The sequence below is a fragment of the Paralichthys olivaceus genome, chromosome 5 (genome assembly GCF_024713975.1).
Source record: "Paralichthys olivaceus isolate ysfri-2021 chromosome 5, ASM2471397v2, whole genome shotgun sequence".
NCBI lineage: Eukaryota > Metazoa > Chordata > Actinopteri > Pleuronectiformes > Paralichthyidae > Paralichthys > Paralichthys olivaceus.
The window spans coordinates 13095733-13167821 of record NC_091097.1 but is presented as its reverse complement, the minus strand read 5'-3'; the positions used below and the strand labels follow the sequence as shown (position 1 = coordinate 13167821).

General features: G+C 41.0%; 4 protein-coding genes across 6 annotated transcripts; 2 read left to right on the top strand and 2 right to left on the bottom strand.

Annotated features, from left to right (window-relative positions):
* Positions 1–16830: 16830 nt before the first annotated feature.
* LOC109638704 (dexamethasone-induced Ras-related protein 1-like) lies at positions 16831–18195 on the top strand. Its single transcript, XM_020101798.2, has 2 exons — positions 16831–17191; positions 17302–18195. Exons 1-2 carry the CDS (start codon positions 16921–16923, stop codon positions 17823–17825), a joined length of 795 nt encoding a protein of 264 aa, XP_019957357.1. The 5' UTR covers positions 16831–16920; the 3' UTR covers positions 17826–18195.
* A 361-nt stretch (positions 18196–18556) lies between these two features.
* On the bottom strand, positions 18557–19430 carry med9 (mediator complex subunit 9). Its single transcript, XM_020101792.2, has 2 exons — positions 19270–19430; positions 18557–19050 (listed from the first exon to the last, which is right to left on the bottom strand). The coding sequence occupies exons 1-2, from the start codon at positions 19347–19349 to the stop codon at positions 18831–18833; spliced, it is 300 nt and encodes a 99-aa protein (XP_019957351.1). The 5' UTR covers positions 19350–19430; the 3' UTR covers positions 18557–18830.
* An 11911-nt stretch (positions 19431–31341) lies between these two features.
* LOC109638734 (ubiquitin carboxyl-terminal hydrolase 22) lies at positions 31342–54661 on the top strand. Of its 2 annotated transcripts, XM_020101851.2 has the most exons (14): positions 31342–31828; positions 32729–32761; positions 42492–42624; positions 44376–44489; positions 44591–44692; positions 45680–45846; positions 47319–47478; positions 47924–48029; positions 49038–49196; positions 50267–50393; positions 51189–51280; positions 51835–51897; positions 52381–52530; positions 52613–54661. In XM_020101851.2, the coding sequence occupies exons 1-14, from the start codon at positions 31709–31711 to the stop codon at positions 52653–52655; spliced, it is 1569 nt and encodes a 522-aa protein (XP_019957410.1). In that variant the 5' UTR covers positions 31342–31708; the 3' UTR covers positions 52656–54661. The 2 variants fall into 2 exon arrangements, with proteins under 2 accessions (XP_019957410.1, XP_019957411.1); XM_020101852.2 differs by lacking the exon at positions 32729–32761.
* A 2785-nt stretch (positions 54662–57446) lies between these two features.
* Positions 57447–60330, bottom strand: LOC109638692 (somatostatin receptor type 2-like). Of its 2 annotated transcripts, XM_020101785.2 has the most exons (3): positions 60195–60324; positions 59932–59988; positions 57447–58739 (listed from the first exon to the last, which is right to left on the bottom strand). In XM_020101785.2, exon 3 carries the CDS (start codon positions 58692–58694, stop codon positions 57582–57584), a length of 1113 nt encoding a protein of 370 aa, XP_019957344.1. In that variant the 5' UTR covers positions 58695–58739; positions 59932–59988; positions 60195–60324; the 3' UTR covers positions 57447–57581. The 2 variants fall into 2 exon arrangements, with proteins under 2 accessions (XP_019957344.1, XP_019957343.1); XM_020101784.2 differs by lacking the exon at positions 59932–59988 and having other exon boundaries at positions 60195–60330.
* Positions 60331–72089: the final 11759 nt, after the last annotated feature.

Below are 72089 nucleotides of genomic sequence, written 5' to 3'. Positions count from 1 at the left end.
GAAGAGATCGCAGTTTTCCTTTTTTGCATGACTAATGGCCAAAGGCAATTTTTTTTGCCTGTGCTGAATCCAAACAAGAACAGCGTGTGTAGGCTCTCTCTGGAGGTGCGTGCGTGTGAGTGTGTGTGTGTGTGCTGTTCTGGTGGAAACAGGACTCCGCAAGGTGTAAAGATGAGCACAACACTAGAGTGTCCGCAGCTACACAGGTCAGGCTGTGTTTGGTCTGCTGAGTCAGGAGAGAGAACAGCTTGTCCAGTGTGTGTGTGTGTGTATGTGTGTGTGTGTGTGTGTGTGCTCTGGGTGTCCTCCCCTCCTAACCTTTTCCACCACAGATTCTTCTTTCTGTCCAGGCTGTGCTAAGATCCTTGGATAATGTTCTGGGGATTCATTACGAGTGTCTCCCGCAGACAGTTACAGCGAGAAGCAGACGTTAAGCTTCGAAAGCTTTGTTTATGGACACTAATTTGTAGAATAATGAGAGACCCAGTGTGAGCAGTCTGTTCAACATTGATCTGGATTTTTAGAGCACAATGGGTCATTACAATATTTGCACAATTTAGAACAGTTCATCTGTTTTCTTTTTACTACATTGGTAAGAATTTAAAGTGTAGATAACAGCTATTCATGGTACTTAGATAATTACTGATGGAATTCTTCCTGACGCAACTCAAGGCACAAATCACATTCACAGAAGAGGCAATGTATTCAAGTTTAATTTATGTTGCACATTAAACTGCAGTGTCTAATCGTGATCCATCAGGAGTGACCTGTACAAACTGTGGAGGGAAAATAGTTTTTCCTTTACAAGTTGTTTGCTCTCGAAGTTCTGAGAGAGGCAAAATTTAAAATTTAAATTGGTCTCTCAACATTCTCCTGCTTTGACAGACTTGTGTAATCAGTGACACAGAGACATGATGCGATAATAATAACCTGATTCTGCTCTGTTTTTATTGGAACAGAGGGTCCGGAACAGCATGATGCATAGAAAGTTGAAATTAATCAAGGATGAGCACATGCATTCTACTAATCCCTTTACCATTTAGTCAACTCTTCTATATGGGGCCATTATAGATCACTAGGTCCAACAACAGCAAATAGTCAACTGGAGGTCTCCACGAGGGCAGGTGTGTCCTTGTCTCCAGCTGGACTCCGGCTAGAACATGTCTCGGATAACGGCCCTCCCTCCCAGCTGCTGCTGCCGCCGCCGCCGTTGTGGCCGAAACTCGATGTTCAGGGCTGTCTGCTCCTCTTGTTCCAGCCACTGCATTGTCCTATTTAGTCCTTGTTAATGTCAATGACAAAACCAAAACATTGTGCTCTTGTTCATATAAATAGTTTGGACAGTGCTATTTGTTTCAATTTGTAAATGGGACAAAATGAGAACCTGGGTCATACATGAATGAAAAACACAAATAAAAGAGACTTCAGGGGTAGTGGTCACTTTTCTCTTTTTCCAAATGATGGCCTGAAGAAAGAAAAAAAAAAATCTTTAGTTTACTTTCGATGTTATGTTTTCATTTTACTCAAAACTTCTTGATCTCAGATTTTATGTTCATGTCACATCAAACCTTTGTCTTCATTTTATATGAAATATATTGAAATATATGGTACAACAAATACATTGTAATATATAATTCTATATATTTCACACTGATACATAAGCCTCAGAAGGTTTCCAAGCTCACATGATGAGCAGATGTGCTAAAAACACAGTTTGAGGGTGGAGAGAGTGACACACATGTCATTGGCATGATTAACTCGAGATCTCACTGAACATATAGTACATAATCAGAGCTCATTATGAATCCAGGACCCAGGGCCTCTAATCGGTACATCTTGTACGTACATAAAAGAACACTCTTATACGTTGTCATATGCATCCCATAAAACAGGAGGTTGATGGAAAGCTGTTACAATTGTATTTGTTATAAGTGTTTGCGTAGATGCTTGTTCTGCTCTTTACATGAATGCTCTTAATAATATTAGACCGTTAATGCAGAGGGAGGAAGGTGTGAGAGGGTGGAATCAAATTAAAGATATTTTATTATACGAAATTAGAAGAACATTAATGACATAGAAACCCACCGGTGTGCAGTACAATACTTAAACTTAAATCGTTTAGTGGTAGAAGAGATTTACCTTGTTATTATTAATATTGGATTCATTAAAAATTGAAATTGAAATCAAAATGTATTTTGGCAAGTAAATAAAATCCACCAACAACAAAGTGTTAATGTGGCACAGTTATTTTTTTATTACAGCGTTAGTTGTAATGTCCAAAACATTATACGTTTCAGACATTTTACATTTTAATATGGAAATCACTGTCAAATACTCTTACTCCAGTCGGACTTGTTTTTTAGCATTGGAATTATCATTCTCTAACTTTTACTAGTACTTTTTTTAATTCACATCTTTACTCTCCCCAAATTTGAGTTTTATTTTTTCAAAAGTAGTTTTTGAAAGGCACAGATAAATGATTATGCTCTTTCAATAGGGGATCATACCAGAAAACTTGAGCATGAACAAGTATATTTTGTTGATTCATTTCAAATTTCTGAAATCTTGCAGCTCTATTTCTCATTAACTATAATGACTGTTTATCATTTTTCTTATTTGCAGCATGCCGAGTCATGTATAGAACTGCTGTGTCAGTTGCAGAACTGCACCACATCTAAAGCCTGCCAACATTGAGTGACTGCAAAGGTTCAAATCCAGCTCCAGTTGAATGCATTTTTTTCAAAGTACAGGGCCATTTTGGTTTCCTGTCTGTCTCCTCTCTGTCCCTGAAAACAGTTTCCATTCATGGCCACTGCAACAAACTGTGAGAGCAAAGCTACCAAGGACACGCATAGTACGAAAATACAGTGTGTGTTCTCACATTATGCTTGGTACAGTACGCACACAGGTGTACATACGGTGTCCAAACTTCCAAGAGAGAAATAAGTAAAACATCAGCAGAACAGTAACTTTTGCAATGAAAACTCAAAATAACAGTTTTCATGATAATCTTGAGATAGAATGATTTAATTTTGCTGAAGGGACTGATCTTGAATTGAATAGTTATGTAATCTTCTTTCCACTGGGATACTAATAAGCAGACAAACAAAATGTCACAGACTCTTTGATCTTCAAAGGCTCAGAGAAAATCCATGATAAATGAAAGCGGTTGGAAGCATGAAGCTGACAGTTTTGTAGAACCATTATAGGATAGCCACACTAATCCTGATTAAGTGTATCATTAAACATCATCTTTCTCTCTCTCTCTCTCTCTCTCTTTGTCACCCTCTCTACATCGCAGCATCGCTTAATGTAATACACAAATATGTTTTCCCTGCCGTTACCTAGCAATGCAAACCAACTGTTGCCACCATGACTCAAAAACCCTGAATGCCACCTCTTCTCCATTTAATAGCATTTGACACTTATAAACCGAGAAACAAGTTTCATTATGCCATTAAATGTTTGACTGTGGGAGGCTTGTTCATTGCCATATACAGAGGCGATGTCCATTAATGCAGCACATACTCAATGCTCTTGACCATAAAATCAACCGCCTGACCATTCATACATACTGCATATGAGAGAGTCAACAAGGTTGCAACTCTCAAGGCAGTAAGGGAACACTAGATTATTCAGACACACCATCTGCCTCACATCACATGGCACTCTGCCGACATCTGTATCCAGTGTTCTTGTGACAAAAGATGCACATTGTGTAATTTCACGGGACAAATTGTATGGAAAAAAAATTTGCCCTGAAAATTATATTTTCCATGCAGCATAATAAATATTCCTCTGACAGAGCTTTGCATGGATTTCGAGCAAACCAAGCAGATTGACCTGAGGTCAGTCAGGGATCCCTCTAGTGCGAATGGTCACTGAGCCTTTTTGATTCTGTTGGAAATATATTTTTTATTTCACATCTGAGATTTAATTTGAACATTGTGAAAGGAGAAAGAATACATGTACTTTGAGAGAAATATTATAAATTATAAAAGAAATATTTAAATTTATGATACCAGGGGTTACTTTCTTTAGCTGAAAATTAGTCACATCAAGGAACCATTCTTTTATACTCTTTGTAGTTCAGCATTTAAGACTGTGACAGTTGATCTTGTTGCCAAAAGATATATAACTTCAAGGAATCTGCTCAGTGACGCAAGTGGTCACTGCCTCAGAGCCATTAAACACCCGCTCTTTTAGAGGCCACACAACTCACGTGAAATACTCCACAAGACCAAAGGAATCTTGGCCACACTGCGCTCTGTCCTTTCCTGATCTCGCCATAAAAATATCTGCTCACCACTTATACCTATTGTGTTCCAATACATTAACTTTTTCTTGCAAAGTTGTTATGACTTGAAGGTGTTGGGAACTAAACTTTTTGAGCAACAATAGTTTGTTGACCCCTGCAACTCCTCACAGCCAAAGAATTTCATTATTTTATGTTTTAATGGAAAGCAATTCAATCCTCCATCTGGCAGCAACAACAAGGTATTCCTGGGGTTTATACTCAGTGTAGTCACATACACACCAGCACACTTTGTTCTTGGTTAGGCTAAAGTAGCCAGGTTCCCTGAGGTCAGAGAAGCGCTTGTTGAACGGTGATGATCATCAAGTGTGTTGATCACTATCACGCTGCATTAACATGGTTGGTCAAATTAAGGTAAAGGGGATAATCTGAACATAAAAGCTGCCATGACGCACAGTGAACTGAAATGCCTCATGGGTTCAGGGGAGAGCTTAAGTATGGAGAGATCACCATAGTTCAGTTTTTGCATGTGTATGAGTTCATACACATCCTATGCTGCTTGTGTTCATGTGTTATGTACATCTGCCGTATATGTTTTTACCTGTCCCCCCCTGCCCCCAGTCTCACATTACCAATCATCAGTTCCTCCATAAAGTTCATCCCCTTAGTCCCAGCTGCACTCAGGGCCAATTACACATAATTAGCTTAGTGCAGCAGCTAGGCTAACAGGGAGCCAGTATCGACCCTGTCTGTCATTTAGTCAGCACACTGTCGGTTCCTGCTGTTGGTAATGACTGTTTTGGGCCCCAAGAGCTCCAGTAATGCAGTGACACACAGATTATAGGACATGGCCTTGATTTCCCCCTCTTTGCCACATGGTCCAAGAATCCACCTCCAAAGTGAGAGGACATTCTATTTTGGTCATTTCCACATGGAGAATTGGATCATTTTGATTTCCTGCACCTCCTAACCTTTAAAAGCACCTACACGGTCACTGCTGCTCCTCCGTCTCCTGCTCTAAATATGTCGATGATATGTGAATTTGTGCTCACATTGGTCCAGGGGGGCTGGAGTCAATCCCAGTTTATATTAGGTAAGATGTGGGGTATGGACAGGTCGCATGTCCGTCCAGAAACAAACAACCATCCAAGCCCAAGGTTGAGATAATCCAGTGTTTCAATATGAACTTGGATACAACGCACTTAGGCAGGAGAGGAAGATGCAAACTCCACATTCAAGGCCTCCCTGCTTGACACCTGGTAGGTTTCGAAAACAAGGACCTTCCTGCTATGAGACAATATGTAAATTTGGCTGCAATTTTTTTAAATGTACAAATCATATGTGTTTGCATTAATAGTTTTCACAGTTACTCGAAATATTCCACATTGCAAAACTTTATTGCATATTCACAAACTCACAAATTTAAATAAGTGAATGTATTCTACATGAAAAAAAATGTGATATGCAACCGCAAGCTGTCAAACCATTTGAGAACATTATATTAATATTTGACTCTGAGATTCAGACAGGCAGAGACCACCGCATGTTTTTATCAGTTGGCTCTGTACTGTCTTATCCATTCCTGCCTTCACTCTCCTGCACTCATCATTAGTCTTGCCGACTGGTATCACTTATCTCAGTGGTTATTTGTGGAGCAGTGTCTCTAGGAAAACATTTATAAAGTTCATTTATAATTGCTGTGTATTCAGAGGCAATCGCAGCCATTAATATTTTTTTACTTGAATTCACTCTTCAGACTTTCATGGAAACACTAACCGATGTCATGTCCATACTCCATGAACTCTGTGAGAACGTCCTATGACCACAGTCAACCCTGGGAAGGCAATTTAGTACATGTGATCCTCGCTTCTACTTTCATAACAGAAACTACAATCATCCATTCTCATCATAGCGGCCATGAATGTCTTTTTTCTCTGAGTGAAACTCAGGGCATGGAAGAACATTTCAGTCCACCCTGTTCTTGCACAGAATTTAATTCAATCACCAGATATTATGGAATCAAATATATTTTCACTGCTGGAGAGTAGCGTTTGGTTGGAAAATTAATCAGTCGGCTAAATGGTCGATTCATTTTCCTTTCAAATAAAAGATATCGAATCAATATTAAGAAAAAATATATATTAAAACGAGCGCTCTGGTTGTTTGTGCCTATGTAAACACACAGAATGTATTTTGAAGAGTAAAGGTTTGTTTTGTTTGTTTGGTTCAGGCGGTTCTTTTGGTTTTGTTCTGGGAAATATCATTGGGTTTAAACATATTACTGCTTTAATGGTTAGACAACTTCTGTCATCATTGTTACAATATTAAATATGTGATTAAGGTTATGGTTCAGTTTCAATCAGGAATCCATCAGCAGCTTTATGAGTCCAAGTACTCCCATCCACTTCTGTCCTGTGTGGATTTGTCACAACACAAAGTCTCCTAACTTTCTCCTTGGTCCCGTCATAATTGCTATAAATTAATTGCATTGTTGTATGATCCATGAGCCACAATTCTGTAAGATATCAACTGCGTTTCAAGTTTTTTGAAGATAAGGAAAATAAATTCCAAAGAGGTGAAAATCATTATAACAGTTATTTATATAATAAAAAAGAAGCACAATGGAAGTCATTGGACGGGGATCGTTTACAATGGTCAATGGGATGGGACTATTAAAAAAATGATGTACACAGTCTTGTACCGTTTCATAATATTATTTTTTGCTCCGGATCAAATGTTTTATGGTCACCATTAATCTTGTAGCTGGTCGGGCTAGGTCTATGTTTAAAACTCTTTTCAGAGGGGTTTTCTGAAACCTCAATGTTGTCAGTTGATTGGATATTTACTTCCAGAACCAGGGCAGCTCTAAAAGTGCTCTGCTCTATTACTCTTAACATTGACAAAGTCCTATCTATCAGTGGGGAACTTGTGTCAAATACATTTTTAGACCTACATTGCATGTACATATCGGTAAATATTGCGAAATAAAGTTTTGCTTCATTAAATTGCAAAATCTGTTATGGTTACACCTGCACCGTCTCTACCTCCCTTCGGTATCTACCATTACTCACCTGAACATCACTCTGCACAGCTGTTCAGTGTCTAGTCAGTAGCTCCACACTATAAATAGGTAATGTCCCCCCTCCCTGTTCTCCAGGTTGTTAATGTTGCTGTGCAGGTTTTCTTTTTTGTTCCAGGACAATGTGTTATCGCACCTTCCCCTCTTTGTGACATCAGAAGCTTTCTTATTCCTGTCTGTCTGTATTTGGATCATGGCATTATTGAGCAATGACATTACCACCGAATTTTGACATCAAAAAACTGTTGCCAGGTAGAAATGGAGAATATTAGCCATGGTTGGTGTTTGGGGCTTCAGGCAAAGCAGTCCACCATGTGCCCTGTGCTATGCTGGTACTAAATGATACTAACACACGTAAACAAACAAAGTAGATATAACTATAGTGTTGGCTGTTCTCGGTGTGGCTGAATGTTTTTGGGAAGCTGTACATGAGGTGAAAGTGGAGAACAAGATCTGCAGGCAGGTTGATGCAGCAGTGGCTGACACACAGGGGAATAAATGGATTTATCAGATTTATCTGAGTGCAGCTTTCATTTTGTTTTTATTTCTTTAACCCTCTTCCGCCCCCAGATGTTACATTGCACCATCTATTTGACACTGTTGAGTAGAACAAGTCCTTTTCTTTCATCAAGTAGAAATGTATTATAGCATGGATAACTTTTATCGTGCTCAAACTTTTTCATATGCATATTCTTAAGATACATAATTTGGTATTATTGAATGATCGAGCAGCTTTATAAATTATCAAAGCCTATATATATTTTAAATCTATATTTATAGATGCTAACCTCTATATTTTATCCATATAATCTATAGACTGTTAAAAATTCAAGGTGTGATATCTGGTAGCCCTGACATTTTTATAACATCAATAAAATAATTGGGTTTCAACAATTGGCAAAATATCTTTCATGCAGAATAACTGAGAATTTAAAAAGGGGGTCATAGTGGCTATGGAGAACTTGTATCACATAAGGTGGATGAAAATGAAATGATTCATTGAATGACATTTGGCAGGAACCCAGTGGTTACATGTGGAGAAGATAAAGAAACTATACTGTCTCATAGGAGGCCAGCCACTGCCTGTGGTACAGAGGCAGGTACAAAGGTGAGGAGTCCGGCTGTGAACAGCAGGAGACGAGCTTTTCTCACTGAGAAATAATTAGCTGCTCATAACCAAGACCTGAGGAAGAGTCTTTCTGAACGTATTCGTTTTTCAAAGTCAGTCTGCAGCCAGTGACTTCACATGCTTGTGAGGATACTCTCATGCATTTCTTAAGAAAATAAAGGTTTATGCCTCTGCCTGATTTTTTAGGAGATCCAGATTCAGAAAGAAATTCTTATTCATGTTGCTATTGAGGTACAAAATACAGTATGTATATTAACAATATGTAGTTTTTGTACATGTACAATACACTAAATCTAAATTTAAATAATATATAGTAAAAATCTATGAACAGTCTGTAGCATGTTTATATAATAATATCCTACACTGTATTTGAATATTGTTATTATAAATCATATTTCTATTAAGAAATAAGATATTTATCAGACTCATAGGACAGTGCAAAAGTGAAACGGGGAGAGGGAATGAGGACGATGATCAGAACCAAACAAACAGTCAGAAGCCTCTATATGAAGGCCACCCACACTGCCAGGTGATCCAATTTGTTTAATTATTGTTGAGGTGTATGTGTGAGTGCTTGTTTGTAATTGTGCACAGTATGAGTAATTTGAAAGCCATTTGATAGCGTCCTGTCACATGGGATGAACACAGAGAGGCACACAGAGACATCAGAGGTCATTAATAGAATCATGTGGGTCCGACCTGAGGCCCACCAGTGTAGTGAGCATGCCTTTGTATGCTGCCTATGTAATTATGTGACAAGAACATGCATATAAACCTTATTATCCAAACAGTAGGAATGTCCGTGCTGGCCGCTGACCACTAACCCTCTGAGCAGTTGGTGGCATCGGCTTCACACTGAGCCAGAGTGAGCGTCAGTTACATACATAGACTGTATGAGTTACATAGTGGCATTGCAAATGAAAACAGAGGAAAATGGGCAGTGTCGTCCATGTGATCCTCGTGTGTTATGAAACCCAGCTTTGTAGATTTGAATGGCAGCACCCAGAGCAAGACTGTGTTCTCTCATAACGGACTGAATGTGAACATCTATGTTGCACAACATGTGGTTGCTTAACATCTCCAGTTTTTATTTTAATTGTATAATAGCTTCATTCATTTTCTTTAGATAATTTAGATAATTTTAGATATTTTAGAAGTGCTTTGTATCTTTATTATTTTATAATTTAATACTTTTTTCAACCCTTGACAAACTCTGAAAAAGGACCGTTTATTTGATCTTACATTATCAATTTAATAAATATTTAAGAGTTACATGTTTTTCACGGACCAGCATCAAATTAATCTTAATCAGGAAGGGCTGCTGCTATTGATGCTGCATGAATCCTCCTAATCTCAGGTATGTTTAAATGTAGTCAGGTGTCAGTGAGTATTGTATTGTAGTATTGCAACAGTAAATTAATCAATAGGCAAGTGGAATATAGTGTGATACTACCTTCTAGAAAATGTAATAAAGCTAAACTCTCTTCTTGTATTCTTCAGTCCATTGATGCAAATGCAATGTTCGATACAGTGAGCAACCAGTTGGTTTTTAGTGCGATTTATCGTGTGGATTACACCAAGATGAATTGTGTGATGCAGTCCTGACGCACAACCTTCGTAGACCTGCAGCCAACCTATTCAGAGTTAGAGGGAGAGCATTTTGGGTGTCAACTGGGTGTCATTGCATTATGCACCTGACAACAGTGCCCAGGCTTTCATCACATAGAATCGTTCTGCAAAAAACGTTTGAGTGTTGCGCCGAATATTTCCCACACAGCACAGGTGTTACACCCACCAGCATCGGGAAGCTGTTCATGTAATATTTGTAAGTGAGGGGACTTCAAACGCTGATATAACAGTCTGGAGGGTAGTTCAGCTGACATTATTAATATTTGGTATTAAAAGAGTGTGTGTGAGGTAGAATTGAATACATCAATCTCTGCCAAACACTTGCTACCTTTCTCTTTCCGCGTGCCTCCCCGTCTCATCTCTGCGTGGAGCTGTTAGAGTTACGTAAACGATGCAGCTCACTGACGTCTAAGCATTTATAAGATCACTGACTGGTGGTGAGCCGCTCAGTGAAGTAACACAAGAATTGGCCGTAACCTCTGATACAAGTCTGCAGTATGTCTCATGGAAAGAATTAGCTCCTAATTTCCCAAAGGTGCTTTTCACTGTATTCTTTTGTCTGCAGGCCCACAAGGAAACCAGTGATCTTTTGTAACACCTATTCCACGCAGGTCCTGAACGAAAGGTCCTTAAAACAACATTTGTTCAGTATTTTTTTCTTCATATTTTTACCGAGGCTGGAAGAAATTGAGGCCTCATTTGGGGGGGAAATGATTTTTTCATTTCACAGAATAATCAACCTGGCTGATTTTTTTTTTTAACAACATAACTATGTATTTTGAAATCCTGGGTTGCCATCAAATATAATATTAGCAACCCTCTCCATGATTTTTCATTTTGGTCTTCTTCACCACATGGGTATATATTTGGGGATTATCACCTCCACCAAGGAGATTATGTTTTAACCGCTCTCTATTTGTTTGCTGGTACACAAAAAGTACTGCATGGGCGGATTACCACAAAACTTACCATTACCAAACTTGGTGGAAAGATACGGTACAAGTCAGGGAAGAAACCATTATATTTTTGATGTAGATTCAGATCAGGGGGCAGATTCCTTATCCAAAACTGTACATTTAACCTTTTAAACCACTTTCTCTGTCAGAGATTTTATACTGCACTGTATGAAAGTATAATTTCAAGAAAAATCAACTACTCATTATATTTCAACATGATATATTAACCTATATTTTAAATGTGGTAAAATATCACTTGAACTCAACATTATACATTTTAGCGTTTAACTGAATTAAAATACAAAAATTATTGACCATACAACCTTATGAATACAGGTTGTTTACCATTAAAGTACAAATATTATATAAGATGTAGAATTTCCAAAAGAAGTATAAAAAGGTAAAGGATCAGTGAGACTGATGAAACTTTCCATAGAGCTGAGAGAAACTGCAGAAAAGATTGGAGAAAGACACTGTTGAACATGTACATGAATAACACAAATGTCTCTTTTCTCTATGCTTCCATGCTGGACAAACATCCCTCCATCATTGTAAGGTGAACTCAGGTCCACACGAGCAGATGTGTTGTTTATTCATTGCACTCCCTTCCATTTAGAAAATAACCATGTGTCCTGAAGAATTCAGATCAGGCTGGTCTGTAGGGGAGAACCCTCTGAACCACAGTCTGGTGAACGAGTGCAGGCGAGGTTATCAACAAATGTCAAATAATTTCTGATAATGCAGAGAAGCTGAAAATCTGAGAATACACTGTTCCAACAACCTGTTCCGTCTTCATCGTCTCTTAAAAGGCTGTAATTGCATTGATGGTCCTTTTTCCCTATAGTGAGATCAAATTGCTCAGTAAGACAGGTCAGGGATAAAAAATATCAAAAAGGAAGGTTTCAAATGGCGCATGTTCAGAATTTAGTCTGTTATCACATGTTGACTTGTGTTGCATGTCACACTGGGAATCCGACATCAGGTTGTATGTCACAGATAATCACAGAGTTGACAGATTGTCTGTTTTATCAAAACATACAGGTGGTCAGCAAACCAAACCTGGACTGAGGCCAGGACTCTGATTGGCTCTGAGAACCCGAAGCCTTTGTATTGGAAACTGCCGGCTCATGCTTCATTCAACAGTTTCCCTGCAAGATGTCCCGGCCTGACACGCAACAGCCCCAGGTCTCACGCCATGTAAACCCAGCGTGGCCCCTCCTTCCCTTAGCCAATGAGATCAGGTGGCCTCTCTAACGCCAGGAGGACCGAGTTCATCTTTCCACACTGACAGATCTTATCTCTCCGGTTTTCAACTGAACATCAGTTTTGCCAAGAAAAGATTGTCCATCAGTGGAACCTGGAGAACCGAAATTCCCAGTTTTGTTTTCCTTGTTGTTCCTTTAAACACAGCAAACTAGACTTAAAAGCTCAGATAAAATAATGTTACTCATATTGTCCATCAATTAAAAGGAGAAAGGCAAAGTTGGCATTTTTTAGTTCAATGCAAACAAATGACATGAGCACAGACTTTTGAAAGCTGTCTCTCTGTAAGAGTGTGACATTTTGAATGGAAAGGGGAACAAAATCAGATTTGACTCTTTTCCAGTTAACCACATCTGGTGTTTTATACCAAGCAAGAACACAAAATATTCAGTGAATATAATTAAGCCCTTGAGGAATTCACTTATCACAAGTTTGTATTTTAAGAATAGTATCATGAAAGGGCACATGCACATTTAAGTCAGCATCAGTTACATCAGTTATCATGTGCACATTTGACATGAGTCTGAATCTACAAGATTTTTGGTTTGTTTTTTTACTCATGACAATCAAAGATATATTATATAACAATTCTTCATAAAAATGACTAAACTTAAGTTGTTGACTAGTGTACTTACATCATTAAAAATTATTTCAACAATGTCAAATTCCCAAGCTTGATCAAGGTAACAAAATGTTTCATCTTGGCTTTGTCTGTATCTCCAGGAAAAACACACTGCTAGCCAGTCGGCTGCTTTTTCCGTCCACAGATTGTATTGTAACCTTTGTTGTGTAACGTGAATAAACCTTTACCCCATTCATGACCATGAGTTGCGTCTGAGTGTTGGGGAGATTTTCAATAGCGATAGTGAAGACTCCCATGATCCCTTGCTGCTTCACAACATCATCAAACGAGGAACGTGTCACAAAGTTCGGTTGCAACTGCGCAGCTATGGAAGTCAATGCAAATCAACCGATACAAGGATAGTAATTCAAAAAATGTATTAAGTTTCTAATATGTTGAGCAAGAGTTGAAGAAAATGCCAAACATAAAAACGGCTTTAGACGTATGTAATACTATCTGAAGAAAATTATAGTAGAATAATTGTGTTGTGAAGCATTTTCTGCTCAGCAGACTCTCTTAGCCTTGCAATGAGGCTGCTCTGACGTTACCTCAGGTCCACATCGCCTCCGTGACGTGGGCCACCGACGACCCCAGACCCAGTGTAAAGCCGTGGAATTTAATGTGGAATAGCTCTACATACCACCACACACACACACATATGCTCTTACTGCCTGCTAATGAGACTTCGCACTAACTGATAGCGTGTCGAGCATGTTACTCACACAAGGCTGTTCATGTGCTACAAGGGACGGGGGATGGTTGAATGGGGGATGATGACACGATGCCAAACATGTTACTGCTCTACCTGTTATCACACTCCTTTTGTACGTATGTGCTTCGATACCAACCCCGCACTGCTGTTTGTGAAACCAGACAGTCGGCGTTGTTGTTCTGCTGGTCTTCGCACCTTAACCACTTAATGTTTCAACCATGAAATTGCAAATGAGGTCACACCACAAAACATTATAAAAAAAACTCTCTCCATACAGACTGTCCTCTACAGTCTGACGCACCTTTATAATCAGACGTAATCATATTTTCACTGGCAAAAGTAAGGTATAAAACCTATTTCATCTATATTTACTGGACTGGTTCCGTCACAACAAAATGTGGCTTGGTCACAAGAACAAAAAAAAAAAGAACAATTTTGTTTTAATATCCACACCGTGTCCTAACAGAGCGTCACTTTTTCCTCCCACTATTTTGTTTCCTCTTTACTAATTGATGAAGGTAAACATGACTGAGGAGCAAATGAGTCTAATGTGTCTGATTGGCCGTGGCCTGAGCGGGCTGCAGCCGATCTGTTTACTCTGCTTGAGGGTCACGTTGCCAGGACAGTGAAAGTGAAAAGTGAAAGCAACAGAACAGACTGGGGCACAAACATGGTACAAGGCAAGATCCAAGACAAAGATGCCTGAAGGACATGTTGTACTGTGTCTCATATGTCTGTGATGTCTTAGACTGACCCTGAGCTGGTTCTCAGGTGAGCAGCTGGAGTTTGTGGACTTGACCTCGAGGATGGAATCGTGTAAATGTTGATGTTTCTCTCCCCTCTGGCCAAACAAATAGAGAAACTCTAAGTTGTTGCACTTGACCTGCTCTGTGTCAGCTGTTACCAAGAAAAGCTAATCTGTCTGATAACCATAACATTTTTTATTTAGTTTTTTTGATTAATTGCAAAGCAGATGTTTCTGAGATTTTTAAATGCACAGTACAACCTCTTTGGTCATGAGTTCCTTGAATCTGCCCTGCACTTGATCAATGCATCTAAGAAGAACAGTTTGATTTTGAGAGCAGAATATTAATAGCACTCTTCAACTCTCGTCTGATCCAAATCTGAAATGCACAATACAGATTGATTAAGATGATTTCCCCTATGGACGAGAATATGTATGATCCTCCCTCCATTATGTTACAATGCATGCAGTGTTATGACAGAACTGGACGAGCCATTCTGCACGTGTCCTGTAGTGTTCCCTGTAGTGCAGTTCCCTCCAACCTGGTTATACAAACCCATCGCCCAAGACTGAACAACCAGGCTTAAGTACACCTATCTGATTTCATCCTTGATGGCCCATAGAGGGATTAAATAGGTCATCCATGCTGCAAGGTTTTAGGTTTCACATGAAATCAAGGTAAATACGAAAATATGACGCTTAGGCTTTTTAGAGCTGTTGTGAAATATAATTTTATTGTTATTTAAAGCAATTCGTTAAGGCATGGCACTAGAGATCAAAGAAGAAAGAGGGAGCAAAAGCGTTGATACAAGTTTGTCAACTCGGGGAATCTTTACATTTTAATGGAAATCAGTACCAACTGCAGTGAAATGATCACTTAGATGGAAAAGTGGATGAGCAGAGTTTAAGTCACAACCGGCGAACTATCTTTAGAACATCCGTTGAGGTACTTCGATTAACACCTCTGAGAAAGTCAATACAAATGGGATTGTATAGCCTCCAGTCCCTTGTCACACCCTCTTCAGTTGCAGTTTTGTTTTTTTCAATATGACGATTGTACATTGTTGCTCACATTCACAGTGACCTGATATTTTAATGATCTGTTTATTTTTAGGATGTAAAAGTAAATGAGGGAAGAAAATATCCTGTTTCCGATGTAACTGTTTCTAATTTATCTGAAAACTCACGCCTGATTATCTGAGCTGGAGTTTTTGGAAACTACTGCCTGTTTATTCATCTTCTCTGGATTTCTTTTTTTTTTTTGGGGGGGGGGGACTCATGTTTATTCATTTTCACTGGATTATTTTCTCTATTTTTTGGAAACTTGAGCCTGTTTATTCAACTGAACTTGATTTTCATTCATATGACAGCTGTCATAACCCATTTTTAACAGTGTTTTGAATGCTGCCCTATACCTACTCTAGAAATAAGATTTTAATCCCAGTTGAAATGAGGGAACATACAGTATAATGGTGTTGCTCATTACATTCAGTAAGGTTTCCTGCAGATAAAGACTGTGACATACTAATTGTTGAAGTAACAATATAATGGGACTGATAAAGTGATGCACTCATGCACACGACAGAAAGAAACTATAATAATAAATAGAAATTGATTACATCATATGATAATATATAACATTAAATAAAACAAAAAAGAGATAAAGCAACTTCTAACATATATACATCATGCAAGTACACTATTATAAATTATATACATGTATGAAATTATTATACACTCATACATTATTGATAATAGTGTAGCTGTAACAGGTTGTCAAACAGGCATGTTCAAAAACATCCAGATTCTTTGTCCACTTCACAATGCCTGGCGTGCTGGTGTGCACCACCGCGCCCCCCTCCGTTCTCCTCTCATACACACCAGCTGCCTTCTCCTCAGAGAAAGTCTATTTTCTAATTACTGGTCACCGAGGAGACAAATTAAGCTACTTGTTCGACTGCTTCCTCAGCTGCATGCACTTCTCCAGCGATCAAACCCCAGATCAAGTCAGTCTGGGTACATGCACGTAAGAAGTTTATGCATATATTGTCCATCAAACTATATAATATGGACTCACGCATACAATGAAAGCAACTGTGTGGATACTTGTCTAATCTATCAGCAGTTTGTTTAAGGGTTTTAACATTCAAATCATGTTTGTGGGCAGTTCATTTATGATTACGCGTGAAAATATGATGTTGAAATGATCAAACAATGATGTTATCATGTTTGAAATCAAGCCCGTATCTTCCCCGGATTGTGCCGATGAAGGCTGGACACATCTGACGCACAGAAACAACCATAGTAACACTATGATTTCGGGTCTTTCTCCCCCTTCGCCAAGGATGGAGCTTGACGCATGACGCATTGGGGAGGCGCAGCTGACTCGCCCTATAAATTGCCAGCATGCACTCCTCCAGCTTCAGAGCGAGCTCGCTGATCGCTGGGATTGAACCCTCACATCACTCAAAGGATTTAAACCCCAACAACCTCTTGCCACAGCAGCCACACGGTTGCAGCATCTGCAAGCATGATTAAGAAAATGTCACCATCCGACAACGAGTTCGACATACCGGCCAAGAATTGCCACAGGATGGTGATCCTGGGCTCCACCAAAGTTGGGAAGACCGCCATCATCTCTCGGTTTCTGAACGAGAGGTTCGATGATCAGTACACGCCGACTATTGAGGATTTTCACAGGAAATTCTACAACATCCGGGGAGAAGTTTACCAGCTGGACATTTTGGATACGTCTGGAAATCACCCCTTCCCTGCAATGAGGAGGCTTTCAATTCTTACTGGTGAGTTTAAAACCACTTTACGCATCATGTAATCCTGCTCCCTGCAGAGTTTGTTCAAATGAAAATATAATTATTTGATTCTAACTTGTTTTTATCTTTGTGTTTTACAGGTGATGTGTTCATCTTGGTATTCAGTCTGGATAACAGGGAGTCCTTCCAGGAGGTGCAGCGCCTGAAGCGCCAGATCTACGAGACTAAGTCTTGCCTGCGAAACAAAACCAAGGAGAACGTGGACGTCCCGCTGGTGATCTGCGGCAACAAGTGCGACAAAGACTTCTACCGTGAGGTGCAGGAGGAGGAGATCGAGCGGTTGGTGGGGGGAGACGAGCACTGCGCCTACTTAGAAATCTCGGCGAAGAAGAACACCAACGTGGACCAAATGTTTCAGACTCTCTTTACAATGGCAAAGCTGCCCAACGAAATGAGCCCCGACCGCCACAGCAAAGTGTCCCTACAGTACTGCGACGTCCTCCACAGAAAGTCCTTCAAAAACAAGAAGTGCAAAGACGGGAACGCATATGGGATTGTGGCCCCGTTTGCGCGGAGACCCAGCGTGCACAGTGACTTGATGTACATAAAGGAGAAGGCAGTAGGAGGCAGTCAGGCCAAAGAGAAAGGCTGCATCATATGCTGACAGTTGTTTCTGTCATTGTGCAAGAGACCTTTTTTTTTTTAAAGACTTGAAAGAGCTGAGACCGAGGCCAGTCATCCTGAGTACAGAGCTCTAAAGACAACAAACTGTAGCTGTGGGTGCCTGTTGTGACCTGAGCTGAGACATGTGGGGCAGGTGGCTCAGCTTGCAGGCCTGTCCCTGTGTATACTGATGCTCCGAAAATGCTGTAAAATCTACATTAGTTTGCCAAGAGCAGCACTTCAGAAAAGAATGTTTACATTTTACAAATTTTTTCAAACTTGGGAGATTTGTTGTGTCATGAACAAATTTGAATCTGAATGTATATTTATTGTGTCGATGTCAACTTTTGTATTAAAATGAAAAAACTCGACTTTACTTTTTACCCTTCTCTTCTCTCTTTTTTCACGCAAAACACAACCAAGTTAAGCTAAAATGCACGTTTCTGCAGCCTGCCTCTGCTGAAAAAAGAAAAATCTTCTTTCTGTGCATCATATGTTGCCTCTTCCTGTCACTTCATACACAAACTGCTGAACTGAGAGTCCATTAGGGACCCTTAGCCCACCCCCTACAGTTTGAAGCACTTAACTCGAAACAATCTGCATTATATGTGGAGAACATGTACTGAATCACTGGATTTTGGAACCATAAATCCTTTTTTAAACATAAAGAATCCATGTGCATCTTGTTAACTTGAAGAAATCAAAATTGGTCAAAGAAGGGATTTAAGCCAATTAGTTCTTAATGTACTAATTTTATTACAAAATATGAGAGTTGATAGATCAGAAACTTACACAATGAAAAACTACATTTGTACAAACTCAACATAACTAATTTGCACTTCAGAATATAAAAAATAAAACAGAGACAACAATGTCTGAAAAAGACTGTTCACTGCAACTGAGAGAGAAAAAAGAATCAGTCCCTCTTCATTTAAACGTCCATCCAGTCTCTTGTCTGCTGTGGTGAGGATGTCTCCCCCTGCACCGCAGTGATCGGTCTCCAGTGTCACGATGCTTTGGGCACGTCAAACATGCACAGACTCCTGTATTTCTGCAGCAGCTGGTTCTTGGTGCGGACCTGCTCCCGCAGCGTGGCCAGCTGCTCCTGCTGCTCCCCCGGGCTGCAGTCGATCCCGGGCATGTTGGAGATCTGCTCCCGAGCCTCCTGGATCTTTGTCTTCAGCTTGGCCAGCTCCTGATGGACGTCCTGACTGTCCTTGTCCATGCTGACAAGACAAGGACACGGGTGGTTTAAACATCACACACAGACCGTGCGTGTTTTCATTTAGGACATATACATTTTCATGTTGTTTCTGAGTGTTAGCAGCTAACGTTAGCTTTAGCTAGCAAATCAACACGCTCGCAAACTGCAGCGAACACATGTGGACGAGTTCTCGCAGAGCAGTGAACACACAGTTCAAATCGACACATGTCTGCCGTCTTACCATTTGATAATGTCATGAACTAAAGGCAGCAAGGAGCAATCCTCGTTCTCCTTCTCCAGCTTCTGCTGAGCCGCCGCCATCGCGACGCTGCTTGCTCGCGGCGCAGTCGATTGACGTCACGTATCAGTATCAGCTGCTGACGTCGACACACAGAAAACGCCCCTAAAGAAAGAAAGAAGATGAATTAACTCCGTGAAGTGCACAACCAACATTTGAATGACCCAATTACAAAAAATCATGAATATTGAGCGAACCAATTGAATTTATCTGCTGATTATTATAAAACCATTTTTATGTTGTGCCATGCAAAAAAAAACACAACTTAAAAATATATAATAGATTAATTTATCGTTATTAAAATGTACTATCAAAATGTCTGTGTTAGTAAATGTAATGCCTCTTATTTTAAGAGTGTGCCCAAATGTGGTTGTTCAAGCTGGATTTAAACCAGATGATTTCACTTTTATTTCCTCCCTTCACCCTTGTTTCACAGTTGCTTCACTCTGCCTTCATTTTATGATTCATAAGTCAACCACACAAAAATAATTTCATAATAGCTTTTTAATGGGATCCATTATGTCATGAAAATATAACTATATATTTTTTGAAAGGCCTTATACGTGTGTGTGTGTATATATATATATATATATATACCCCAGTTTGGGAGCTTTTAGATATCCTGCCATCTGTGTAGACAAAATCTTTTCAATCATATCCCTGATAACTGGTAACCTATATTCTCCCAGAATGAGGCCACAGACATACACAGAACAAACAAGCCTGACCTGCGATGGGCAGAAATAAATGCTCCTCACCCCACTACTTAGCAACCTTAAGCGTCTATACCTGCAGTGCGACGCTACATGGCATGCATGTAGAGTGAAACATGGCAACCTGTGTAAATATTAGTGGGCACGATGACACGAATATGGTCTGATAGATACGTGTTTTATACATCAGTGATGAGTTGCATTAAGGTTTTGCATTTTCATTTGTGTGCATCCCTCTTACTTGGCTGCCTCGTGTCAGAATTAGATTAATGATACAGAATAAAAGGGAAAACCTAAGCTATGGACGATGGGCAGCATCACCACAGCTTCCTGTGCACTATATTTCTCGGCAACAGCCAATGGCCTCTGACTTGCCCGATCACAGTAGCCTGTCTCTCAGTTGGTATCAACACAATGCAATGAAGGAAAGCAAATATGGCCTGGTCCATTCTTTCCTCCTGTTGCATTGACCCATTATCCTGTGATATGAGACCTATGCAACCCACAGGTCTCGATCCTTCTCTTATTCCTATATGCCACATTAACCTGCAACTTAAATGTCTCATTTAATGTTGCTACATCAGTTAATATTGGTAATACAGCATTTGTTGAGTTGCATCTTCTCCCTGGAATTATTATAAGCACAAAAACCCACAGGAGCATTACTGGTCGGTTGTTGACATGCTATGGAGTTTGTTCTAAACCTCACTGACCTATATATTCTCACAGCTATTTGTTCTCATCAGAGGATGGGTTTAGCAGTTGATCCCCTCTGCTTTCCACACAATACTCCCCACACCTGGTAAATACTGTAGGGACACATTCTCATTAGCCACCACAGTGGAGTCCACTGCCGTGACGCAGCCGGTATAGACCTCATTAAGATTAGAGTTTGTGAGAGTTAAGCACTAATTTAGACGTGAGGCTTGTTGGATATTTTTTATCCTGTGGTTGCACCTCTGACTGAGTGACAGTGTTGACGTCCTAATTGACACTTAAGCAATCATACTGTGCACATGTTTGCTGAGCGCCACAAGTGGCTGAAATCTACAGAGCTGGTATATGTGACCCAGATCTGAGTTTGTAGGGGATTAAGTAGCCCAAAGATGAAAACTCAGACACCTCACATCGAGTCCGCTAAAGTGGGTCATTTCGTGACCCAACAATCTCATCCAGAATATCATGCATAGTGTTACTGGAATTGGAATGAAATTAGAATTCTGCAGCTGTGTCACAGAGTAAAATGACAAAGCAGTTTCTTGCTCAGATAAGATAAGTATCAGATGGGAGGTTTTTTTTCATTGTTACTTTTGTTTCATTAAAACGCATCCTGAGTTACTGTGACCCTTTCCAGCCTGGGATGTGGCCATCAAACAGGAAGAGACTTGTTACCTCACTGTCATGTTTCTCAGAATCCCTGATGACTGATTTGCTTTGTTCTGTCCCTTTGATTCTGTGAAGGCTAGCGAGCAAACCTGTTTGCTTAGATAGAAATGTAAATATGATGCTGACCATTTGATATGTATCTACATTGATATCTAAAAGCGGGATTACAAATGGTGGTACCATTGAGACATGTCATCTCTTAATTGTACATTGAACATTGAATATCTTTCTTTAATATATGTTGCAAAGGCTCTGCAACATACTTTTCTGTGATTGCATTCAAACCTCATTATGTTTTCATGGTTATCTCTATTAAATGACAAATAAAACATTTGAACCTTTGAACCTTTAAATATGATCTGTGGACTTATGTCATGAAGACAACATTATGAAAAGTTTGATGAGATTTAGGTTTTGATTATATATCCTGGAAACTAAACTAAACTATTTAAGCCACCAGAGTAGAGCCCTGGTTCCATACACTTTGTCAATCTTTTCATTTCATAAAAAAAAAAGTGTTGGAATTCAACTTTAAAGCATTTTCACAGGCATAAATTATAATTATTTACGATTGTTTTCTTTTTCTGAGAAATGGCAATCTGGTTTTGTTCCACAAAAACATAAAACATCTGAGTGCTTACAAAGGTCACATAGCGAATAATCTTCAGATGTTAATTGTCAAGATTAAAGCTGTCTTATGTGTTTCCACATGACCTCTACATTGTTTACTTTTTCAAACAAACTCCATGAGGCCTGTGCAGCTTCTGCACAGTCTGAAGACTAACGTAAATTTAATGAAGCAGTTATTCTGCCATGGAGCACCATCAGTGAACTATACTTTCAGTAAACACATTATTTATTTGGTATTGTGCAGCTCTCACACCTTTTGATCATCACTGAAACAATCAGTAGCTGAACAGAGACAGTTGTTTTTTCTTTAAAAGGTCTGAATAAATTCATTTTTATATCTTTCTGTAACACCATGTTATGTTTATTATCTTTCTTCATTTTTTGTGCTTCTCACAAATTTAAGGAAAAACATATTAACAAACTTGTCAATTTTCCTCATACTTTTCAAATGTCTTTCTCTCTTTTCAAGTAAACATCATGCAAATGTCCGGCAGGAACAAACTCAGTGAGAAAGGTCAAAGACACAATGGTTTCATATAAATTCTGGCTCCTAACTGATTTTCCCATGTATGAACTTTAGCTGTGAAACAGAGTAAACTTGTGATTTATGACTGACGAGGGAGCTCTGGATAACTTTTGGACTCAGGTTCACTTCAGGCAGCTCCAGTTTATCCCCTACATGGAACTCCCCAAGTGGCTGGCCTCGCCCTGCCCAGAGCTTCTGTGCTGACGTCTCTGCTGACAGCTATCAGCAGATGTGTCACCTCCCAGCATCTCTGGTAGAGAGCAGGCCGGATGCTGATATCCTGCCTGATGATCTTCACTCTAATCTTAGCATGAGTCTCCATATGCAAGTTAATAACTCTGATTCACTGAACTTGCATGTCATTAAAAACTGTGAAATTTCCATTGTGAAAAAAAACTTGATAAATCTTATAATAGATTAAAAAAATTATCTTAATAGATTTAATAAATATTTGTTGTGTTGGGTATGTTAACACCACAAATAACTTTGGCTTTCATGTGACCTCCTTAAGCACACAGAGATTGGCTTTTCTAAGGTAGAGTCACTGATCAGTGTAACAAAAGCAGTAATTTTCACCAGACTGGAAGTGTGTACAAAGTTTTGCAAGTTTTCGAGCATGTTTAGGCCCTCAAAAACACATTTCAAATATTTGATGCTTGTGCTCTAAGAACGGACAATTAAGGAAAATTACTATCAGAATGCAAAACTAAAATTAAATTTGACTAGGTGTTTTGTCATTGTGTAAAGAGGTCTTGATAAGACATTTTCATGTGATACAATATATATTCCAAAGGATCAGGAACAAAGATTCAATAGGGTTCACTGTTGACAACCTCTACAGACAATGGGCCTATACAAGACCTGCACCTTGATCCTTTATATTAAGTTAGTTTAGGGACCAGTTTTTCATATTTTTATGTAAAAGATGGCGAGAATAATTTACTACTATGCTAAATAAAAAATGCAATTGATTTGACTCTAGATTGTTAAATTATCACCACAGAACCAACTCATCTGCATTGGTGTCTGTCAAATTTCCTCGAAGGCAGATGATGAGTTCAAAATCTCCTCTTTGGTGCCTTAATTGCATTACAGCTGGTGTTATTGCTGCAAAGAGGTCACGAATGCTTTGAACGAGTAGTGTAGTTAATGCCGGTCGAAATCAATCAATTAAGGCCCTGCATGCGGAGAAGAACTCAATTTATGTGAATCCGTGGTTACTTGTGTATGAAAAGAAAAACTTTCCATGCCTGGTGAGGAATACTGGTACGCTACAAGCTTGAAATCTTTGAGTAATTAAACAACAAAAAAATAATTTTTCACATTTATCATTTAGTTGTTTCATTTATAATATTTTTTTTTTTTTTTTTTTTTTTTTTTTTTGATAAGTCTGTTTATTGAGCATCAGCGATACAAATTGAAGACATAAAAGAGATACTAAACAATGCTCACATTTTTCCCAGTTTTACAATTTACAGTACCCCCCACCCCCCCTCCCACACACCCACCCACACCCCTGTAGAGGTCCCACCCCTACCTGTCTCTAGGTGAAGTGAAAAAAAAAAAAAAAGAAAAAAGTAAAAAAGTAAAAAAATAAACAAAAATAAACAAAAAAGAGAAAAGAGAGGGAAAGAGAGAAAAAAAAAATAAAAAAAAAAAAATAAGATATAATAAAACACAGATTGAGTAAACTAAAGAATAATTGTAAGTTTCAGTGAAGAGCAGAACTCAGACATCAGACTCCTCAGGTGTTATGTCTAATGAGTCTATGATAAACAACAAGGGGTTCCAGATTTGGTCAAATTTCCTCAGAGAGCCCTTGAGGGAAAACCTTAGTCTCTCCAACTTTAAGTTGTGCAGAACCTCTTTAACCCATCGAGTATAGGATGGGGGCAAGTTGTGCTTCCAGTTCAACAAAATTAAGCGCCTAGCCAACAAAGTGCAAAAGGCCATAGAATGTCGTGCCTCAGCGGTCGGCATGTTGGTGTGTGGGATACCAAAGAGGGCAGGGAGGGGATGAGGGTCAGCCACAAAATGGTAAGCAGTTTGAAGGGTATCAAAAATTTTGGACCAGAACTCTGAAAGCTTTGGACATGACCAAAACATGTGTATGAGATCGGCGGGGGACTGGTTGCATCTATTGCAAGTGTCAGCTACATTGGGATAGAATTTAGACAGTCTATGATTGGTGTAGTAAGTCCTGTGTATAAGTTTACATTGAATCAGCCCATGTCGGGCACAGACAGAAGATTTGTGGACCAACTCAAGGATATTTTCCCACTGATCTTCTTCAAAATTGAGCCCTAGATCCTGTTCCCACAGATGTTTTGTGTGTTGTGGGAAAACTGAAGTGATGGCGTCTATTGCATTAAAAATATGGGAGATATTCCCTTTCAGATTGGGGTTCATCCTGAGAAGGGTGTCTAACAGAGTCTGAGGGGGGGTGTTAGGGAAATCTGGGTAGTTTTTCTGGGCAAAATGTCTAATTTGAAAAAAACGGAAAAGATGAGATGAGGGGAGATTAAATTTAGACGATAGGTCACTGAAGGACATGAAAGTACCATTGTCGTAGAGGTCATTGATAGATGCTACACCTCTCTCCGACCACAACTGAAATGCAGAATCCATAATGGATGGTTTAAAACTGTGATTATGGGAAACTGGGGCAGAAATAGAGGAACCTTTCAGGCCAAAATGCTTCCTGAATTGTAACCATATTTTAAATGACTGCCTAACTACCGGGTTATCGCTGGTTTCAGTGGCTGACACAGGAAGAGGAGAACACAGCCATGACCGCAGTGAAACCTGGGATGATGACATCTCAATATGAACCCAGGCAGGCTGGTCGGCTTTAGGTTTGTCAGTCCAGTACAAAAGCTTGTGAATATTAGCTGCCCAATAGTAATATAAAAAATTGGGGAGAGCAAGGCCCCCTGTGCTCTTAGGAAGCTGCAATAGCCTTTTCTGCATACGCACAGGTTTACCTGCCCAGAGAAATTTTGATATCGCCTTATCCAGTTTAGCAAAAAACTTTTTTGAAGTAAGTACAGGAATATGCTGGAAAAGGTAAAGGAATTTCGGTAGAACTGTCATTTTGATGAGGTTCACCCTACCGGCCAATGATAGAGGCAAGGTAGACCATCTATGAAAGTCCTCCTCAACTCTGCCAAGCAAGGGGGCAAAATTTTTATTGAAAGTATCTGTTAGAGACCTTGTTATCAGAATACCCAAATATTTAAAACAGTTATCTACTCTTTTAAAAGGAACAATGTTTTCTGGCAAATCACCAACTAAATTATTAATTGCAAATAACTCACTCTTTCCAAAGTTGAGTTTGTAGCCAGAGAGTTGGCCAAATTGCTTTAGGATGTCCAGGACTATCGGGAGAGATGTGGATGGATTTGATACATAGAGAAGTAAATCATCTGCGTACAGTGATAGCTTGTGTTCTGATCCTTGGCGGGAGATGCCTTCAAAACCACTCTCAGATCTCAGCCAGATGGCCAGGGGCTCAATGGCTATGGCAAATAATAAAGGGGACAGTGGACACCCTTGCCTTGTGCCGCGATGGAGCTCGAAGGGGGGTGATACTGTATTGTTTGTTTGCACAGAAGCTACTGGTGTGGAGTATAGCAATTTCACCCATGAAATAAAACCTGAACCCAGGCCAAACCTCTCCATCACCCCAAATAGAAAGTCCCACTCCACCCTATCAAATGCTTTTTCAGCATCCAGGGACACCACTACCTCTGGAATGCTAGAACTGGGCATATTCAATATGTTAAACAGTCTCCTCGTGTTGTGGAATGAGTGCCTCCCCAACATGAAGCCAGTTTGGTCTGATGAGATGATCTGTGGAAGAACCCCCTGAAGACGGAGGGCTAAAATCTTCGCAAGAATTTTGTAATCTACATTTAACAGAGAAATAGGTCTAAAACTACTACAAAGCAAGGGATCTTTATCTTTTTTTAAGAGAAGAGTAATTGTGGCATTAGTCAGAGTTGGAGGAAGCCGGCCAAGAGACAGGGCCTCATTATACACATCGCACAAGACTGTTGAGACAAGTGGGGCGAATTTCTTATAAAAGTGTACTGTAAAGCCATCCGGGCCAGGCGCCCGCCCACTCTGCAAGGCACTAATAGCACTTATGATCTCAGCTGTTGAAATTGGATTGGCTAAATTCCCCACAAGCTCCTCGTCCACTCTAGGGAACTCAATGGTGTTTAGTGTACTTGCTGTACTGGTCTGGGGGTGGTCAGAGGCATATAAATCAGAATAAAATTGGGTAAATGTTTCACTTATGGATTTTGGGTCAGTAACAATAACGCCTGGTGTAGGACTAATACTGTGAATAAGCCTGGAGGCGGATGCGGCCCTGGCTTGCTGGGCAAGAAGTTTTCCAGCCCTGTCCCCTGATTCAAAAAATTGCTGTCTAGACTTGAGCAATTGCAGTTCTGCTTCATTTGTAGATAAAAGGTTAAACTCAGTTTGGAGTTGTAACCGCTTTTTATAAAGTAGCGGGTCTGGGTTATTAGAGTAGCTATCATCGGTCTCCAGGAGTTTCTGTGACAGTGCCTCTTGTCTGGCATTAGTGTTCTTTCTGAGGTGCGTTGTGTATGAAATGATGTGGCCTCTTAAGTATGCCTTGAAAGCTTCCCACAAGGTTCCTTTTGATACGTCTGGTGTGTCATTTATTTCAAAATATAGTTGTATATTGGATCTTAGGAAGTCTACGAAGGGGTCAATAGATAATAAATATGAATTAAATCGCCATGGTTTTAAGATGCGGCTGTAATTTGGGAACTGTATGTCTAGTGATGTAGGGGCATGGTCTGAAATTACGATACTGTGGTACTCGCATGACTGTATATTAGAAATAAGTCTGTTGTCTAATAGAAAAAAGTCTATTCGAGAATAGGAATGGTGGACATGCGAAAAAAAAGAAAAGGATTTTTTATTTGGGAATTTAAACCTCCATGGGTCTGACAAGCCCAACTCCCTCGCAAAAGAGGTTAGTAGTTTTGCAGAATTATTAATAGAGTATGGTCTAGAGGAGGATCTGTCCAAAGCAGCATCTTGTACAAAATTAAAATCCCCCCCAACAATGATGTGGTAAGTTTCAATGCTGGGAAAAGAGTTGAAAAGCTTGGATATGAATTGTTCATCATCCCAGTTTGGCGCGTAGACACTAGCTAAGATAACTTGAGTGCTGCACAGCCTTCCTGCCACAATAACAAATCTACCAGATGGATCAGCTACAACTTTTTCTGATTCAAATGGAATGTTACTTCGAATCAAAATGGCAGCACCCCTGGCCCTCGCATTAAACCTTGAATGATATAAATGGCTGAACCTACCCCTTTTAATGCGCAAGACCTCGTCACTGCGCAAGTGCGTCTCCTGCAGGAAGACCACATCACCTCTCAAATCTTGAAGATGAGACATGACCTTGTTTATTTTGGTAGCCTGGTTGGCCCCCTTGACGTTCCATGATATAAAACGCATGTTATTCATAGTTTTTTTACTTTCCATACGTTCCTAAGTAAAGGATTATCTTGTATAGCAAAGTGAGATATCTGGTTATATCTGAGAAGGATGTGACAGGAGAGATGAAAAGAAAAAAAAAGAAAAAAGATGAGAAAAGAAAAAAGAGGAAGAAAGAGACAAAGTGCAAAACCCCACCCTCCTCCCCACCTCCCACACACACATTTACAGTGCCCCCTACTCCCCCACCCCAAACCCACGACCCGTGCACGAGAGTGCCATGTTCACTTAGCAAAATTCTCCCGGGGTTCCTTTCCTCTAATCTCCCACTCTGCCACACAGTAGTCCAAGCGGTAAAACATAAAAAATTCAGTCAATTTGCATAACTGTTTCAACCATAAGGGCTCAACAGGTGCAGTAACAACATAAGCTAAAGCAGTACAATGTAACAGTTCCACCCAGAAGAGATGAAAAATAAAACAGTGAGCCCAACTTGTTTTGTGTGCGACAACAAATGACTTTGACATCTCTTAACACTAACAGCCATATTTGTTCAACCAAAACAACAAAACCACAATTGCATACCTGTTCCATCCAACGACATGTGATTAGGATAAGCAATTGACAACTCAACAGTCTTTAACGCTTCTGATAATCGGCCAGAAGTTGCTGTGCCTCTTTCACTGACGTGAGACGCTGTCTGCCCCCATCTTCAGCCTTGATGAACAGCCGCGCTGGGTACAACAGTGAAGGCTGAAGTTTGAGAACGTAGAGCTGGCGCATGACCTCTTTATACTCCGAACGCTGGTCCAACACTTCAGGGCAGTAATCCTCATATATATAGACTGGTTTGCCGTCATATTTAAGTTCACCTCTTTTTTTGCGGGCAGTACGAATGACAATGTCCTTGGTCTGAAACTTGTGAAAACAGATGATCACGGCTCTAGGTTTTTCACCCTTTGCTGGTTTGGGTTTGAGTGTGCGATGGGCTCTATCGAGCTCTGGAGGCGAAGTAAGCACATCCTTCCCCAACACATCCACAAGGAAACCAGAGAAAAAAGACGTTGGCGATGAACCCTCGACTGCTTCGGGCACACCTATGAGACGAACGTTGCACCGTCTGCTTCTCCCCTCCAGGTCAGTTAGCTTGGCTTTCAGCTTAGCATTGTTTTCAGTTATAGAGGTTACCTGTGCTTCCAAGAACTGCAGCTGGTTCAATCCAGATTCCAAGTCAGAGATGCGCTGTTCATGGTCGGTTACCGTTGATTGTATTCCATCTAACTTTGTGTCAATGGCCGCCAGCTTGTTTTCGAATCGTACAGCGAGTGAGTCAGGTTTGGTTAGCAGGTCCGCTCTTAGCTCCGCTAGCATGTTTGCTAACGTAGCATTGTCGATAGCAGTGTCAGCTTGTTCTGCCTTTTTCAACGTCTTGCTCGCTTTGGACATCGTGTTGTTTGGCGAAAAAATTGTTTGGGTGCTGTTTGATGTTCTGTTGTCACTAAATTTAGTTAATTTATATTGGCTTATGGTCAAAACTTAAACTATGTGGCAGGAGCCTGAGAAAACACGACTACTCCATTCTGCTCACCAACCGGAAGTCCTTCATTTATAATATTAATCTTGACTGTACATAGTTCAGGCACTTCAAATAATTCTAAAGTCATTTTGTCATTTTTATCAGATTCCTCTGGACACTGCAGATTAGAAAAATATGGAGATGCATTATGTTTTGTCTAACCCAATACTTTTTTTTACTTTACTGTTGATACAATGCACTTACTATAACAACAATGCAACCACACTAAAGACACAATCATTTGTGTGCTGAAAAAACAAGAGAGCAATATAAGAGAAGAGCAATTAAGAAAGTGGGAGGCCAGTGGAGAATATACAGTGGTTCTTCATCTGCTTATTATTATTACTATAAAACCTTCATCTTGAGAGATCAAAATCCTATCTGATCAGATAAGATCAGATAAGTAGATTTATGCTGCCCCCAAGTGTAGAATCAAGGAAATCAGCCTGTTGTCCAGAATATTTATGATTGAATGGGAGACGGAAATAAAGAAGCTGCTGTGGGTAATCCTCTCTGGTGTACATTAAAACTGTCCGCACCACTTCTCCCACAATCTGCCACAGATGAGGAGCCCATGAGGAGATCCCCTAGGAGAAAGGTTAAATGTTTAACAATGTATTGGCCTGTTAGCACTAATTTAATATCTGATCAATTCAACTATCAGTAGACATTCCTACTGCACAGTGTCCCTGTACCCCATTGTCAATTTAAAATCCTTAAAACTACATTTAGTTATTTTTTAGCTTCGGCAAGGACGTGATGTTTTATCTGCATTTGTTTGATATTTAACATGATTATGCAACAAACACCTGGTGGCTTATCACTAACTTGGTGGAAGAATGTGGTTTTTGGTCAGGGGGCAGACCTTACTGTCTATTTTAATCATTAATGATGCTTTATATTATTATTTATAGTATTCTATTCTATTTCTATTATTATTATTATAGTATTTCTAATTCAGCAGCTGCAGCACAGATCATGAACCTGAGCTGCCAAAAGAGACATGTGAGACCTGTATAGTAGTGACTTCAGCAACAGCCCTGGTCCTACTGACATGCTTCCTATACATCAATATATAGTATATATAATAAAAATGTTTGTTTTTCACCCACTGGGCCCAGTCACTACATACAACATATAACCACTAGGTGGTAGGCTTTCATTGATGGTGCAAAGAGGTGAGGTTGAACTAATTTTACCTTCACACAAGTACAGGAGATATTATTTTTTGAGAACTTTAAATCAAAATATTGCCTTGATACATTTTATATACCACACATCCATCATTGAACTGTGGTTATTACACACAGGTGGTGTGTGATATACTTGTATTTATTTTACAGGAAAAAAAAGACAACTTTAGAAAAAGATATGAACAACAACAACAATATCTGACATGATATAAAGTCGATAAGAATTTGTTTCCTGTCGTTAATGGTTAATTCGCCTATTTGAGAAAAAGCTTCGCACCATTCACAATAACACTGATGTACATTTTTGGATGGGTGACATAATCCGGAGTAGCGCGGACGGGCGGTGTTAATGTCGGGACAAAATCATCGATGCGTGCCGTGGTTGAAATCCAAAAACCCACCCGCGCGGGACACGCCAACTAGACGAAACCAAGCGTATCCAACGTGCTCCAAACCCAACGCGGTGACGTCAGCTCTTTGTGCTGGCAAATCACGGCGCACGCTGGGCGGGCTTTGTGAAGCTGTAGTTGAGTGTTAGCAGGCTAACTGGAGAAAGAAAGCTAACTAACCGTGCAGGGTGGAAGTGGAGCTAACGTGAAAGGAGAAGGCAACTGTCAAAACAGCAAAAGGGAACATATACATTTCAGTGAAGTGGTGTTTCTGTTAGAGGGCCCCACCAACATACTTGTCGCCAAGTTAATCAGGGACCGTGTTTGCCAGATGCCCGAGGAGCATTTTTGGATACTACACCGATTGTCCCATTTCCAAACGGAAACCATTTCTGGACAGACAGTTCGTGCTAGCTAGCTAAGTGAAGCATCCAGGAGACGGTCCATTGTCACCTAAACATCTCAAACTGAATGTTTTGTCTGTCATGAGTCCGGCCGGGTGCTCCCATGTGAACGGTTATAAGGTGGATAATTGGAAACAAAATCTTCGGGTCATATACCAATGCTTTGTTTGGAGTGGTACTGCTGAGACCAGGAGACGCAAGGTAAAAAAAAAAAAAACACAGCAACGTTAGCATCAGAAACACAAGTGAAATCATTTTAACGTGGCACACACAGACACAGAACCGGCGTCCCACACGAAGCACCAGCACAGAGCTGGGGCTGAGCTAAACCACCGTGTTACTGACACTACTCTCGCAGCAGCAATGGTGCTAGCACCAGGGGTTAGCCGGCTAGGTTATCACCGGTGAGTTAGCTAGCAAGAGTCTTCCTGTGGCGAACTGTGGAGAGCACATTTGTAGATTTAACCGCAACCCTGAAATGTGTCTGTAGCTGCTAAAGTAATAATCATCCAGACTTATTTTGTCGTGAGTCAATCTTGTGTGTTAGCAGAGCGGCTGTGTGGTTGATGCTGTGTAGTTAGCCGGATTGCTAAACTTGAGTTTTGAGGAGAGTTGTGGTCGTGGGCTAACATTACCACAACCAAGTGGACCCATTGTGTCTCTACACACACACACACACACACACACACACACACACAAACACTCTGGGTCTACAGATTAGCGGTTCGCTGCTGAGCATCCCCCCCAGGGTCAGTGTGTTTTTCTGCACGAGTCATTCACTCAGGAGTTTGGATGCTGGGACATCAGCTCATTACTTTCATTGCCAATTTCTCTTTAACTCGTCCCACACCTGCTCGGCCTACACAGTGTGAGGTCATCACTGGACTGTCTGCACAGTTTCTCCCAATTTCTCTTCCCCCTTTTTGTCAACTTTAACTTCTTCCCCTGATTGTCCTGTGCCATGATGTCCATTCTTAAAGAAACAAACCAAAACTGAAAGCCTTATTTTCACTGTGGTTGAGCAACAATTGATTGTTGTCATGAGAAATACATGCTTCTCTTATACATTTCATACGTTTTTATGTCATTGTGCTAAAATAGGTGCGTCAGGGTGATGCAGGATGGACAGAGCTGGTGAGTTGATGATTATTCCCTCCTCATCTCCACTGAATACTGTTGTTCAGATGAATACGCTGGCTTGCTTTCTCTCCTCTTGCTCACCTACCTATGTGCCTCAGTGCCTTTTCATTTGATGCACTGAATTCTAGATGTGAACCCGTGCAGCGGAATAATTCAGCCTCATCCTAGGATCTGCTGCACCAGCTAGTAGGACTACCTGGTGGGAGGGTGGACTGTGAACAGAACAGCAAATGGCATAATCCAGTCACAGTAAGGCATGTCAAAGCAAATAGCTAGTGCAAAAATGGTCAATGACCCTTTGTTTATACAGTGTTGTAGTGACATGCATTGGTTTGGTGCTCGCACTCCCTGTTTTGATGCTTTGCAGCCTTAAGTAGTAAAATGTATGGTTTGTCGCAAACCTGGTGTGTCAGTTAGATTTGGGAAAACCGTTTATCTAATCAGATTTGAAAACAATCTCGCTGTCTTGGAGTCATCACAGCCATCCTTGGCCGAAAAATCGTTTTAATCTCTCTGCCATATTAAGAGAAACATAGTGACAATATGTGAGACTGAAGGTGAAATTTCTCCTCCCTGCTCTGCTACCATGTCCTCCTGGTTTGAAGCCAGATTGTTGTCGTAGTTCGCAGTCGCAGGATAAATTGGCATCCAAAGACAATTTTACATGTGAATCTTTCAGTTTGTGCTATTCACTTGTACAAATCTTTTATGCTCTGTCAGTGTCCCCACCGAGTTCCTCTCACATGCCTCTGTGTCGCTGTGCCCTTAGAATCTTGAATTAATCTTACATAACTGACAATAGGCCTTGCTAGGTTTTTGTCCCTGAAAGACTGCTGTGTAATACTGTATTGAATATAATAGAGGTGTTGTAAGCATGCTGTTATTAACATTAAAATCAGTTCTGTTTATGAAACCATTGTTTTAGCTTTGTTGGAAAAGCTGTGTAACATCTTTTAAATTGTGCAGTAGTGGTTCTGCTCTACCCATTTTTTCCCCGAGACATTGATGGTCTAGGTGACTGATGCAGAAACAAAGGAGATAACATTGGCTGCCTACAGCCTGATTGCCCTCCATGATGTCCATAAGGGAGTATGAATCTTGTGCCTCATCCCTTCTTGGCAGAGCTTCTTTACCCTCCAACTGATCCGATATGCAGAGCAGGTTTAGTGCTGCTCCAGTGGTACACAGTGTCTTCTATATAGAAGGAAGTTGAAGGACATCACCATTCATTGACTGAGGAAAAGTTGAGATTAATTTTTACATTGTATCCAGACGTGGTTTCATCAGCAGTGCCTCTAATCCAGAGGACCTCATTTTCCCCCGTCCCTTTAATTCTCTTTTCTCTTCAGCTGCATCCCTGCAAGCTATCACCCTCCCTGCTGGCCACTAAAATAAATTCCCTGGCAATGTGCAAGAACATCGGTGGAGAATCTACATCCTGTACTCTGTGCACAACCTTAAACGCTCATGGTTAAAAAAAAAATGGCTGAATTAATGCCATAGTTACTAATTTCCTGGGATGACACTGCGGCCTAGTGTGACTCTGGATCCTTTATCTTGAATTTGGAGACAGTAGTTATTCTTTTGCCAGTTTTGGCCTTGATGAAAGGCCCCACGAAATGCACGTGTCAACATTGAATATTGTTTTTAGGATGGTGACACAGTTGATATTGTTGTCTACTCTTTCAGGAATAAACACGTCTTAATAGACACAGACTGTGTGCACAAAACGAACTATAAAAATCATTCTATAATTTTATGACATAAATGCTCTTTGATGAAAACACTTATTAAAGATGCATCACTAAGGGAGATGAACAGCATAAACAAGTACAGAACAGTGTTTTCCTTTGGGTGTTCATGGGCTTTAAATCCAGACTAATATCGCTTGCATGTTTCTTGCACTTTCATGCTTATGCTTGGTTCCTGTCGAGATGTGCTATGTGTCAAGGGCTGGCAGTTAGTAGAAAGGTTCTGATTGGCCGTGCCACATAGCCAGAGGGCCTTCACACAATATCAATTGACAGTTTCTGTTATGTCAAAAAAATGATTTCAATTTCAGAGGAGGAACTATTGTTCTGATCTGCTTCCCATTGTAGCCTCCTATATCCTTCCTTTGACTCCTGTCTCTTGGTCTTATTGCTGCTTTGTAATATTTGGTTCAGTAAATGCTTGTTTTTACTGCACGTGAGGCTTAGTTTGCTTTTGTTTGAACAGATTTCTGATGTTAAATGAGATTCATTCTCCACCTGCTTTCCAATTACCATTTCACCAAAATTGTACCCAAGGATGTCGACACAGCTTGTTAATAGAAACCTGCCCTTGCTTTTAACAGTTAAATTCATTCCTCTTCAGGTCCCAGCTCTGGTCATGTCCATAATTTATATATTGTGAATGGCTGTGATGGTGGAGGGTTGGTGTGAATATTCATGAAGGTCGTGGTTATGGTTATTTATTGTGTGTGCGGCTCCACTCAGCGGGATGAACTTAAATTTACAATCCGTAAGAGAAGGTTCTGTGTCTAGTAAAACACTGCCACGATGAAGGAATCTGCCGTGCAGTTAAACCAAAGCTATTATGTTTGGCTGAGTGGAAATTGGATGAGATGAAAGGAGGGTGGGCGGGGTTGGCAGAATTTTACATCCATAACTGCTTTGAAAAATTTGCTGTCACTTTGATTAAAGGGGTAAGGGTCGTGATTAGAGAGCTGACTGAGCTGAACTTTTTTTTATCTTCTAGTTTTGATGAATCATATATGATCAGAGGACCCATAACCCCCTTTTCCACTAGTTCAATCCCGCTCTCTGCTTGTGATGAGAGAAGATGAGAGTAAAATGTTGCCTAGATATTGCTGGGAATTTCAGAGGTAGGAAAAATAGATATATTTTCAAGGATGACACATGAACCTTCTTCTGTCACTCCTTACTCCCACTTCACACACAAGCACACACACAATGACCCGAGGCACAGCCCATCCCAGAGAGCGGTTTATTCTTGGGCTGCAAGCAGATCTCTTTGTCAGATCAGTCTCCATCACATCACAGGCCTGCTCCCTGACTCATCAGCATACGTTTGTAGCATCAGGATCTATTCCTCCTGTCTCTTCATAGCCCTCACTTGTTCCTCTTCTGTGCCCACGCTGCTTCTTCCTCCTTTCGCTTGCTTTCACTTTTTCTATCTGCAAACCTAGTTCAGCTTACAGTTCCTCTTGCTTTCTTATTTTTAATTTGTGCCAAAAATTGCTTGTCCCTTTCAATCATCTTGTAATTCTAATACTGTAGTTAATGCAGTCATAAAATTACACAAAGAATTCACATTGTTAAACAGGCACACTTAAATATCATTCCCACTTTACAGAAGTTTGCATCAGAATCTTTGCCTTTGAAATGAATAGCCAAGCCTCTAATCTTTAATTTCCATTCCTTGTTTTCCCGTTACCTTGGAGACAAGGTTTGATGATGTCAGATGTTGGTTTCTTCTATGTCAGTCTCTGTGGTCGTGGCTCAGTCATTCAGACTAAACAAATCCCGCAAGGTCTGAAACCTCCTCCCAGAGTAATCGTGGACTTGCTGTGTCATCTTGTAGCATCCCTTTCACATACTATTTCCTCCCAGTTTCCGACTTCAATAGATGGGCTGTGCCCCTGTGCCTTCCTTGTTGTTTATTTTGAATCAGAGATGCTAAAGGTGTCAGCACAGCATTTTTTACAGCTCCCGCACACTGATACACAATCTTTAACAGGTATCAATCCTATATCCAATTTATGCAATAAGGACATCAACTCAATGGTGTATGAAACTGCTCATCTAAACTGTGTCCAGCTCTAATCTCAGTCCCTCCTCCTGACTGAGTGACTGACCATTTCTCCTCTTTGCTGTCCCTCCATCAAGACCTGCTACTTCACATTAGCCTGTGGAAAGGCATAGCTTCTACAAAGCATGCTGGTCATGGTCTGAGCCAACCAATGAGGCTGCTGTCCAGCCCTCCCTTAGTATCGCCATCTGGCTAATGAGCTGTCAATCACTCTCCAGGGGCTAACCAAGCCCTAAACCAAGAGGCAATCAATCTCTTCACTCAATTGTTCCCCATTGTTAAAACCTTGAACACAAGTGACTGCTTTTCCTGGGACTAGGCGTTTGGTTTGGAAGTGGTTCTCTGTGGGGTAAAAAGGCAAAAAGGTGAAGATTGTGGCATGAGACCTTTTGCAAGATAATTTATTACTTTGTGCACCAGAGTCTTTTAAATAATAGTTGTCACGTTGGCTCAGTTCTGTAGGAATTTCTTATATAGTTGGTGTTGCTGAGGGTAATGTTCAAGACTTTGTGGACCCTATTGGGTTCCATAGAAATAAATAACTAATCGTCATGTGAGCGGATGGGATTTAAGTAAACTAGAGGTGATATTCAGATGCTTCAGCCACATTCCTTTCAGTCTGTGTGTGGTCTTTTGGTGAAGCAGTGTGGTTGCGGGCTTTGTGTGGATCATTATTCTTGCTCTACATTATAGTCAGTGTTTTTGCTTTACTTTTTTACACCCTTGGTCAGTCTGCATTCTGCTGCATTGGATAGATGTTGGTTTCTGTATTGATTCATCATTCCTTTTTGAGGCAGTACAGCTGGTTTTTAAGCTTGTGTATTGGTGTGGGATGCAATGCACTCTTTATGAACATGTGTATCTTAAGCTGCTTTCACATATGAACTGAAGTCTGGACATTTTCCTCAAATTATCCTGAGCCCATGAGAGAATAAAGCAGGAAAATGTACAAAAAATTCCCATATGACGTGTTTCTCACCTGGACAATATGTGCTGTGTTGTTCTAAGGTGAAAGGCAATCTGTCTTGAAACAGCTTTAGTTAGCCAGTTTACTACCAAATTAATATATCACACATGAAAACTGTAGCACGGACCAGCTTTTTTTTTACTGTACTTACAGAGATGCTCACTGCCGCCTCTTCATTTCCCCCATACCCTCTGATCTCTAGAAATCAAGAAACAAGCACAGCCTCCCTCTCCCTAATCAACTGATCTCAAATCCTATTCACACATGCATGCCTATGCAGATCCATCACATGTGCCACACACCCCCTGACAAGAAGCAAGACTCCATAGGCTGGGGCTCAGGCTTTATAATGTCCTTATAACATTGTGTGACAGTATGAGGCCAAACTATACATAACTCTACTGGACAAGGTGGGAATACATTCTCCTAAAAAGACCACGCGGCATATCATTGTCAACAGAGGTTCCAATAAGCCAGTGAGTAAGAAAGTGAAAAGAGAAAAGAAAAGATTTACATTGTTCATGTGTGTCTCTAGGGCTGTATGAGACTGCATATTGCAGGTCAGCCATTGTCATGTGGAGATAGTGGGGATATGGGGGGGGGGGCAACATCATCTGACCAAGGCACTGGCAGGCTGCAGCCCCATGGGGTCGGCAGCACTGTTCTTCAGCATCATTATCAGTCTCCTCTCTCTGCCTCTCTTGGCTTGTTCATATTAAATATAGAATCAGAAAGCACCCTGTCCACATTTCTCAGAGCAAATGTCTGCGTGTGCATACAGTTTTGTGGAGAGGTTATTTGTGTCTTTTAATGCAGATTTACATATGCAGTATGTATGTCAGCCATTGTTGTTGCTGTATGAGCATGTGTGTGTTGAGATGCATGTACAGGCTTAGGAGTGTGAGGCAGCATGGTGAGTCACTGCTCTCATATAGCCCATGCTCTCTACTCTGTATTGACTCTCTCTCGCCTCCCCTCCCCACTCTGTTCTTTGCAGCAGCAGGAGCTTGCTCAGTTATGGCCAGACCTTTGTCCACATCATAATCGTCATTGCCATTCTCTCTGGTCCTCAGTTACAGCTCATCCCATCACTGGTTTGATATATCAATGCATTAACCTAAATGCTCAAGGAGGAATAATGCAGTGTGTTGGAGAAGCTTAGTGTGATGCATGGCCTTTGCTTCATTTAGATTTCTATGTATGCAGCTGGATCTAAACCATTGGAGGATTCATAGCTACTCCCCCTGCATCATTGTTAGCTGATGGCCACTCAGAGCCTCAGTGGACCCGCAAAGCATGTAATGCTATCTCACGTCCGTGTTAAAGACATATCGGTGATCCATTCATCCAGCTAATACCTTTCTGCATCTGTTCTCCCATCAATCAACAGCTTTATACATTAGAGGGTCATTCCACTGGACACGGAGCCCTGCCTGATGGGCCTCAAAGAGCTCATCCCAGATGGGAAATGCAGCCTTGCGCAGCACTAGCATGAGCTTGCTACCTGTCCGACACTTGTTCCAGTCATCTGAGCCAGTGGCTGATCAATAGCTGATCTAATAGAACATTAAAAGCCCTGGGCGCACGGAGATGCAGGACTGCTGACACCGAGGAATAGACTGACTGTGAACCGTGGGTGCTGAAGCAGAGATAGATTTTCTGCCCGCTAAAGGGGTGTTAAGATGGGGGAGGGTGAGGAGGAGGGCAAGGCGTGGCATTGGCAGGGTTTCTTGTTTTTGACTTGGAGTCCTGGTGCAATGAAGGCAGAGGGTGGGTGGCTTCACTGCTTAGAAAGGATAGGCAGTTAAAACATACATTTAGGATTTCAGATGAACAATATGTGGTCTGTCTTGATTTACCATTTGCTACTGCATGTAGGGTTTCATCTGAACATCAACTTAATTTCCCTCCGGGGATGAATAAAGTACCCTATCTATCTATCTATCTGGACTCAAAGAACACAAATGGTGCTTCACTCTCTATCCCTTTTTTAACTCGTCTCTGCTCCTCTTTCCTCTCTGGATGTCAGGCAAACAAGCTCTGCCTTGAAACTTTAAAGAGTCTGCTGTAGATGTCAGTCTTGATCTTGGTTTAAGAGTCAGTCAACGTGATGTTTCTCCCCTTCTGTCTGTCACTCACCATTCATTCCTGCCGGCTTGGCCTAACAGTCCAATATGAATAAAAACAAAGCTTAGTGTCCGCAACCCTGAATATCCCCACTACTGCAATGTCATCACAATCCCACGTCTACTAATGCTTGGTCAAAACTCAGGCCTGTCTGTGAGTTTTGCAGCCTGTCTGCAGCAGTGGACTGCAGCTTATATCAAGTGTTTCATGTAACACTCCTCCCCAGTGTAGCATGATGCGAGAAAATGAATTGAATGTCTGAATAACGTCTGTCTCTGTCTTCTGGTCTTTACAAATAATGGTCTGCATGTTGTTTCAATCTGCAGAATTTCTGATCATATACATTTACATCCTCTCCCACAGAGGAAACATCCCTTTTTTGCCCAGACTCAGGCCTCTGTCTGACCTTTCCCTTAAGAAAAATTTGACAAATTTGTAAGGAAATGCAACTATAGTTGCTCATTAGTTTATTAAATCGTCTATAGAAGGCACAACCTTAAGGAAATTCTAACTAAATATTGCTAAAAGTAAAAAAGAAGTGGCTGGCAATGGAAAACAATACTGGCTAAAAACATTATTGATTCTTTATTTTGTTTTACATAGCAAGAAATATGGTATTATTGCTACTAGAGATCAAGTGATACAAGCAGAACTTTATTTTTCTGATTCATTAGGATGCATGTATTTTACACAGCCTCACTAATAAAAGGCCCACCTCCAACCAAATTAGATTATTTTTCTGCAAATCCTTCGTTAGCTAGATTTGAATTAGTCCTTGTGGGAAACACAAGCTGCCAAACAAAGCTTCATAATAAAATTGACCTAAAATGTTGCAACCTAGTTTCAGGTCGTCTTGCAGCTTAAGTGTGATGTGATTGCTTTATTATTCCACATATGCAGTATAAGTGTCTTGTTGTGTATTCATGCCATTATTATGTGTGATGTGTCATCTAGAGAGAAGGAAGTGAAACTGACTAGCAGCGCAGCTTTTTTTCTCTCTTGCACAATGAGCATAAATTTAGTTCAGATGGTGTCAGGTTCTTCTATTGTATCACTTGTTAGAGGATTGAAAAAGCAGACAATGCAGCACAGGTGCTGTTGAGTTCATGGATTCATGTCCTGTAGCCTTCGTGTGTAGGAGTGTGAATGTGTCTTCCAAGCTGGTCTTACACAGTGTACCAGAAACTGAAAACTGGTAAATCTCTTCAGCCAATAGTCACTTTCTCATAATGCGTCTCTTCACCTTTGCTTCACGCCTTCTTTCCTTCTGTCTTCTCTCTATGAGTGGACTATTCATTGCAGCAGGTCTGTGCCCTGAAAGGCTTAGATTGGATCTGTGTCCTCACCCTCAATCCCTTCTGTTCAATTTTTCCCTCCCAAAGCAGGCACACTCAAAACTTCTGATTCATTTTCATTAATAAGTGTTCAGGCAAAGGAGTGAAGATTTTACATTGGGAACTGACTTCTGTTAAAATGCATCTTAGTATATACAATATGTAAACTGTATAATACAAATTTTTAAGATTCTGCAGCTTGTGCCAGAAAAGGCTTAAAGGGCATTAGAGTTGCCTCAGAATTCAGAAAAACATGAAGCTGCTCTAAAAAGCTTCCAGCTAATGCACACACATGCTCTTGCACTCACAAAGTTTTGTGCAGTCATGTTAATTTGGATTTGAGTAAATTGATTTACTTAACAAGTAAGGCTACATCCACTCTACTACGTAGTTTTAAAACACATTACATTCACTGTGTTTGAATTTGAAAACTCTGTGGCTGTATTGTCTGGATAGACAAAAACAGATACATATATGAGAATAATGATGCGGCCACCTGCGTTAATTTCCTGATTAACTACCCTCCAGTCACTACTATTTTTTTCTTGTTAGTAATATTTTCTGTAGCTTGGCAACAAACTACCACGCTTCCTGTTTACAATATATGTTTCAGGTGCATAGTATGGGTGGAGATCATTGTTGATGAAGAGCTACAGGTGGACAGAGATCGAATCGGTTTAAAAACGCTGTTTTAAAATAAAAATCTACTAGTATGGATGTAGTCCAATTTTCCTAGATTCAAGTTTTCTGCCAGTATGCACGTGAAATAGGTCTTAAAGTCATGTTATTGAAAACTGCAGAAACAATGACAGTCTTCACCATGTCCACACTTCGTTCATTTTATCATTTTCTTTCCATATCTTACTACATTTCCCTGCTAAAATATAAACATTCATGCTAGAATAATCCTTGTCAGTGGCTCCCCTTTTCCACAGATGTAAAATAATTTTGTGCATAAGGTTGGGGACCTGGGCACCTGTGCAGCCCCTGTAGGCCTCACTTTTGCAGATATGCCGAAGATGTTAGGCATTCTGATGTGCAATTTCTCAAATCTCCTCTGAGTGCTGTAGTCAAACCAATCACACACTCAGCCGCTGCTCGAGTGTGTGCTTCAGGCAGATCCTGCCTGCCAAGCATTAAATCCCATCATGCCCTGCATGTGTTAGAGAGCAAAAGATTCGGCGCGGAAATATGTTGTTATTCAGTTCCATTGGATTTGTCAACGGGCCCAGAAATCTTTAGTCTGTCTTCGCATCAGGTCTATTCACGCACTGTGTCCTCCAGAGTGTTTGTATGACTGACTGGAAGATACAAATCTAACCGAGCTGGCAGAGACTTCCTGTCTGTTTATGCCACTCTACATTACAGCTCCTTCCTGCTCTGGAGGATTTTCTCACTATACTGACCCGCCTTTCTCTTTTGTTTTCTCAATTCCTTGTCCCCACCCCATCCCATGGTCCTACCCTCTGATCTTTCTTTACAGGCCAAGTCGTGCATCTGTCACATGTGTGGCGCCCACCTGAACCGACTCCACTCTTGTCTCTACTGTGTCTTTTTTGGCTGTTTTACAAAGAAACACATCCACGAGCACGCAAAGAACAAGAGACACAATCTAGGTAAGCCATGCACCCACTCATTCCTTCCTTACACTGTCTGAACAAATCTGGAAGAAATCTAATTAAAGTATTGCTTTTAAGTAGTAAGACATTTATGTATCTTTATATAAAACAAATTCACAAGAGATCCATCAATATATTGTCCTGCCGCATGTCCACAGCTTGCTCGTATCAGTCTTCCCATTCATATGCACCCCTGTGGTCCACTGCAGCATTAGCTATTATCAGTGAAGGATTACAGCATTACTTTGTGCAGCTTCCTCCTCTGAGCAGAGAGGGAGCTGAACTTCACTCTAACCGCAGCACATTACCATTCTGGTGGGAGCTCCTTAGCTAGTCAAATGTCATGGGTTTAAGTTATGACACTTGCCTTCATACAGTAGCGAGGGAGGGGTAGACATCGCTAATCCACATCTGCCAGAGAGCCTAGCTTCACACTTACATGGCAATTAAGCCAGATGAGGCAACAGCACTAATGAGCGAGGTTTTGATATTACTCTGACAAGGACATTCATGTATGGAAACAGGGGCGGAGAGTGGGATGGGCTTGGCTTGAATTGATTTAATGCATTTCAACAGTTTGGTTACACACACATACCCCAAGTGCGCAGCTACAGTGTTAATTAGCTTTGAGCGTTCCACAGGACCCTCTCTGACATTGGCACTCTGTTCCTCTGCACCTCTTATCAAATTAATCCAAACTCCCCTGACTGCTAGACGGCTACATTGCAAGCTCTCTTTTTATATCTTTTTCACCTCCATTTCCTGAACACCTCCCTCCTCAGGACTCCTTTCATTTCTTCTTCTTATCTCTTTTTATAGCTACCTCATCATCTGAAACCCCATTCACATCTTCCTCTGATTTTCCTCCAGCTTTTCGACCTTTCATTCTTTGCTCTTGTCTTTGACTGCCACTTGTGTTGTTCCCATTTTGAGCTGGTCTTCAACAGAGGGTCCATCCTTATGAATCCAAATCTCAAATGTCACTAGAGTTTCCCCATTGGCTGTGAGCACACAGTGTCGGAGGAAACCCAACGTAGAGCTGAAACTGACATTCGGCACATTGCCAATATGATGCAATGGCTTCACAAACATGCTAATTTGTCAGCAGGATTTAGCTACAACATTGACCAGCCACATGTTTTGACCTGGACTCTTTCTCTCTCTTTCAACTGGATTGCTGTTGTCAAGAGAGGAGCATCCTATTTAGCGCATAGTTACCACAATGTTATCATGCTTTACCAGAGAAAAGAAAGATGACATAAAATGATGATCGTGTTTTTAAAGGTAGTTGTCTCTGTTTTTTTATTTTTATGTTCTCACTCACACACAAACACCAGTCAGGTTTTCTACATGATGCGTTAGCTCACTTTCTCAGTGTGGGCAGCACCAAAAACAGAAAAATGTCCGGTTAAGCTAAAAATAGGTTGTCACGGCAACAGAGCTGAAGTATTGTTGCCGTGGAGTTTGAGAATGGAAGAGGGTGGTGTGTTAGTTGAAAGCTCAGGTGGGGGTGGGAGACAGATATACCTATTCCATCACTGCTTCCCTCACATCTCCTATTATTGTTCAGTGCAGGCGATGACATGCAAACGCTGCAGTGAGTGAAAAATGTAGGTGGAGAAGGCACTTGTCTCAGTTGAGGTTGGACAGTAAAATAAAATTCAATGTGTATCATTGTGCTAAAAAAACCAATACATTTGTACTTATGCCACAATCTGTCTTTTTCCCTCTCTTCTTCCTCCTTCCAGCGATAGACTTATTATACGGTGGAATATATTGTTTTGTGTGTCAAGACTACATATACGACAAAGACATGGAGCAGATTGCCAAAGAGGAACAGAGGAAAGCGTGGAAATTGCAAGGTGCGGCATTTTATTTTCTGTCAGAGAACTTAATGTAGCTTTTGAAACAAGGCCATCTGACTTTTCAGTGTCGTCACATTCATGTCTCTTTGTATCCACAGGCATAGGGGAGAAATACACAACATGGGAGCCGACCAAGAGGGAGCTAGAACTATTACGACACAATCCAAAGCGGAGGAAAATCACTACAAACTGTACCATAGGTGAGCAATTGACTGCACTGTTCAGTCTGCACACTTAACCAGCACAGTTTTTCATCCCTTGACAGGTGTGTATGTGTACATGTGCCTATGGCACAAGTTCACTTTGGATCATTCATGCATTTATGTGTGATACCCAGGATCAACAGGAGCCTCTACAGGCAGTGCATTTGGGGGCAGAACACAGTGTTTCCTCTCTGATAGCTGCACACCACAGCGGGCCAGAACTAGTTTTTTTCTGATGTATTTTCTCTGTCGTCTGTTGCTTCGATTTTTTTCTTCTCCCTTTCTGCCTCAGATTTTGTGCGTGCAGTTATTCTGATGTTACTGTTCCCTCTGCCCACTGTCTCCTGCCATCCTTCACCCCTTTATATCTTCAAACAGCTTGGTTGGTAGCGAGGATTGGGCAGCAGACCGAGGACCAGTCTGAAGTGTTTAAGCTCTCATAGCGCTTTCCTCCACAACCAAACTCTGCTCAATTGGATTAGATCCAAGACCTTGCTGTGTCTCACCTGTTCTACTGGCCATCACTGAAGGACTCTAGCTCCACTTTCTCACCCTAAATGAATCCATTCACAGCTTTGGCATCTGCCCCAGAACACATAGCTTTGCTGGCAGACCTGACCCAACACCATATTGTTATCTTTCCAGCCACACAACAAAACTTAATCGGAGAGTACCAATCGATTCTGTGTTTAATAATTACCCAGGTGTGGCTCTATATAACTACAACATATGAGGATGTGTAGCTATTTAACATTTGGCATTTTTGTTTGATTAAAAACAAGATGAATTATTTTCTGATTGATATTATGACCATCTATATTAATGATATGTGTTATTAGTTATTACTATGTGTTAGTGTACTACGGAGATCAGGTCTTCGGAGGTGATTCAGGTCACCTACACTCCCAGCAATGTGACTCACAAGCGCTGTCAGGTTAAGTCACGTTCTTCTCACTCTTCACTCCCTCTCTCCTTGTCCCACAGGTTTACGAGGGTTAATAAACCTGGGCAACACATGTTTCATGAACTGTATTGTTCAGGCCCTAACACACACGCCACTGCTGCGAGACTTCTTCCTCTCCGACAGACACAAGTGCGAGATGCAATCAAACTCCTGTCTGGTGTGTGAGATGTCGCAGCTCTTTCAGGAGGTACGATACACAATTTGCATGCCTGAACTTGTTATGTAAGTTTGTTTAATGCCTCAAAGAAAAGAAATTCATGTGAATTTGAGACAAAAACGGAGCCATATTTCAGATTTTTTTTAATAGCCATATAATACAGAATGTTCTCTCGCACCGTCACCCACTGCAGAAGGCTGAGTCACTGTTGTGCTCTTTTGTCGAGTCCAAAGAGAGAGGCAGAGAGGAGGGAAAATATCCTGCCTGAAAGGAATGTACAGAACCACGTACAAATGAATGAGTTGAATGCTGTAATCACACTTTTATTGAACCTGATCAGCCGTTGGGAATTATTTATAACCATTTAATCCCACCTCTTAGATACAAAAGTTTGGTTTTTTACATCGAAGAAACTCATTGGCCTTGTATGTTATGTAATGGCTGCCTTGCCTTCTCCCACACCGCCTTGCGTTTTACTTACACCCTCTCACTTCCAAATATATATATATGAGCACACAGATGGCACGTGGTGTGATTGTGACTTAAACCGTCACTTAGACCCAGACACAGCCAGCCGGGTAGGCAGTCAATGATGGAGTATTTGAAGTTTCCTTAGACAGAAAATTTAGGGTCAGTCATGCAAGAAAGAAATTATCAATAATTTAAACACTCAAACACGCTGTTCATTTTTAAGTCTTACCACCTCCTAACGCTTTAGCTTCGTAACTTATTTTCACCCACCTCCACACTGTCATCAAAAGCTGTCTTCTGACTTTGCAGACACTCCTGCACACAGCTCTTTAGTTTTGAAGGTGAGAGGCACCCTCCCTCCTCCCGCTCCATTGTTTCTCGCTCTTCTTGTCACGTCTTTCATTTATCAACCACCTTCAAACGGCCGAATACGAGTGGCGCCTGTAAGATTCAAAAAGAGACGTCAGCGTGGCATGTTTTCCTCTCTCACAGCTCAATCAGACTTCACAGAGAGCTGTGGAGAATAAAGTGAGGTGTGTGCGGCAGCCACGTGTTGAAAAACGAGAGCCCTCTCCGGCATCAATGAGCTCTCGTTTGAACCTCATCGCAGCATTTGCAAACCCACCAACTCTTTGCACTCTGCTCAGCTCTGTTACTTTCTTACCGCCATCTCATGACCCTGACCTGCACTGTCACTCACTCTAATTCCCATGGCAACGCAAAGGCTCTGCAGTTCACTTCGCACACGGATCTTTTTGCACCTCACATCCTCGCTCTCTGAGGATGTGCTGTCATTAGAGCTGGTGCTGTTAGGTGACATGCGGTGAAATTCCTTTTTGTGTGACGAGGCTAGTAGAAATGATTAGTCAGCAGTCAGATAATCACCTTGACAGACAGAACATTAGTGTACTGGTTCAGTAATGAATTATAAATGATGCCTTGTGGTTATAATATTGGCAAAGAGATGGTACAAAATAATGTTCCCATTAACAGAAGCAGGCTCTTTTTAAACTTTTCTCCCCTGCTCTCAGTTCTACTCGGGCCACCGTTCGCCCCACATTCCCTTCCGGCTGCTGCACCTGGTATGGACTCACGCACGTCACCTCGCAGGCTACGAGCAGCAAGACGCCCATGAGTTCCTCATCGCAGCGCTCGACGTTCTACACAGGCACTGCAAAGGGGACACTATCCGTAAGCCTGACTTAAATCTCTGTAACCAATGACAGATGTTTAAAGATTTTACCCAAAAAATAGTTGGCATTTGCATTCTTACATTTTTTCTATCAGGCCAGAATTACAGCTTCAACTCTGCCTGAATAAAAAAGGACAGTGTCAGTTGAGTAACTGAGCAAAGTGTGTCTGGGACTGTGCCACCCTCTGATTCAGCATGTAGAGTTGTACCTTAGATCCACTCACAGAGCACAGTGCCTTACCTCACTGCAGATATACTGAAGGAGACTGACAATGGTGCATACCAAGGGGACAGCGAGCATTAAAGCAGTGTGAGTGTGATGTCAATAGGCCTGCCTGCAGGGCTGACTCACAAAAACTAGACCTGGCTGTAAGACTTGCTCTGATTGGTTATAGAAAACCCAGAGAGCTGTGTTTATACTGTTCTGCCCTTTCTTGTCTGCAGGAGATGACAATGGGAAGAAGGCCAACAACCCAAACCACTGTAACTGCATCATTGACCAAATCTTCACTGGTGGCCTGCAATCAGATGTTACTTGTCAAGTTTGCCAGTAAGTTTGTGCATAGTGCATGTTTGTGACTGACCACTTATACCCCCCTCTCTTTTCTCTACATTTTACCCATTCATCCATCACACATTTATCCACGTTGTCTGCTGTAGTCCCCTCTCACAGCTTGGATGATCGATGTATACACCACCCGTGGCCCCGAAGTGGGTGAACCACTGGTTGTGTCCCCTCCACTGCTCTTATTTAAAGGTTCAGCCCCTGTGGAGCTGCTGTAAGGGGGGTTGTCTAGACAGCAGCACAACCCAGGCATTGCCTGCCTGCCCCCTAGAGCTGTCCTGTCACATTAGCAGTAGCATGCTGCACTGAACTGCAAATCACCTTGCCCAGACTATCAGGCAGACCGAGCCCATGCTCAGTGTGACGTTACCTGCCTCTACAGTGAAAAGAGAGACGGCTGATGTGGTGGTGTCTTGTGTATCATTGTTCCATAAACTGATTTATTTAACAAATTGTGTTCTGACTTCCTTTTACTAATGGCTTCACAGAAATGGTGCCATAGTGGTGCCTTATTACTGCACCTGCACAAATGCGCCACCACTTGCCGTAACAACCATCTGCTGGTACTACTGGGTATTACAGCACCATCTGATTAACATTAATGATGTGCAACAGCCCATCCCCTGAACTTATATGTATATTTAACGCTTGTTTTCTACACTGGAAGCCTCCATTTTGGCTGCAGCCCCTCACAGTCATCGGACTGCAACAATACAAATCGTATCTGTAAAGTGAATTTTCTTTGATGTAACACTTCATTGAATTGCAAATGTCCCTGAAAGAACAGTTTGGATATTATGCACATGCACACTCTCAATCTCCCTGTTGGCTTAAACAAAAACATGATCAGAATCTACAGAGGCTGTTTGAATTAAAGCTCCTGCGTTACCATCTATGTCATCATCCTTTCATCATGTAATAAGGGACACACAAACCTGCACACAACTACACACTATTAAACAGCATAATTGGACTCCCCTCTCCTTTCTCTAGCGGGGTTTCCACGACGATAGATCCATTCTGGGACATTAGTCTGGACCTGCCCGGCTCATCCACGCCTTTCTGGCCCCTCAGTCCGGGAGGGGATGGCAGCACAGTCAATGGAGAGAGCCACCTTTCAGGGTCCACCACACTCACAGACTGCCTACGCAGGTACACCTTTAGTTCCTGCCGATCTGTTGCCTTTCTTTGTGCCTGTGAGGATTTATTTTGCTCTTTTTGCTACATCTACTTGCTAAAGCAGCTAAACTGAATTCCCCAGATTTTAAAATAATTAATAGTGCCAAATGAAGGGAGCATCTTGCACAAACCCCACATATCAGATGTGTTTGAAATGCAGTACTGCTATTATTTGTGTTTCTCTGCACAGTGACGCTAAATGTTAAAATCGTTTTAGGAATCATGTTCATAACATTTTGAAAGGAGGTATTTCACCTCTCTCCCTGTTTTCTTTCTCTCTGCTTATTTTACTGCCTCCACATCTTCAAATTCATTCGATCAAATGTCTGCACTTGAATTCAAATTAATTTCATTCACCCCCCCCTCGCTTGGGGGATGAATGAGGGGTCATATGCTCAGGCACAACAACCCTGTTTTCCCCAGATCTCATCTTCTCCCTTCACCTGGTTGGCAGAGCAGGTGTGACCTCTCATATCTCTTCTACTGCCTCTTCTTTTCTTGTAATTTCTTTATCCTCCTCTCCTCTCCACCTAATTCCTTTTCCCCCATGCCCCCTCTCTCTCTCAATTTTTCTCACCCCCTCCTTCTCCCTCTCTTTCGCCTCTCTTCCGCCTCTCTTCCTTGTGACTTGTTTTTTTTTTTTTTTTTTTACTACTGCAGCTCCTTACACACCCCTACTTGCTGCAGCAAGTCTCTTAAAGGCACAGAACCGCTTGATGGTGTTGCTGTGGTGATAGAGGCGTTGACAGTACTAGCAGTTCTCTGGGTTTGGTGTACTCGCATACAGAGTGGCTGCACCAAAACTCTCCAGGCAGACTTAATAGTCAAGATGCTGTGATATCATCAGATTAAGTAAAAGCGAGAGCTCTGTAACGAGACAAATTTAAGGATATGTGTGAAGGAATGGAAGAAAAAAAACCATAACGGCTCTTTCTCCATGCTTTCATTTCTTGCCTCGTTTTTTTAGTCTGCACATTTGATACTCTTACACTGACTCTCTTCTTTTCTTTTTTTATTCCAATCCTCTCACTCTCTCTCTGCAGATTTACGCGGCCTGAACATCTAGGAAGCAGTGCCAAAATCAAGTGTGGCGGTTGCCATAGTTACCAGGAATCCACCAAACAGCTGACAATGAAGAAGCTCCCCATCGTAGCGTGTTTCCATCTCAAAGTGAGTCAGCCGGTGACAACGTGCTGCCAATTATCACTTGTTACATTATCTGTCACTGTCTGACAATTTGATTATTAGAGGGTTCATCGAGCTTTCATGTTTCACACGTCTAATTTGATCTGTCATCAAAATAGCAGCTACAGTTGCATCTTGTAAATAAGGCTGTGTGTGGGTTTTGTTGAAGATTTCCCAAGTTACAACTTTGACCCTATTTATTTTATCCATATTGCAATATCTAAGAATGTTTATGTCCAGTAATCTCTACCTGTGTGGATGCAGCTGCATGAAGGCAAAGTTCACATTTTGTAGCGATGTAGCTGTCTGGTACATGGCTTGTGCGTCGGTGTGTTCCTAATGTGATTCAGTTGTTGGTGCATTACCTCCTGCCGTGTAGCCTTTTCACACAGTGTCCCAGGACGCCCATGATCTTAATGACTTGTCCAGTCCGCCACTGTCCATGTTTTATTTATTGTAAAGTGTTGGAGGCCTATAATGTATTTATGATATTCATAAAAGCAGCCTGCAAGACGATAGTCTTAAATCAACCAAGCCTGTTATCATCTTGTTATCAAATGTACATGTGTGACGGCAAGGGCGGAAAACTAGTGTTCCCATTTTCACCTAGATGTGTTTTATTTTGTATGTTGTAATGATAATGCCTGTTATTTCTAAATATGTTTCCTCTCCCCATCCCCCCACACCCTCACTCTCTCTTGCCATTTTTCTTCCCCTTCCCCCCTCTCCCCTCTCCTCTACTCTCTCCTCTCATCCTTTCGTCTCTCTGGCCATCTCCAGCGGTTTGAGCACTCTGCTAAACTGCGGAGGAAGATCACTACATACGTTTCCTTCCCTCTAGAGTTGGATATGACGCCTTTCATGGCATCAAGGTGAGATCCCCTTTGTGTTTCACCCTCAGAGCTTTTTTCCCTGAGCAGCCCACTGTATTAAAAGTTGCCACAGTTCGACCACCAGCTTTGAAAACATAATTTCTTCATACTTAATATCCAACAGCACCCCACCATTTACTTTACCCCATTTACTATACATTTTAATATTTATAAATGTACTTGTGCTATACTATTTATATATTACTACATATATATATATATAGTGTTACAGTGGTTGTGTATATCTGCATGTATGCCAAAGCAGCTCTCTATTAATATATATTAGTGTCAGTAGACCATGCAGCAGCAGCAGCAGCAGCAGCAGTAGCAGCAGTAGCAGTGGTAGTCTTGCCCCACCCCTGGCTGTAGCATCCATTCACTTCAGTTCAGAGACAGAAGGATCATTAGCGGCACAGGCAGGGAAGATATCTGCCTCCATAGATTGGATAATCCTGCCACCTAGTGGAAGTGTGTGACAGTGTAGCATGTTTACACGCGCTTCATGCATTAAAAATGTCTTTGTTTTCTTTCCCCCTCTATCCTGTCACCTGCAGTAAAGAGAGCAGAATGAACGGGCAGTATCAACAGACAGTTGATGTATTAAACAACGACAATAAGTGAGTACCTTGTGAAACCTGAAAATACAATGAACTGATTGAGTAACACTTCGTCATCAGCAGTTACACTGCTGCACTGTCAACGCCGGAGACATTTCTACTCTAGCACAGCAGCACATGCTAATGACCCGGGGCATCGGTCTGTGACTTCCCCAAATGAAATCAATTTGAAGCCGATTAAAAGCTGTTCAGTTTCCTTCATCCATGGCAGCTACAATAGCTTTAATTTTCCAGAACATTTGCTGGGAATTTACTGTCTTAATACAATTGACAGGTTCATTGTGGTAAAGACAAGAGGCAAAATGCATTGTGCTCTTTAGCATGTGGAAAATGCGCTACAAGAACAACAGTAAGAGTGTTTAGACAAACTCAAACACCCATGTATGAGAAGGTTAGTTTGGCATCAAAGAGAAGCCAGGCAACAGAACAAGAACAAATACAAAGGATGGATGATGATTAGGGATATTAATTCTTTTTCTTTAGGTATTCCTTGTTTGCTGTGGTCAACCACCAAGGCACATTAGAGAGTGGCCACTACACCAGCTTCATCCGCCAGCACAAGGACCAATGGTTCAAATGTGATGATGCCATAATCACCAAGGCCAGCATTAAGGATGTACTCGACAGCGAAGGGTAAGAATGGAAACAGATGTTAGAAACACTGTGAGGATACAGCGCGTCACCTGACTGAACCGTTTCCGTCTCTCCGTTTCAGGTATCTCTTATTCTACCATAAACAGTTCCTGGAGTACGAGTAGTCTCTGTGACCACTGACCTGAAGAACCACTGCTTCTGATGAGAGAGCCAAGGGACTGGGGACAGGATGAAACACAAACACACAAACCTACCTGAAACTCTTTTGACTACCAGTCTGCTCCTCCAGCTCTGGAGGACAAAAACAAACAAAAAAAGACGTGTGAAATCATGCAACCTTTCAACAGAAAAAAAAACAAGCACTGAGCTACTTCTTGGCATCTACTTGACAAAAAGAAACTGAATGAAGAGGAGAGAAGGAGGAAAAGTTGGGCGTTGTCAGTTCCAGGAGAGGGGAGAGGGGAGAGGCCCCACACCCCTCACTCTCTCTCCCTTTCCCTTCCTGCTGCAGGGGCAAACTCTGAGCACGACTGACTGTCATGTTGATTGGGCACATCCGGATTTTTCTTACAGTATTCTGACCCTAACCACACACACACACACACACACACTACACACACCACACACCCCACACACACACACCACACAAACACAAACACAACCTCCATTTCTCTCCCATGGTGCTCTTGTTTCAACTGACCAAGCATTTAACTTAGTCACAATGGAAGACATGTTGTTGTCATATGCACTTGGGACTGAACGCAAAAAAAATTAAGAATACAAAACAAAATCAATGTATTATGAACTTTGCAAGAACATTTTTAAAGGTATGGTTATGATTCTTATCATTTGTGAATTTAGTTATGAAATACTGTATGAATCTAGTATACATCTATTTTTAAGAGCAAAGAAATCATGGGAGAGCTTAGAGATGCTGCCTTTGCCAGTTGCTGGGGAAGCGCTGCCATGGAAACTAAACAGATTTGGACCTGTGTGTGCTCATGTTCCATTATTTACTGTGTTGATTGTTTTATTTTTAAGTCTGGTTGAGGGCAGGGAATATCTCTATTTTTTTAGCAACTCATTGAATTTTTTGTTTACTGTTATTTTCACTGTCTTTTTTTTTTGTTTTCATTTTCAGTACGGTCATATGTCCCTCGCTGTCCTGGTACTGGAAATTCATTTTGGACGTATTATACTTTCATTCTTGTGGAATTGTTGGTATAACGATGGTGATGATTAAATTGGCTCATCTTTGCTGTTTATGAATTGTACGTTGAATGTGAGCTTTGGGTTTCATGCGGCATTCTGAAGAGAAGACATACAATCGACACGTGAACTCCTAGATGAGGTCCCTTATTATGCGACAGGGCTGTGGTCTCTCATCCTTAACACCTCGAATGCTCTGTGCAACAAAAGCCCATTTAACAACACTGCATGCGACCGGGCTTTTATGATGTGAAGAAATACCCTCAGTCACGCCTCCAGCATCAAGCTGCCCATCACAATTTTTTGCTCTGTCGTCTGTGAGTGGGAAAGCGACTATATAAGATTATATTAGGGGCTAAAAACACATTGCACGTATATGGGCACTGTGCAGCCACAGCCCGGCTCTGAATCCATCAGTGTTAATCTTCTCCATGGCAACTGTGCGGCTGGTGTCGACCGGTGTGGTTTGTGGTGTGTCTTGCCTCTGCAGTGCAGTAAACCCAGTGCTCTATTCAATCAGTATGCTGTCAAGTCAGACTTTAGATAATGCACATAAACATCAGGGTGTTGTGGTATGTTTATGTTTGAATATCACTGATTGTGTATGTATAAAAAAAAAAAAAATACAGAATAAAAGATTTTCACTCATGTATAAGATGAGGGCCCTAACCTATCACAAAGTAATGCCACATTAAAAACCACATAACCCTGGTTTAGCTGCTCTGTAATTGAAAACAAAACATGCATATCCTTCGGTCTGCTGCAGAACCTCCGCTGGGGGACCACAGTGGCTTTTTCTGAACAGTAATATCAGAGACTTGTGAAACCGTCGCACTATGGTTGTGATGTATCGAGGAGCAGTTAAGGCCACCCGAGGACATTCAGGGACGCAGCTGAAACGAAGAGGAAGAGGAGAGCTTCATTATCCGTTTCAGTGATTAAACTCAGAACAAAACTGGAATGTGTATGTGCTGGTTTTTTTGTGTCATTTTTCCGTCCACGCTTCATTAGGGACGTATATTTCCCAGCGTTAATGCCACCTGTGTATTGTCATGGTAGAACCAGAGGAGACGGTAATGTGAACAGAAGCTATTTTTATTCTGAGCTGAACACATGTTAGTTGTGTATCTGAACTCAGCAGATGTAGTTATGCATTTGATTATGGCGCCACTTTGTGGTCGAAACAAGAAGCACACCACTCTTGGAAAATAAAAAAAATCCAATCTGTGCACAAACCTGGGACGTAAACACAATCCAGCCTGAAAAATGTGAAGTTAATAAATTTATATTCCTTCAGTAAAGCAGCCTCACGTTAAAAGCTGTTTCCATACACTCATTACAGCAAAAAAAAAAATCCTAAAAGATTACATGTGATAAACTTGTATATTTATGACTTGTGACATGTTATTTTGGAAATGATTGTGATATGGAAAACTTTAATGTACACACATGTTGCAATCAATTAAAAGATTTTTCATTAAAATAATTGGGTTTTAATCTTAATATTTGGTACCTTACGATACATGAGCATTTACGTAACACTTTGTGTTCTTTATTTAGTTTCAACGCGGCTCTACACAATCTCTGCTCTGTCAGACCTGGTGTTTCAGTGTTATTCAACAGAACAAAAAATACATAATGCAAGTTTTTCTACACAAATACTACAACTTTGAATAATGCTTGTATTTTTTTTCAAATTTTTTTTTAATGAAAATGAAAAATAATCTGTTAACTTTGTCTCTACCAGGATTATGTGGACACAAACTTTCAAACAGCTGGATGACATTGTACAACTTATACATGTCCATAGTAAACAATGTCACAGTCAAGTTCTCTTTCTACAAAAACACATAAAACACAAACTATAATACAATATATACTGTTTAATAACACTGAGGAGTCTGGGTTCTGCTGCTGGATGGTGGTCTCTTTTATTTTGTCATTTTGTTCTTCAGTCGTCTGAACAATGTCTTTTTCATAAGTCATGCCCAGTGTCGTCGCTCTGTTATTTTTATGCTGATGAATTTAACCACGGGACCAACACTCTTGGTCACAGTTGCCATGGAGATATCGGACACTAGAGGTGTGTCGTGTCTTTCCGTGGTAATAAGCTGTTATAGGCCAAATTCAGCATCACTGCAGACACAGAAACTGGATATGAAGTTTCCATTCGTCATGGCTGGCAGCAATACGCACACACACACACATAAATATGCCCAGACATACAGGTTTGGGCAGCTATCCATAATAGGACTTCCATTCATTGTGGACAGCCTAACAAAGTCTTTATCCCTTAAACATAACCAATTCATCCCAAACCCTAGTATTAACTTAACCACAATTTCCTTAAAAGGACTCAAAAATAAAAACACACATAGGGTTACATTTCAATAACTGTTAATAACACAAAGTAATGAGACTACAGCAACACACAGTGAGTCACAGGAGGAACTGTGGACTCCCGGAGCAGCACAGTGACTGATACTTATGATGAGGGTGATAAAAGAACACCAGAGCCTTTTGAGGCTAAGTGTTCGAGAACAAATTCACAAATTCACGTCTCTCAGACACCTCGGTGTCGGAAACTGCGCTCAGGACTGTGGCCCTTCCAAATGCCACTGATTATAACAAGAGGACGGGTCAGTGTCAGAATACTAAGCAGCTCTCTCTGGGAGGAGGCAGTAAAGTCCGTCCTACTCTGTGGAGGAGAAATCCAAAAGTCACAGCACAGAGATCACACGGAATAAACCTCAGCCTGCTGACATCACAACCACAGATGAGAGGAGGGAAACGGAAACAAAAACCAAACTGAACATGTGTTTGACCCAGATCAAATCCAAAACTCTCTCTCAGTCCTTCACTACTTTTGGGATGTTGTGCATCCTCTTCTGATAACTCAAACATCAGTCATCAGGTGACCTGTGACCTGTGACATACACCACAGCCCTGGGGACATTTGGCCATGAAACACTGCATGTTTGATAAAGATCAGTAACAAAGACAGAACGTTAAATATTACACAATATCTATTATAAAATGGTGGATGAGCCGTGGTAAAGAACAGTCACCAACATGAGTCACAAACAACAATATTTATACAACATTGTAGTTTCTGTACATCTTAGCAGCACTTTGGTTAGAGGCTGGCTTTGTCGATTGACCGAGCCGGCAACAATTTATTGAACATAAATTATAAACACGGAATGAAACAGCAAGAAATGACACAGCACTAAATATCTGTAAACTCACTCAACACTGGTATTCACAGTTACACTTGATACAATTAAACTGCTCACACGAATTAATAAAGAGAAATCGTCTCCTCGCAGAAGATGAGAATCAATGACACTGACATTCATTGGCCTGGAAACACCATTACTTATTTACAAGAGTTTGAAATACCCCAAAAAAAAGACTTTGTGTTCAATGTGTTTGTCCATTTTCTTTTTACAGTTATTTAAATTCATCACCAAGCTGCAGATGAGACAGGAACTGAATAGTGGAATGACACCTTTAACAGTTTTAGCATCCTACACTGAAATGTTATTTCTACACAACAAAACACGAGTGAGGCTCGACAGAGACCGTCTGCTGTAGTTTATGATCCTTTGTCTCCAAGAAGATGATCATGTCACCCAAGGGACCATTTGCATTTATCTTCCATTCAAACAGAAATCATTCATTTCATTCTTGCTTGTGAGTGTGTTAGAATGTATCTTTTTGATGTTGTTCATTTATGTTTGTGCTTTTCCCTCCTTGATAAGTGATAAGTTCCCCTCTGAACTCTTCGTTTAATATTCAATGATGTCCCCTCTGGTGTGATCTTAGAGGGACTGTTTCCACTTCCACAGAGAGAGAGGGCTGTCTGCGTGTCCTTCCTCTCAGATGCTGGTCTGCAGGTCGCCGTTCAGCAGCGTACTCTGCGTCTCCGTCGGGTCGTTCATCATGCGAGATTTATCCTGCCGGCTATCGCTGCGATCGACCTCATCCAGCCCTCCCACCTTCTTAAGGCAGAGCACATTCTGGAAACTTTTCTTGAAATTCTCCGAGAGGAACGCGTAGAGGATGGGGTTGGCGCAGCTGTTGGCGTACCCTAGCACCACCACGAAAGCAAACGTGCTCCTCAGGATGGGGGTGGTGCTGATGGTGCCTGTTACTGAGGTGACGTTGAAGATGTAGAAGGGCAGCCAGCAGAAGACGAACACCGCCACCACGATGGACACCATGCGAGTCACCTTCCGCTCGGAGCGCTTCCTCTTGGAGGAGCCCACGCGGATGCCTGACGACTTCACCTTGATGATGATGAACAAGTAGCAGAGGCAGATGACCATGAGCGGCAGGAAGAAGCCCAGGATGAAGGTGTAGAACATGAAAGCTGTGTAGTAGGCCTCTTGAGGCTCAGGCCACACGATGGTGCAGAAGCAGCCGTTGTGCTTTGTGATGATGCCACTGTAGATGACGATGGGAATGTTAACCAACAGCGACACCCCCCACACTGCTAAGTTGATTGTCTTGGCCATTCGAGGTTTGCGCCACTTCGTGGACTTGATCGGATGCACCACGGCCAGGTACCGGTCGATGCTCATCACCATCAGGCAGAAGATGGATGTGAACTGGTTCAGGGAGTCCACGGTCATCACCACCCTGCAGAGCACGGGACCAAAGGGCCAGTGGACGAGCGCCAACTGGATGGCGATGAACGGCAGGCCCAGCATGAAGAGCACGTCGGCCACCGCCAGGTTGAGGATGTAGATGTTGGTGACTGTCTTCATCTTGGCATAGCGCAGGATGACGTAGATGACGAGAGCGTTTCCGCAGAGCCCCACGGTGCAAACCAAAAAGTAGAGGCAGGTGATGATCACCGTGCTGATTTGGTTGAAGCTGTGGTCTGTGTAGTTCCCGTGGAGCTCAGACTCATTCCCCTGCATGAAGCTGTCATACATGAGGTGGTCCGAAAGGTTCGGGGGGGATGACGCAAAGATCAAGGAGTCCATGGTTCCTCAGTCTCTCTCTGTCTCACACCAGTTATGGCATCCCACCTGAAACATGAAGACCTGCTGTCAGTAACTTTGAAATTACCTCAATATTTTATATCGACAGTGGCGTCATAAACAACAGCTTTACTTATGGAAACAGTTCCTATGGGGATTTTATAGATTTCACATCTTGGTCCTCTCTCTTGAGAACAGGCCTGATTGATAGCACGTGTAAACAAAAAAAAAGGATCGAAGGCAAAGATTTCTCCCTGAGGCCAAACCTTCCCCATGTGTTTATTCAGCCTGACGCTGCTGCCGAGGGAAATCACACTCCACACCCCACAGTCATACGCTCTCCCCGGGGAAATGCTTGCCCTTCACATGCTGCTAAATGATCAGCTGTGAACGGCTGCACAGAATTCCTTGCTGACACGTTTTCTTCCAATTTATTAGGGGGTGGGCACGGATGTAAATTAATCCCAGCCTAAGTAATTGAATGAGGGGCAATCACTGTACTTGCCGCTCCGCAGTCAGATTGAAGTGCTCGTCATTGCCAGTGCACGGGAGGCAAACACGGTCTGACAACTTAGTTTGGTGCCAATAACATAAGAGGTTTATTTTGACACTTTATCATTCTCACCCAGCAGCAGCAGCATTGGAACGACAAGGCCTAAAGTCCTGCTTGAGCTAAATGTTAAAGTAAAGGTCTGAACTCTGTGGCAGTCCCTTTGTGCCGTACTGCTCGCTGTGTGAGTCAGTTGGATGGACAGAGTATTGCATAATGTAACAGTTGGAAACACATTGAGAGATTCTTGTCTGCATGAGATCAACAAGCACATAGATGATTATCCCCAAAGGAAACAAAACAGGACAAACATAATGATGCTCTCTTTTCAGTTGCTGGGGTGAACCACAAATAGAATTGTTTACAAATCACTGATCAATGTCTGTAGGAGTATTTTATACTGAATTATGTAATATTAATTTGGTAAACTGTGTGAAGTATCCTCCCTCTAATAAAACCAAAGAGCCAGCACAGTAAAAAGAAATTATAAATCTAGATTCCCATCAAGCCAACTGGTGAAAAACTATTTTAATACAAAAAGTACCTACTTTAACTTCTTTATTTTCTGTGGGGGTTCCTCTCCTGCTGTGAGCTCAAGGCCATGGAATCTGCTCTAACTTTTGATTTTAGCTACAAAAAGGAGGATGGGTATGCAGCTGAATAAATCATCACATCGTAGCTAAATCCTACCTGTGGAAAATAAAGTGAGATTTGAGGTCGAGTCAGGAATTCCGATGTTAGTAAACTCTGCAAAAAACCGAGATGAAGATTTTAGATTCTATGAAATTGTCTGTTACAATAAATATGCAAAAAAAAATCATCGTGTTACTGGTTAAGATCAAAACAGTGGGACACAAGGGGATGCCTGTTTAAATTGACAACATTAGTTATCATATTATCCGGTTCATGCATTGTGTTGTTCATCACCGTTCACAACCAAAGTGTCGTCTTACCTGCTCAGTTGTAGTTTACGGGAGATTCGTCTTTTCCATCTTTAGATATTCCTCAAGTTTGTCTCGCCGGAGTGGAAGAGCTCTCTGAAACGTGGATAACCCCACAGTGTAGACTGCGTTACAGGCGAGGAGGACGCAAAGCACAAGTGAATATTTGTACAACCGCCTCTGACTGGACTCGAATTGAAGCTGAGACAAGGCGCTCGTGGCGAGATGCGCGCTGCGACCGTCTCCGGCTGGTGAGAGCGCGCAGGGATGTGGAGGGACGCACATGACGCTGAGGAGGTGCTCCTCCACACTCACCCCCTCAGCGAGAGAGAGACTGTGAGATACAGATACACCCAGTCCTACAGATGGATTGGAGCGGAGCCCTTTGCTATGTGGCACCTTGATAGATAACGCGCCCTGTAGCAGCCTGATGAAGGAAGGCAAACATTTTGATAGTGTGCAAGTTGAGCCGACAGCTAGTTTCTAAGTGGTAAATTCAAACTAACACACCAAATTAACCAATTTAGTGAAAACAGAGCTCTATATGCTATATATAGTCTCAGGGGACATTCGCGTAATTCGTGCGCAAAGCTTGTTCCGTGCGTTTCACCTCTTGATTCTCTGTGATTGACTCTCTTTTAAAACCCTGCTCATGTTCTCATGTCCCCCTTTAACCAAGTGGACTTGCAAAATGTGTCAATGTTCAAAACATGACCAACTTGTCAAACTTACCGAATTAAAGACATTTTACGCACAACACATCCTCCAGCTTGTGTCTCTTTTCTATAGTTCTTTACATTTAAACGAATTCAGTTGATATATCTTTGGGGTCTTCAAATAAATCCGAACTAAAACCCACCAATGCCTCCAGTGGCGAGAAGCTGTGTTGCCGGTGGAACATGTAATTTGCCTCCAGCCATCAGAGGCAGCACTGAGCGTAAAGACGCAGAGCGACGCTCAAATTACACGCAGTGAAAACCAACCACCCTCGATCACAGCAGCGTGGTTTGACTTGAATGACAGGCAGGTTTATAAAAAGGTTTTGGAGGCTGTTATCTTCGATTTACATGAAGTTCTCTCCATGTGGCACATTTGCTGCAACTCTCCTCAAATCAGGAGTTCCTGATTTCCTCCAGACAGATGATCATGATGATGGATGGTTAAATCCAACCTGGCTGAGGGCCTACACGTCCATGTTGTTTAACACCTGAGCTTCTGCCAGACATCCTTCAGTTTTCGGTGAGTGAGCCATCAGATAAATTCCCTGTCTCTCGATTTAGATATATTGATGTGTTCATGCAAATGAAATTAATGGGTTGATTGAAGAAAAATACTGTTTCTCATGTCGTTTTTCATGTTGTGTTGCATTTTGGTATTTCCTGTGGTACAGTGAGTGTCTCGTCTTGAGTTTCAACTGCTCATCATTGCACTATGCAGATAAGGAAACCCTCTAATAAACTGCAAGCGAATGACCACCAGGGAAATTATACAAAGCACTGGTTAATTGGATGGCACACGTTTGTCTCCAGCTGCATAAAGGTTGATGTGCCAGGTCCAGGTAGATATGCACTGAACACATCCTCCTCTGTAACCTTCTATCATGGTTTCAAATTCACAGGTAATGTGTTCAATATTGGTTTATTGAATTACAACTTGATATAGCTGCAATCCGTGAACACAGATATTTTGGTTTTGCAATGTCGACACGACTCACATAAGTTAAACACTGATGAAATGCACAGTGCGGCCCTGCATGTGTGTGTGTGTTTGCGCTCAATGAGCTCACTGGTCCAGAACGTTTCAGATCACGACAGCAGCACCGACGTTGTCATTACTGGAAAGACCTTGTCCGTACTTGTTTTTCAAAGGGTTTCTCCAGAGCCAGGCCAAACAACAATGAGAGCAATCATCTCTTACATACAGGTCGAGTAGCTGTTTTAAATATAGCTGTTATAAATGCTCTTTTTAAATGCACTGGTGTTGGACCAGTGCATTTACGAAAGGTCCAGGTGTAAGAATCGGGAAGGGACGAAAGTTATTGGAACTCACAGGGTTTCCTTGACTGTCCAGCCCTGCTTAATGCATTTCACACTATTTAGTTATTTAGGCTTTGCAATATCAATAACATCAAATCTCCCATAAATAATTCAGTGAAAATAAGGAACTTGAGCCCTGTGTTATTAATAGATGCTTTTTCCTTGTCTGCGCCTTTTTTTATTTTTTATTTTTTTAAAGTCACTGGAGCCCAATAAACTCTGACTGATTCCACATGGTTGTTTGCCCAAAAATTGAGAAACAATTGCACAGAATGATGGCAGCCACTGGAAGTTTCTCCCTCCCTCTGTGTGGCGGTTTTGTGTTTACATGAACGCTGTACGGAGCGGCTGGAAAAAGGTCACTGGGGAAATTAAACAGATTAAGTAGGGAAAGCAGTAATTTATTAGAAGTTCTCCGGCCGCAAGGGGCAATCAATGTCCCAATAATTAGAATTCTGTTGAATGCAATATGGGTAATTTAAAGTGACGTAATCATTTTAATCTGACATTTTAACTAGATATGTTCTCACTCACCTTCCTGGGAAGTCAGGACGGGTTGAAATATATAAATAAGTGTTGGATCCGAGTGGAACGAGTGAACCAATACATATTGGTGCTTATTGACATCTGGTGTGGAAGTTTGATGGTGCTCTGGTCTTTATTTGCTTTTTAATCACTGAGGCGTGATCAAGAACCTGTCTGGTTCTGGCCCTGGACTAAAATCATTGATTATACCGCCTGGAGTTAAATTGACAAACTATTAGTGGCCGGGGCGGTTGCAAAATACTCATGTGGCTCCTACTTATGCTTTTGGCATTTTTGTAATGATTTTACTATGAGAGGAATAATTTAACCGGGTGAACTGGGACATATTGCTGCAATATATAAGCACTGAAGAGTATTATTTTCGTTGGTGGCCTCAGGGTAACCTTCTCTCATTTTTAGATTGATCCAGAGAAGAATGGGACTTAAAGTTGGAGGATTTTGCTTCGAAGAACTGTGCCTTGTTTTTACTGCCTCTGGGGTTTGGGCAGATTTGTGATATATATAATTCATGCTTGCATATAACAAGTGTCCTTCCCTAATTGAAATGTCACATATATTCATGATTTTCTGTCAAGTTACCTCTTGATGAGGTGATCCACTTCAAATATTGTTTCTGTCTCATTCTTGGTTGTGATATTTGCCCTTTTGTGGCTAAATGCATATCAAAATGATGAAATGTTATCTGTCAATAGATAATTATTGTTTTCATTGCTGTTTGTCTGTATGTTGGCAGGATTAAGCAAAAACTACTGAACTTATTTTATTGTTTATGGGCCAAGGAAGAACCCATTAACTTTTGGAGTGGATTTGATTAAAGGAGTGGATCCAGGATTTTCTTTTTCACTTTCTTTATGATTGTGATATATGGTCACTCTCCAAGATCCCTTCCAGTTTTTAATTTGCATTTGAAAGAAAAACTCAATGAGAATGAAATGGAAAATTCTAACAACACTTGCCAACCTATAATAATGTAAATGATCATGCAAGCTACCCAAGTGGATGTCTTTCAGCCCAAAACTGAAAAATACCTTACTATAAAAAAGCTGGAAGTCTTTCCAGGGACCAGATACTTTATCGTCAAATAGTGATCATTACATTTTCTGTTGAGCAACTTGATGATTCATTCTTTCCTATCACCTCAGAGTATAATTATGCTTCTCTGGTTTGCATGTGTCTTCATCTTCATTTCTTTTTAAGTACTGAAGCATAAATATATTTTGTCCAGTGATTTAATCATCAGAGTTGTTGTCCCCTTATGAATCTGCACGCAGCCTTAGATCCTCAGGTGGAGCCCTGCTCACTGCTTTTTATGTGTGCATGTCACACAGCTCTTTATTTATTCATTTAATTTGAACACAACCTTGTTTCCGACCACCTAAACGTGGTTGTCTGGCCTCCTTGTCAAATCCTGCTGATTGTTATTTCTCATATATTTATTTTTCTTGCTTTGCTCTCAAAGCACTTTGTAAACCCTATTTTTAAAAAGTAATATATAATTAAAGTGTATGTAATTGAAACAATACAACTTCTGTAAAGGTATAAGATCGTCTTTTCAAAATAAATATTTTAGAGGTGTGCTGATGTTCTAAATTCATTTTTTGCTCTTTTTTTTGTGGCCTAAAATGTCAACCCACAATCATGCTACTTGATTGTGACTCTTATCAACCTGTACAGTCTGCTCCATGTGTGCTCTTTACACATCGCTGTTTATTTACATACACAGAGTCTGGCTGCTGTGATAAAGCCCGCCGAGGCTAACTCCAGCTCCTAGGAGACACAGCTGCAGTGACCAGGTGATTCTGGAGGAGGATGTTGATCCGATCCATCGTTGGTATTTTTCGAGTTGTTTTGCTCAAAAGTGACATGAGAGATGGAGACGCTGCTGACACCGGTCGTACTTTCTTGGATGTGTCCCTCATATCTTTGATTGTGGAACACGCCCTTCACATAACTGTCTTGATCTCTGAGACATTTTTAGATATTTTTAGCGTTTGTGACATAACCTTCTCTAGCAGTGGAATAAAATGTTCATGAACACCAGCTCTGAGGAGTTCATAATGTGCAGTCTCTTTCAAGGCTGTGTCGTGCAGTGGTGTTCTAATATTTTGGTACTTATATCAGTCATCCTTCACTGGCTCTTAATGGATCTTCTGCATTGCTGAACATACTTCTGCCATATTTTGAATCTATTCTACAAAGTTTTATTTTGGTGCCTGATACTGAGTCAGTCCTTGGAGATGTGATGAGTTTGGATTTCTGAAGAAAATTGGGTTAAAAATACAAACAGAAAAAGACATCCGTCCAACTGAGCGGAATATTTAGGACACGTCCGTACACTGACATGAACCACTTCTGCTTCTTGCAGGCACAGATGTGGTCCCACGCTGGGACCAAGCAGCCTGGGTCCCTACAGAAACATCTGGAATCTGACACATAAATATGAACTAATTCCACAATTTCCATAATGGATGCACTGATGACGTCTGACAAATTAAAATGTTGAATCCAAAATGGATTACACATTAATCTGAATGGCTGTAAAATTGGATTTTAAATCCTCTTGTTGAGGTGAAACTTAAAATCTATAATGTGACATTAAAATGTCTGAAAACAACTTGACCTATCTTATATATGTTGTTGGCTTGTGTGCTTACATTATCCAAAAAGGTTCCAACAATTTTCCAACACCAGGTCTCATTAAAGGGAAAGGGACGTTCCGTTTTGGTCGCCTTTTAATTGGGTCACCTTCGGGGCAATACAAACCTGTTTTTATGGTTTGTATTGATCGAGAGCATTCATCGCCTTTTTCTGCATAACGTGAATATAACCTTGACACATTCAACAACTCCCATGATCCCTCGCTGTTTCATGATGTGATCACACTAAGTCTTTTGCTATCGTTTCGAGTGACAGACTCCTAGTGGCCGACGTTACATAATTGTACATTTAAAACCTACATATGTGGTTAAAACTTCAAAATGGCAAATCAAAACAGGGTTTGAGTCACAGTTGCAGCTCAGCTGTAACAGAACATGTGTTTTGGAATTGATCACATTATGTATGAACACAAACTAATAGAGTTGGATTTTTGGTGCATGTTCTACCTCAATGGTCGGAGCCTCCGAGGCTTGTCACAGTTTATCTGGCACGCCAGAAGCAGCCACTGCTCACTTCCCTGTTGTTGCCGGTGCTGGGGGAGCTAAAGGTCTGTTTGTTTGGAGGCAGTTTAATTGTGATTGATTGTGTTTGCTGCAGATCGTGCCACTGGACTTTCTCAGGCTCACAGATTCAATCCACTAACCTTCTTATTGTGGATTAAATCTGCCTGCGCTGACAGGAAATCCTTTTAATCACATTCATTATCAGTGCATTGAAGATAAAATGAAAATAAAAAGTTCTTTATGAGTGAAACAACTCATTAGAGACCAGAGCATCCAAAGACGTGAAATCAATGTCTATTGCTCTGTTTGTGTGGACTGTCAGTTTCTATTTTTTTTCAGTTTGACACTCAATTCTCACAAATGTGATTTCATTTTCCTTTTGGTTGTACTATCTTAATTAGTACATACTAATTCAAATGTAAATGAAGCCTTTGCATGCTCAGTTCTATTTTCAGTGGAACTCAAATCAGAACCTTTAGATGTATGTGGGTTGGCGTCTCTGAGTCTGTTTCTGGTTTTATGTTTTCAGAGTGAACAGTTGCGTACACGGTGTGCTTGGCGTTCTTGTGGTAATGTTGTGAGAACATCGCCGCAAGGCAACGGCAACATGGATGCTGCAGAGGCTATTACTTAACCAGGAGCAGGCGCCAGGAAATGAAACGATGAAGAAAAAAAATGAATATCGGGAATATCAACATTCTTCTCCAACGTATTTATAAAATTATAAAGACCAAACTCTGTATGACTGAAATTACTAGGAGTGGGCGTAAATTGCATTTGCATCCATTTGAATGCAGCAAGATTTTATGTAATTGACCAAACGAAATGGACCAAATACCGTGTTCTGGTTCATAGTCACATAAGTAGTAAAGTAAAATCCTTCTGCAATTGATGTGTCACATGATCTGTCATATGTCAGAATCAATACATTCTCAGTTTGCAATGTTGCAAAGCTAAAGCAACACAAAGACGTTGAGAGGAGAGGTATAGAGCTAATAAGCATATTTCTCAAAATATTTGCTTGAAGTAAAGTAGTTAAATACTTATTTCACCTCTACTACAATGAAGGTAAAATAATAAACCCCTATCATGGCAAAAAAAAAATTCACTGCAGTGTTTTATCCGCCAGAGTCTCGCCATGACAACTGTGTCTTAAATCCCTGAACGTGCACGTCCAAACACTGATATCCACACTGTAATGACTGTGAACTGAGAATTGAGAGCACGGGCTGAGTAGTGGACCTCCTGGTCACAGTGTGCCATTTTCTAATCTCATGAAGCCAGAATTGCTTTTCAGTCGTCTTTTCACTGCCTGGAGATGATAGATAATGCAGCTCATGGAGGGAGGCAGGTCTCGCCTCTGATTTCTCAGGTGGTCTCTCGCTGAAGTGCCACATACCTCCTCGGCTTGGCCGTCTATGAATCGCCACGCGGCGTCTTTTTATAATTGTGTGTGTGTGTGTATATATATATACCTTGCAGATAAACAAAGCCGCCTCGTTCATGTGTCATTTTTACATCTATAGCCTCGCCGAGTGCAAACGTCACATTAAGGGATTTGTAGAGCTTCATTTAAAGACATTTTTATACTCCAGACTTACTAGTCTTCCACTTCCTAAATGTATAGCTCACAGTGAATGCTGCCAAATGACTCTCTTCTTACTACAAAAATGTCTCCTTCATAAAGTTCAGATATGTGTTGTACACAACACTTTGAAAAAGGATTAAATGTTGGTGCATGAGCGCTTAATATGATTAAAGCTACAAATTGATGATAAAGCACCAGACAGCTCATGTTTTTCACAGCATCTGTTTTTGATTCCAAACTTATGAGGACAACAAATCTTGACTAATCTCCCATCAAAACAATCAACTAGCAATTACCTGCTATTATACTGTTTGAATGTGAAGACAATAGTAATGCTCATAGTCAAATTAAATAATCCTTACTAATTATACCCATTTAACTTTAATGTGTTCTCAATACAATAAACGAAGAATAAGAAAGACAATATATTTAACCTACACACAGTAACATTACACATTCAGAAATAATAAGAAACAAGGATAAAATGATTTAAAAAAAAAAAAAAAATAAATCCACATTAACTGGGTGATGACAACATCTGGAATTGCTGTGATGGATGAATTCCACGTGTAAGTCTAACTTTAAATGAAGTCTTTCAACATCAGGTGCTCCATGACAAAGAGGATTCAGGGATATTTGTGAAGAGAGCAGGCTGTTTTTTTTTAATTGATTCTGTGAATTGTTTTCTTCAAACGTGTGTGTGTGTGTGTGTGTGTGTGTGTGTGTGTGTGTGTGTGTGTGTGTGTGTGTGTGTGTGTGTGTGTGTGTGTGTGTGTGTGTGTGTGTGTGTGTGTGTGTGTGTGTGTGTGTGTGGTTTATTAGCAGGCAGAGGCAGACCAGTGCTGCTCTCGTGTTGATGTGTCTTCGGTGTAAACAGATGTGCGCATCCATCTGCACTACGCAGACTTCTCATTTACCAACTGCTTCGGCCGCCAGTGTTCAGTGAGTTAATGACCAACTGGAGAGGCCGTAAGTCTGATTTTGTTCAATACGACTCTTTGGGCGTTTGATCATAATTCATATAACATTGTTGATTTATTTGTATTTAGAACAAGCTGTGTTGGAAATAGATTCAGAAAACACGAGCCACATGCTTTAACATCTTTATTTCACATACGTTATTAAAATTAAGTCTCCTTCTGCAGAAAGATGTGTTAAAGCCATATGAAAAATCTAATTTCCAAATAGAGGTTATTTCATGTTCAGATATATTCAGTTAGCCGATACTCATTAGTCATACTTTACCTGGACTGTGTCAGTTCTTTACGATTTATTGTGCTGCGGTCGAAAGCCATGGTCACCGTTTAAGGCTTGGGATTGTTTTGATGATTTCTTTTTTTTTTTTTGTGGCTCTTATCCTCTCTGACATGTTTTCTGGTGCGTGACTTTTGATAATCCAACCGTAGCCCCTCTTTAAGGTTCAGGCTCCTGGTTTTTTTGTCACTGGTCACAGTTTCCAGAGAGGAAAAGGGCCTGTTCACTCTTTGATGCCATTTTCATGAATGACATATGAAGCAGGATTTGTAGCCTTTTTTTGTGTCGTGTCACGTTCGTGTGAACAAATGTTGAAGAAATTTAAGAAAAGAAAAGAAAATATTCTTGCATAAGGCTCATTGTTTGGATTTATTGTGCCAGTGTTACAGCCTAAACAGAATTATACTGTTCTCTCTGAGGTACCTCTGCTCGACTCTGTGAAGCCTGAAACCTTTAATTTTGCCCGATTGAGCTGCTTCCTCTTTACCTGGAATTGCCACTTACAACATTGCTTTTTTTAATGGTTCTTCTTCTCATCTTCTGCTTTGAAGACTGTGTTTAGGGAACAATTTATTTTCCAAGAGCTCGGGTGAATTACCTGAAAACATCCAGTTTACATTAAATCTCATCTTTCCTGCTGCATCGCCGTACTGTTGTTGAGGGAGTGAATGTAGAGAACCAATGCATACTGGTACTTAAAAAATTAAAAAATTAAAAATGGCACTGTCTTAAAAAAAATCAACACATCAATTGTATTACTCTCTCTCTTTTAAAACCAGGGAGTCAGTTTAGCAACATCAAAGCAACAAATAAAGAGTAAGAGCTAATGTATTATTCAGAAATGCAGGTTTATTTCAAGGCAGAAACAAGTAATTTTACTCATTAATAATCAGAGTTTTAGCAAAGCCTAAAAGTCTTTCAGGAATATAACACAGTCACTACACTCATGATGCGCACGATGAAATATATTCTGAAAACCTCTTCTCTTTTCCCCCAATTCAATTACCATTTCCTGTCCAGCTGCTTTTAAGCTTCTCTTTCTATATTCATCTCTGCTGCAGATGAGAGAAGAGGCCTCTGCGGCTAAACGATGAGATTGTTTTGTAATGATTCAACTTAGTTCTTGTCAATCCCTTTATGTGCATTCTGTGTTTCTGAACTCATCAGACTTTCCACAGACTGATTAAACCGAAGTGGATGTTATCAGGGGGATACATTCTGCATTTGTCTTTATAAGCTTTGTCTCTGTTTTACTTTGGTGTGTTAACTAGGAAAAAGTAAAAAAAAACGTGAAGAACATGATGCTTTTCTGAATGGCAAAGGTAGATATAAAGAAGTGAGGGTCTCTATTAGTCAGTGCGATGAGTGTTTTTCAGCTCTGGCTTTATTCATGTGCACCCTGTATCCTGCAGGGATTATCTCCGGTGCCATGCACAAGCATATTTATCCTGCTTTAACACCACTGCCTTGAGTTTCTCAAACACACACATAGACACACATACACACATACGCACACACACACACACACACTTTAATGTGCATAATGTCCAAATTTGCAACATCGTGTGCTTTTTTTAAATATGTGTATATCTTATGTGAGCTGCCTTTTCTATAATACTGTAGTATTTACCTTTCAAAATCCCTTTTGAGTGGATAATATCTTTTTTTGGAGATGTGAGTCAATGACACATAGTTGCTCCATCAAACGAACATCGTTGACCCTGGTTTTGCAGACTCTGATTGTTCTGCCTAATCGGGAGGAAAAATCAACTGAGTGAATTGAACATTGTTTTGACTGTAACAGAATCCTTCAGAAACGTGTCCTATTCCACAGAGACTGACGTGAGGGTAAACTCTTTGTCCACGGTTGATTAGCGACACTGGGCTTATTGTCCAAGTCTCTAACATGTTCTGACAGGAAATATCTTTTGTTAAAAGTAACCTTGTTTATTCAAACTTTCCAGTATTTATTAGTGTAAAAAAGAAAAAAACCACCAGGACAGACGATCTCTAAAAACCTCTGTATTTTCACCATTTTTAATTTGTCTTTTACTGTTCTCATCAATATGTCTGTGAGAGACTTCAGTTGTGTGTAATATATATGTAATATATGTGTAATACCTACTTTGTAAACATGTTGTAACAGTCTTGTGTACATACACCGGCGATTTGACAATTTTATATAGTAATCAAAATTGAAAACATCCCATGATCAGATTTTCAAGCAGATTGCAGAGATTAGAGATTATATTCTGGTCAACTCTAATAGCATGGATCCAAACTACTGTATGTTCACATAACGACAGAATGATTATCTGTGCAATGGCCGTTCTGATAAGCCCAATGATATCATGTCTCCCTCATTGAGTTTGGAAAACACATATCAGATCTCACTTCCCTGCTTTAGATGCAAAAACACTCATACGTCATTTCTGGCTCAGTGTACATCAGCCTGAATGTGGCCAGAGATCTGCGTTCACGCTGCTGACAGAATGATGCCGCATGTGTTAGACCAGCAAGTGTGGTGTGTGTGTGAGTGATCGGGTCTAAAATGTCCCCTCAATGCATCTTGGGAGTGTTCACACCAGAGGTGCCAGCTTGTGATCACCTGAGACAGATGTTAATATCAGGTGTAAACAAGGCCTGAGTCCGATTCTGCCCAGTGTGGTTTTTCATGTATTTTTTTACTGGATAGGCTTCTCTGCCCCAACAGATTTTGTCCTTTTGTTCTTTTACTTAATGCATACCATTTATTCTCCTATCGTAAACACTTTTGGATTAATAAAACTATTAATAAGCTCTGCACAATGTTTGCGCTGCAGCACAGATCACTAACATGCAGCTCAGGAACAGATGGCTGTGTAAAGAGATACAGAAACATGGCAAGTGGCAAACCGAGAGAGGGAGCGTGCGGTTTCTACGCTGTGGCAGCAACGGTGTGTGTGTGTTTGTGTGTACGTAGACACACAACCAGACACTGTGACAGAGAGGGAGAGTTGTGCTGCCTCCGGCTGAAGCAAAAAATACTGTTTCAATAAAGCATGCCCGCCTCTTAATGAGTCTTTAATATTGAATCAACCCAGAGCATTGTTGCTGCTGGAACCTGCCATGTGTTTTGGGCTGTGTAATTGAGGAGGTGATTTGTAAATAGTGCCGTCATGAAATATAAATAGCCAAGAATTGCACATTATATTAATAACACAGATTACACACAGTACGCTCTCAGCCATTAGTGTTTAGTTGTGCATAGCACCATGTAAGTGATGACTCATTTAAATACTGTGTAGTACATTGCAATCATCTCTGCAGTATGTAACCAACA

Coding starts and splice junctions, on each gene's coding strand:
- med9 (XM_020101792.2), bottom strand. CDS start 19,349: ATGGCGGCGGCTCAGCAGAAGCTGGAGAAGGAGAACGAGGATTGCTCC. Junction 19,051..19,269: donor GTTCATGACATTATCAAATG/GTAAGACGGCAG, acceptor TTGTCTTGTCAG/CATGGACAAGGACAGTCAGG.
- LOC109638692 (XM_020101784.2), bottom strand. CDS start 58,694: ATGGACTCCTTGATCTTTGCGTCATCCCCCCCGAACCTTTCGGACCAC.
- LOC109638704 (XM_020101798.2), top strand. CDS start 16,921: ATGATTAAGAAAATGTCACCATCCGACAACGAGTTCGACATACCGGCC. Junction 17,192..17,301: donor GAGGCTTTCAATTCTTACTG/GTGAGTTTAAAA, acceptor TGTGTTTTACAG/GTGATGTGTTCATCTTGGTA.
- LOC109638734 (XM_020101851.2), top strand. CDS start 31,709: ATGAGTCCGGCCGGGTGCTCCCATGTGAACGGTTATAAGGTGGATAAT. Junction 44,693..45,679: donor CACTACAAACTGTACCATAG/GTGAGCAATTGA, acceptor CTTGTCCCACAG/GTTTACGAGGGTTAATAAAC. Junction 45,847..47,318: donor TGTCGCAGCTCTTTCAGGAG/GTACGATACACA, acceptor CCCTGCTCTCAG/TTCTACTCGGGCCACCGTTC.